The sequence below is a fragment of the Cupressus sempervirens genome, chromosome 5 (genome assembly GCF_028749045.1).
Source record: "Cupressus sempervirens isolate cs-2001-9-10 chromosome 5, ASM2874904v1, whole genome shotgun sequence".
NCBI lineage: Eukaryota > Viridiplantae > Streptophyta > Pinopsida > Cupressales > Cupressaceae > Cupressus > Cupressus sempervirens.
In genome coordinates this window covers 635,471,902-635,543,990 of record NC_143122.1, presented here as the reverse complement: position 1 = coordinate 635,543,990, position 72,089 = coordinate 635,471,902, and the positions used below count along the sequence as shown (strand labels likewise).

The window sequence follows — 72,089 nt, the reverse complement described above, 5'->3', positions numbered from 1 at the left end:
CTTTCCAACACCATTCCTTCCATTCCAAACCCTCCTTTTCTACCACATAATTAGACACAAAATCTCCCCATCTTTCTTTAAAGTAGGCTTTTAGCTCATTACGGTTTCCATCATTCCCCAAAACTTTATGACCATTCCAAGAGTCCTCCCAAAATTTTGCTTGTTTTCCATCACCAATATGCCAAGAAATATGCTTCACAATAATCTGCTTGCAAGAGAGCATGAAATTCCATATTGTTGGTCCTCTCAATGGATCTCGTACCATGAAAATCCTATGATCATCATCTGAATCTAAATATTTTCCTTTCAGAACTCTCACCTAGTAAAGCTATGGGTTTTCATACATTGTCCATATTAGTTTCGCTCCCAATGCTTTATTCATAAGTTGCCAATTTCTAATCCCCGCTCCTCTTTTATCCTTGGGTTTGCAAATCTTTTCCCATGCTAATAAGGGTATTTTATCTCCTTCATTGGACCCATTCCAAAAGAACTTTCTCATCTTCTGCTCCAAAATTTGAACAACTTTCTTGGGAATATCTAAACACATCATTGCGAAAACTAGCATGGCTAAGATTACTGTTTGGAGCATTAGGATTCGGCCTGCTAAAGACAACCACTTTCCTTTCTATCCTTCCATCTTCTTCTAGAATTTATCTATTAGATTATTCCAGAGGTCTGCTTTATTTCTAGCTTTAAAAAAAGGTATCCCTAAATACTTGCTTGGCATCAATCCAATTTTTATATTCATGATCCTGCAGATTCCAACTTTAACACATTGTGGGGTGTTGAAAAGAAGATCTTTGATTGATTCCAATTAATGAACTACCCTAATATTCTTCCATAAAGTTCTATAGCTTGCTTCATAGTATTTGCTTCCTCAACATGTGTTATTCCTGCTAAAAAGGTGACATCTACAAATTGTAAATGAGTTAGGGCTTCTACTCTCTTTGTAATTTTGATCTCTTTCCATAGCCTCTATTCCCTTTGTCTATTGATTAACCTTCCCATTACCTAAACCATAATGATAAAGAGAAAAGGGGATAGGGGGTTCCCTTGTCTAATTTTTTTTCTTGTTCAAAAAAACCTTGAGGGCTTCCATTTATCAATACTGAGAAACAGGGGGTAAATATGCAACTTTCCACCCATTACACCCATTCCTGTCCAAACCTGAACCTCCTTAACACACTTAGCAAGAAACCTCTATCAACTTCGTCATAGGCATGTTTTATGTCTAATTTAACCATCATCTTTTTCATTTTTGAAGCTCAAATTGTGGATTGCTTCATGTGCAACAACAACTCCCTCAAAAATGGATCTTCCTGGTAAGAAGCCACTTTGTTCTTCTAAAATGATTGAGCTTAAAACCTATTTAAGTCTATTAGCCATGACCTTTGAAATAATCTTATATATTGTGTTACATAAAGATATCGGTTTGAAGTCTTACAAAGGTCAATTGTGTAGCTTTTTTTGGCACTAGAGCTATAAAGGTGTTGTTGAAATCTTTAAGAATGAAGCCCCCCTACCTTGATTCCTCGACCACTTCCCACAATTCTTTTTGAAAAATAAACCCCAATTTCTAAAAGAACATTGCAAGAAATCCATCTGGGCTTGGTACTTTATCCCCATCTAAACCTTTTAAAGCTTTGATGACTTCACACTCCGTGACTAGGGCCATTAGTGTTTTGTTCTGAGACTTAGTAATCAAAGCTAGGATGACACCCAAGACCTCTTCCACCTAGTTCAAGTTTTGTTATTCCTACCTTTGGGAGAAGAAATTTACTGCCTCTAAATTGATCCCCTCACTATCTTGGATGAGAGCCCCTTCTAGATTTTGAATCTCAAAAATTTTATTTGCTACCCTTCTAGTTTTCACCGAATTATGAAAAAATAGTGTTTTTCTATCACCCTCTTTTAACCATACTTCCCTTGATTTCTACCTCCAAAAAGTTTCTTCTTTAGCAAGACACTCATCTAATTCCTTTCTTAGAACTTTCTCTTCCTTATAGTCCTCTTCAAACATGCCATTTTCAATGAATCGAAGGCTTAAAGTTTTTAATTTCTCCTATATGTCCTTTTTCTTATCAAAAATACTACCAAAGTGCTCTCTATTCCAAATCTTCAACCGATCCTTAAGAAATTGTAGTTTTTTGAAAAAAATGAAAGCTTTATTACCTTTTCTTGTTGGAGCTTTCTTCCACCATTTAGCGATCAAATCAGCAAAGCCTTTTGTTTTAAGCCACATAGCTTCAAATTTGAAAGGGAATCTATCCAGAGTTTTTTCATCTTGAATTCTCAAAAAGATAGGGAAATGATTAGATCCATGAAAAGGGAGAATTTCTATAGAACAAGACCAATTTGCCTCTGCCCAGTTGCCTGCCACAAAAAATCTATCTAGCTTTTTACCTATATGCACAAAACCTTCTCTTCTATTAGTCCATGTGAATTCACCATTCTTGAAAAGGATTTCCACTAAACTACTATCATTAACAAATTTACTGAGATCTCGTGGACTTTCCGAGCTCCATCCTTTCCCACCTTTTTTGTCTTCCGGGTTCAAAATTGCATTAAAATCACCTCCTAGAATTGTCACCTCGTTGTCTATTCCTTGCAATTTATTAGTTATGGTCTGTCATAAGGTTCTTTTCTAAGAATTATTATTTGGACCATATACATTTATCACTATTAAGGAATAGTGTAATTGTTTAACATAAACTTCAATCCATTGCCATTTAGTGTCAAGATGGGTAACAGTTACCTCTAGAAGATTTGATCTCCATAAAATGACCATACCCCTCAAAGCACCTTGAGCCCCTATCAACAAGCATTCCCATCTTCTGAATTTACTCTTGAAACTTGCAAAATCCTCCTCCTCAATCTTTGTTTCTTGTAAAAGCACCAACTAATCAAGACATCTTTTGATCAATCATATCTTGTTAGGGGCATTGCAGCCCCTAAAATTCCATGATAGTGTTTTCATGGCTTCCAGGAAAAGGCTAAACCTTTTTCCGATCTTAAAATTTTTTATTGACTTGTTGCATTGCCTGCCAATTCGAGTTTTAACTTGATAGATTTGGGACCTCTTTTCTCTGTGCTCCCTACATTTGGTTTTTGCATTTTAGAGCTTGGTTGCTCTATAGATCTTTCATCCAAAATGCTTGGATGCTCCAATAAAACTAAATCATTTAGGTTTTCCTCCCCATCTAGCTCCTCCTGAGTTGATTCTCCTGCTTTCTTCGTGCTACTACTATCCATTCTTTCCCCAAAAGAGTCACAAAGGTTTCAACTTAGGGAGACCTTTGTATCCTTATAGATGTTATTTTCCTCTCCTTGCATTGTCACTTCCCTTTGATCTTGCATCATCAAGGGTGTCCCCATAATTGTTCCTAAAATTCCTTTGGAATATGCTTCTAGGTTTAAAGGCAGACTCTTATCTATATGATAGCCAAACACAAGGATTTTAGAGGGAGTTTCACTAACCTTTTTTGGCATAGATGTTTTCTCCTCCATAAATTCCTTTTGCAGATCATCTCCCCTTTCTCCTTGCCATTGTTCCATAGGAGTTTCTTTAACCACTTGGGTAGATACCTCATTTTCCTCTTGATCTCTCACCTCTATTACCAAAACAACTTTCTCCCTCATAGTTGCTATCCTTATATTGTTTAAACACTCTTGTTTCTTGCTAAGCTCTTTAAGGGGGTTTTGTTCATTTAACCTTTTCTCCATATCTCTCTAGCATTCCCTCAATTCCAGCTCATCCAAAGTTTGTCAGCTTCTAGTCCCTTCCCCTTTAAAAGTCTTCTATTTTGTATTACCTCTTTCAGAATTGTGTTTTCCTCCCCTTCCCATACTTCAATAGGTTGTTTCCATACTCCATTATCCATGCATAAAGTGACAAAGTCTGGGACAGGGTTTCCTTCCTTCATATTTATAAGAACCCTTGAGTGTGAGGATGAATCTTTTAAGTTTAGAACTTCATCTGCTCTGATAAAAGATCCTATCATATTCCCAATCTATGCTAAACCTCCTCCCCATAGAATTTTTCCAGTAATAGAGATTTATCCATATAGGAAAAACTTGTAGCTTTTCTTTACCTGGATCAAAATTTGGCTTCCAATCCTTTAGATAGATTCCTTGACCTGTTAAAAGGTAAGGGCAATTGTTTAGGATGTCTTTTTTATCTTCTTTACTGGGGGCAATCCCCATATAAAAACCATTTGTTAGGGTTTTTAACCTACATTCCTTACCCCATATTGCTTTGCATCCCATTCTTATCATTGTTATAGAAGGCCATGGAACTAGCCATTTGAAAAAGAAAACTTTCTTCTGTAGCTCTACTATAGTTTCTTGCCATTTTACATTATCAATGTGAATGGAAGATGTTACCTCACAGGTGATGTGATCATCTAGTTTTTGGGGAGGTTTTATGATTGCCTGTACCTCCTTTTCTTTTTCCTATTAATGTTGCTTTGGTCTATAGAACTTGTGAGAGATTTTTGTAAAGTCAAATCTATCAAAACTTGTGTAGATTGGCTTTTGACCTTGTGCATGTTTTCCCCATTTCCTCTCATTCCCCCATTTTTGTCTATGAATCCTTTGTGGTGGGATGAAATGCTCACAACTCTGCGAATAGAGTAGGGATCTCTGGTTTCTTGTTTGTTCATATCTATTCAAAGGCCAACTATTTCTATGATGCTGCCCGTAAGACCATCCTTCATGTTGTCTAAAGTCTGAATGTGCATTTTCTTGCCATCCATATTTTCCTACCCCAAGTGCAGGTAACCATTGCTTCCCTCACCCAAATCGCTCCCACTTCTGTTCCATTTTTGTTTAAGTATTTGTATTTTCATTTTTAAAAAACTTATATCTACATTATTTAATATTTATTCTACATTTTTATCTTAAATCTCATCTCCTATCGACACACTCGTTGCATGTACAAAAGCATGTGACTGCTAGTATACTTAGTTTTCACACAAATGTATAAATTTATTTGCAACACACTTTCCTCTCAATTAATCTTTTGTTTTTCTAATAAATTTTACAACCAAATTATTGTAGATATAAGAAGAAAATATTTCTTTATTTAGAAATTCATGATAATCACATGGTTCTAATGACAAATTTAAAGTTGTAATCCTAGTGGTTTAATTTGTTATTTTTTTTCAATTTTCTATAATTGAATTTTTCTTATATTAGAAAGGGTTTTAAAAGAATACAGTCATAATAATTTTTCAGATTTTTCTACAATTTACCCCAATCAAATATTCTTGATCAATAAGTTTTCCTTTCCAAAATCTACAACATAACTCTTTATCCAAAAATCAATACAATAAATTAATAAGTATTATGCAAGCACCTAGGAAGACACAAAGTAGACATATATTTCAATATAATTCTACAATGGGTTTTTAAATACCTCAAAACAAGAGTTAAAATATGAAACAATATGTGGATGCATACAAATTCAAACCCTTCGCGACAATTATTTTTGCTTCAATTCCAAATTTTGCTCCGCAAAATCTATGTGTCTCTCAAATGAACCACAAACCCTCTAATAAAGAACCATAACCCTCACTAGGGTTTTTATTCCCCCATATTTCAAAAACCACTAACTTTATTACAAAGATTAATATTTCAATTGTTTAATCCTTTCATGCACACTTAAATAACTTTTTAATTAAAATATTCCTTTATTTTCTCTTCACTTTATTAATTAGTGCAAACAATATTTAAAGCATAGTTTATTATTTAAATTAATAATAATTAAAGCTCATTATTTAAATGCAACTCTAATTTAATTATTATTAATTAAATATTTATAATAAAGTAATATTGAATCTTTAATCTTTTATTATTTTAATTCTCTTTTTATCCAACTTCTTAAAGTAGACTTTTAAATTAAATTTTTTAAATTGAAGCACATATTTAATTAATTAAATATCATCATATTTTAATTTTTCTTTAAATTTTTTTTTACATTAGACTTCCAAATTAAGTCTTTTAAATTAAAGAACATATTTAATTAGTTTTTAATTAATTAAATATTCTAATATTTTTACATTTTTTAATCAAATAATATTTAATAGTTCTCAATATTATATGACTAACCCAAATATTATAATTAAATCATTTAGCAACTAAATCTTAGTCAAATCCACATAAAATCAACATTACCAAATCTCAAAATTAAACAACACGTGCAAAGATATACTCATGGGTTTAAAAAGGACAGGCGATCAAATGCATGTCCTCTTTCTTAGGACAAGTAATTAGGCTATGGTTGGGATTGGACATGAACATTATTTTCCTATTTCCTACAATTGAGTTATTGCGATAAGGCACGCTCATCTTGACAATTCAAAGAAGTTGATGTCTAGTACACACAAATTTGTATAAAAGACAAGCATGTACATGTGCATATATATTTAAGCTAAACAGACAATAGCGGGGAATGGTACATTATGTAGATCCCGACTAGCAGGTGACTATGACTCTCTCCCTCAACCATATCAAGTATGTCAAACATAAATGTAAAACAAACCCATACACCATACACATGCAAGTATGGGGTAAATATAATAGTAAATCATAAATATAGATAACATCACATTCTAACATGGACTTTTTTGTCTGCATCTGGAGCTAGGGCACCTGTGCCCTAGCTCAATTTGTTGTTTTCTGAGCGCTGCAGCGGGGGAGTTTGGTGTTTGAAGGGTTGGTGTATCGTCTTGTCGGTCTTCGAATTGGGCCAAGTTCTGGAGGAGACATCTTTTGCTATGCACGAGAGTCATTTGTGCCTCATGCTGTTTTGTATCGTGTGTGGGCAGTGGGCGCTATTTTTGGGTACTTGTTTACTCACAGCGTTGATTTGTGATATTTTGTGGAGGATAGGGGTGTATAGTTGTAGGTTTAAAGATGGAGGGATTGGATTTAGAGAGGGGGGGTCTCCCTTTTCGAATCGGTGGTGTTTGTTAATGGTTGAAGCTAAAGGGGCAACTGCAATGGAGAGTCCGAACATGGATTTTCGAGCGGCTTTATGCCCTAAAGTGTTGAATCAAGGGATGAAGACTTTTGACAATAACTTGTTCGCTCAAAACTATGAGACTGTTGATGTAGGGCCATCTAATGGTACAAGGATTACGAAGAACAATGGTTGTCTCGAGAGGTGCAAGGAGAGGCCAAAATTGGTTGTGATGGTTGAAATGATCGCGACTAATTGAATATTATTCAAATCACTCCCTATACTGCAAGTTCTTAGGAATGAGGGTTTCCTTGCAATTCTTGGATGTTTGGACTCAGAGGACTTGGGAGTCAGAAGGGGAAATGGAGATAATGTTACTGGCAAATAACTATTTCATGGTTATTTTCAATTGTATTGCTGATCGCAATAGGGTGTTTGAAGGAGGTTTGTATTTCCACAATAAGGTTGGGTTGTTTATGAAACCATGGCATGCTGGATTCAACCCCGCGGAGGAGCTACCTAATTGTGTCCCAGTATGGGTTCATTTTCCAAGGTTCCCAGTGGAATGTTGTCGAGAGGATGTGTTACATCTTTTGGCTTTAGTGCTTGGAATTCCTGTAGGGACTTCATCGCAGACCTTGGGGAAAAAGGTAATGACTTTTGCTCGCATTTGTGTTGAAATTGATCTTAGTAGGCCTCTATGAGATGCAATAGAAATGTGTGTGGGTTCTTATTCTTGGGTGCAACAATTGGATTATGAAACTCTTCCTTTTTGTTGTTGCCTGTGTCAAGAATATGGGCATTTGCAGCAAAGATGCCCAAGGAATAAACCTTGGGAATCCCTTCAGTCACAACCTTTGAGCAAGCCTCCTAAGACAGAAAAAGGAAAGAACATATCTACTGATGAAATAGGGGCTTCTGATGGTTTTGTTCCGGTCAGGGCTCAAAATCGAAATAGGGGTCAAAAGAGGTCTTTTAAAGAAAGACAAGATGATACATTTAACAGGTTTGAGGTGTTGGATGAGCTTTACCAACAGGAGGTGAATCCAGGTTTGATTACTTTGGATAATGGACTTATGGACTTAGCTCAAGAGGATCCTTTTATTGAGTCTACTATAGATCCCATAGGGGATGAGTGTAGGCAATTGGATGTTGATCAGCAAAAGGGCAATTCAGAGGTGCAAGAACCCTTGGCCATTGTTACAACAACAAGTATGGATTCTCCGACTGTTGGGTAGCACATTGGCTCAAGCTTGGTAGGGAAGATTAAGCCTCCTCCCAAACTAGGTATTATGCAGAAGGATATCAAGAAGGGTGGGGCAGAGGAATTGGTTAAACTTGGCCGAAAAAAGGATGTAGAAAAGATTAAATCAGCTGGTGAGAATTTGGTGGAGTTGGGGGCAGTTAAGCCTTTGGATTCTATTTTCTCATGCCCCTTGAAATGATTGTTTTATCATGGAATGTGTGCGGTTTGAATAGTGGCCCTAGACAAAAAGTTGTTCGTGAGTTAGTCAGAAGACATAGTCCTGATATATTTTTTTTGAAGGAAACTAAGTTATTTGTGGATAGCATGCATGGTCTAAAGCCTAGGTTGTGGAGTAATGGCGAAGGCCAGTGCATTGGAGCTCATGATGCTTTTGGGGGTTTGGCCTATTTATGGAATCCTAGAAAAATCCAGCCTCTTTGGTGGATTTCCTCTATATCCTCTCTGTCCATGATTGCTACTTTCTTAGAGACAGGGGAAGTTATATTATTTTCCAACATTTATGCTCCTCTTGATTTCCAGGGTAAACAAGTTTTTTGGTCCCATATCAGGCTGATTTGTAGCATGTTGCCCTTTCACCCTTGGATTTTGGTTGGAGATTTCAATGCTATTTGTGAGCTAGCCAAGAAGCGGGGTGGTACTGGAAGACTAGAGCCTTCTGCACTACTGCTTCAAGACAACATTAATTCCTTGAACCTTGTGGATATTAAACCTATCAATGGTCAGTTCACCTGGAACAATCATCGAAGTGGAAAGTTTTGTATTGTAGAAAGGTTAGATCGGTTCTTGGTTTCTTGTTACTAGAGTGGGGGGTTGCAGTCATCTTGCTCAGAGATCCTAGATTGGAGAGGATCGGATCATTGGCCTATTAAACTTTCTATAGTTTCAACTCGGGTGCTTCGAAAGCCTTATTTTAGGTTCCAACTTATGTGGCTTCGGGACTCATCCTTGTATGATTTGGTATCTAATTGGTGGAAGAAAGGTAGACCAACCTATGGTACTTCTATGTATATTTTTGCTAAGCTCCTTCAATATGTTAAGTTTGAGCTTAAACGATGGAATCGGTTGCACTATGGGAATCTATTCCATGAAAAGGCTTGGACTTAGGCAGATTTGGATGATATCACAAGAAGGATAAGAGAGGAAGGGGTAATAGTTGAATTGCTTCAGGATGAGGCTTGGGCTATGAGATTGCTTGAAGAGTGGGAAATGTGAGAGGAAATGTATTGGAAACAAAAGGTGCGAATCGAGTGGCTTCAGGAAGGGGACAAAAATACAGCTTTCTTCTTCAACTCGGTGAAGACTAGGAGGCATGGTAACTCTATCTTAGGATTAGTGAATGAGAGGGGAGAGCATCTTTCTTCTTTTCTAGAAATGTTCAGGGAGGCAGTACAGTACTTTGAATCTCTCGTTAGAGAGGACTCGTAAGGGGGGTCTCTTGAGGAAGCACATGTTCTTTCTTGTATTCTCGCCCTGGTGACTGAAGAGATGAATCAACAGCTCATGAGCGACATCTCGATTAAGGAGCTTGAAGGGATTGTTTTTAAAATGAAGAAAGGAAAGGCACCAGGACTTGATGGCTTCCCCATTGAGTTTTATCAAGAGTTTTGGGATATCATCAAATTTGACCTCTTGGCTATGGTTCAGGAGTCTCAACACAATAAGTAGATGTTAATGTAATGGCAACCCCTGGATGTCCCAAAAACTAAACCAAGTTGCTGAAAGGAATTATGTCAAATAGTTTGCATTCAACTTCTTAAAACCCCTTATAACTCCAGAAATCAAACGTTTATTTGTTTGTTGTGTTTCGTGCATGGAATTGGTATCATACAACATAAACAAGAAAGAAACTACAATAATATGCTAAGTGGAAATGAACTGCTGCTAATAAAATGTTATTTTTAGAATTCATAAAACCAAATACATGGCAGATTTATCAACTCACTAATTACTTCAGAAATATTGTCATAATACTCCAGCCCATGCTTACGAACTTGCTGCTACAATACTTTGTCCTCCAATCAGTCCACTACCTTCATAATACCATTCCCTCCAAGCGGCATAAGCGTCGGACAAGTAGTGAAGAAGATATGAGCAAAATATCAAATCTGCCTGTAGCCGAAAATGCAACTAAACTGCCTGATAATGAAGCCAATAAGAAAGAATTCCAAAGGTCAAACCCCAAGGGAATGACGTCTAGAATGTTACAAGAGAGGATAGACATCCTCAAATGCCAAGAACAAAGCTGCAACTCATATGAGCAAAATATCAAATCTGCCTGTAGCCGAAAATGCAACTAAATTGCCTGATAATGAAGCCAATAAGAAAGAATTCCAAAGGCAAAACCCCAAGGGAATGACGTCTAGAATGTTACAAGAGAGGATAGACGTCCTCAAATGCCAAGAACAAAGTTGCAACTCACACACCAATTTCTTCTCATATTCCACCTGTCTAATGAAGCCACAAATGCTTCCTTTTATTCTATTTCCAAGGGTCCGCTCAACTCATATGGGCAAGGTGGGATAAAAGATGTGTAATATATAAAACATATATTAAAATACCCCTTATGTCTCCCTTGGGTACACATCACCATAAAATAAATATTAAAGTAACACTTTAATATTTTACAATTAAATTAGACGTTACTTTAATAAAACTTCAGGCATTAAAATGTATTAGCAATCGGACTCCGAATAATGCGAGCGATAGCTCATCGGAAAGCTCTCACCGAGGAGTATTGAATCCAATCACCAAAATTGACCTACACTGTGTCCTGCCAACTTACTAAAAATAGTATGTATGTCTAAAACTGATTAAATCAACTTCATTTTGGCCCAAACTGGAAATGACTAGGCCAAAACACTCAAGGATCCCATTAAACCCTTCATTAGCCCTCGGGACCATGTAGAAAAAGGCTAACGCACACACACTTGGTCAACTGCTAAAATGGGGACATTACAGTTAAGGGCTCGAAATGCTACTTTTCTCGCTCTTATCCCCAAGCTATGATAGGTTGAGCCAATTTTGGCCCATATCTTTATGCAATGTTATCTACAAAATTATTTCGAAGCTTATGGCAGATAGGTTAAAGAAGGGGCTTGCTGATTTGATTTTCGAGGAGCAAAGTGGTTTTGTGGCAAGTAGGCAAATTCTGGATGGGATTGTTATTGCTACTGAGGTCATCCATTCTATGACCAAATCAAAAGAAAAAATGATGTTTATCAAATTAGATATGGCAAAGGCTTATGACAGAGTAAGGTGGTCCTTCCTGCGGAGGGTTCTTAGTGTCTTTGGCTTTGCAGAAGATTGGATTCAATGGGTTTGGAGCTGTGTTACTTCGGGCTCTTTCTCGGTGCTTATTAATGGGAGTCATTTTGAGCTTTTTGGGGCCTCAAGGGGGCTTCGTCAGGGAGACCCTCTCTCCCCTTATTTGTTTATTCTTTTGGTAGAAGGTTTGGGGAGATGGATTAAACAGAATGTGGGGTCTGGAGTTATTCAAGGTTGTAGATGGGGTGGAATTTTTCCACCGCAGACTCATCTACAATTTGTAGATGATACTGCTTTGATGGGGATGGCTACAATGAGGGAGGCATCTAATCTTTGTAGAGTCTTGGATGTGTACCTGGCTACCTTTGGACAACAGATTAATGAGGGAAAGTCATCCATCTACTTCTTCAATACTCTGGGCCCTATTCAACAAAGGATTGCTCACACTTTGAGGTTTCAAATTGGGAATCTTCCATTGAAGTATCTTGGCATTCCTATCTCCGTGAGTAGGCTTGTCAAGGAGTCTTGGCAGGTTATTTTGGACAAATTTTGGGTGAAATTTAATCATTGGACTCACCGTTGGTTATCCTTTGTTGGTCGTGTCCAGTTGATTAAGTCAGTTGTGCAGGCTTTGCCCATTTATAGATGCATGCTCCAAGTTTCTCCTATAGGCTTCCTTAAGGATCTGGATTTCGTGATGTGCCAATTTTAATGGGTGAGCTGGTTGGAGACCTCCAAATGGAGTTTGGTTAAATGGGAAGGGGTGTGTAGTCCGAAGCATTATGGGGGTCTTGGCTTGAGGTAGTCAGCTTTGTCAGGTGAGGCTTTGGCTGCTAAACTCTATTGGCGGTGGTGTAATGAGCAAGATAAGAGCTGGGTGATGGTTCTTTCGCATAAGTATCTCCCAGGGATTTGTCATCTTGATATTTCCAGGTATCCACTTGGGCGGAAGGGATCTGTGATTTGGGATACTTTAAAGAAAGGGGCTAAGCTTATTAAGGATGGATTGTTTTGGATCTGCAAGAGGGGGGTGGAGGCTCAATTTTGGTTAGACTCTTGGGATGGATTTCCCCCAATAATCTCTTAGTTTCCTAACTTTGATATTTTGTGTCAACAGTTTTTGGAGGCTGGTTGGTCTCAGGTGAGTGATTTTAAGTCCTTTTTCCCTTGTGGTCAGCTGGAAATGGCTAAATGGAACTCTCCAGATGAATGGCCAGTTGCTGATTTACAGGAGGAGTGTGTTATGCTGCAAAATATCCTTTCCAGTAGAAGATGTTTTTCTCTTCAGGAGGATGATGTGCTAGCCTAGTCTCCCAATCCTAAGGGGACCTATGCGGTTACCTCTGGATACAGAAGATTGGTGTCTCATAAGATGGTTCTGCCTGAAGTGCAGTGGTGGAAGAAGGTTTGGAACAAACTATCTTGGCCAAAGTGCAATTGTTTTATTTGGATGTTAGCTTGGAATAAATGTTTGACTTGGGATAATATTAGGAAAAGAGGATTCCACAACCCTTCTATTTGTGTTATGTGTGGGGTTAATAAGGAGGACTCTACCCATTTATTTTTTTAGCGCTCTTTCACCCTGCAGCTTTAGCATTTCTGGTGGGGAGTTTGGGCAGCACCTTGTGTCCATTCTTCCTCCTTGATTGAGTTTTGGCAGGGGATGGGACGGCCTCCTACGATGGCTCCTTTCCTGCAGGAGGTATGGTTTGTGAGGCCTATCTTCTTATTATGGCAGATTTGGCTAGAGCGCAATCAAAGGATTTTTTGTGGTGAGCAGGGGCTAGTGCAACAAATTTGGTAGAGGATATTGGGCATGATTCAAGAGACAGTGGAGGCTAAGTGTGAAGTGGAATTACCTTTGGGGAACCGAGATACAGAGTTGGTGGAGAGATTGGGGATTTTGGAGTCTTTTTTGATGTTAACGAGGGCTAGGAGACAGCATCGTGAGAAGCAAAAAATTGACAGGATTGGTAAATGGCAGCCTCCCCATATGGGATCTTGAAGATCAATACTGATGGATCTTCAAGGGGTAATCCGGGTCCGGCTGGTATCGGTGGGATTGGTAGAGATGCTATGGGCTCTGTGGTTTTTATCTTCTCAATCTATGAATGGATTCAAACCATTAACCTGGTGGAAGGATTGGCTATTCTTGTTGCTCTTGAGAAAGCTCACGTGCAAGGTTGGAGAAGAATTATTTGTGAGTCAGACTCCCAAGTTTTGATCAACTTGCTTATTGAACAAAAAGTGTCTAATGTTGACTGGCAATTGGCTAGGATTGTGCAACAAAATTTGTAAATTAGTTCTTTGATGGAATTGGTGACTTTTTCTCGTATTCCAAGGGAGTGGAATAAGGCAGCTAACTGTTTGGCGAAATGGGCTTCAGAGCATGCTGAGGGATGGAGGATTGAGGAATGGGAGTTGGTTCCTCAAAAGCTCCATTTTAACTTGAGGAGTATTTTGGATGATGATAGGGTGGAGAATGATGATAGATGACGGTGTTGGTTTTCTTTTCTCTGTTTGGGACTATCCCTGTGCTTCTTGTTGGGACCTTTGGTTCTAGACCGCTATGTATTAATGCTTTCTGATTCTTAATAAAGTTTTTACCCCTTTTTTTCAAAAAAACATCACATTCTAACAAGAGCATCTCATCATCATTAGGACATAATAAACACATTTCGAAGACACATTATATGACATACTTCATAAAAATAATTTCATTAACTAACTAAGAGAAATCAAAGCATCATCATTTTAAGTAGGAAATTGTTACAACTTGACATAATCAATTACTCAACATATCATAGTATTGCATTTCAAATATCAAATAAGGGATAACAAATCTATAGAATAGTCATATAGAACTTTAACAACTAAGTCTACCATGATAGCAAATGAGGGGTATTACATTGAGCATGGCAAGGGGATATTAATACCAAAGGATTGTTTTGTTGTTTGGCGTCAAGGTACAAAAGTTGGAAAGATCCCTTAGATTTACTCCTTGAAGTCATCTCTCCTCCCATAGAGAAAAGTGGTAGTTGGTTGTAATTTCCTTTTACTCAAAAGGATGATGTGTTTGGCCACTAAGGCTACTAACAAATGGTTGGAGAATTATTTGAAGAATGAAGGGCTTGTGGGTAATGAAGAAGAGAATGAAGAATTTAGTGTGGAATTGGACATAAAAGGAGAGATGGGCTCTACAAGGTAGGATTTGGAAGAACCTCAACTTTGACATGCATGCTAACTATGGACCGAACTACTTAATGCTAATAGGAATGGTATCCTTGTTAAAGGAAAAGGTTGACAAGTGAACCTGGTTGTTTGGTCATGTCCTACATTTAATAAGTATTAAGAGAATTAGTATGTCAATAATGCTCATAGCTGGTTACCTGAAAAATGTAGGTCTATTTGATCTCATGTTTACCTTCAAAGATATTTTGTGTTATCCATGTCACCTATTAATAGTGTTAGCAAATTTTCACAATCCTTAATTACTCTCAAGTGGATTGCTTGCAATTTAGGATGGAGATACTAGTTATGAAATGATGTAATGTGTGATTCTTCCTTTAAATTTAATTATGATTTCTTTAATTCAAACAACCAATAAAAACATTTATAATTATTACATGACAATTAGTGTTGAAAAAAATGTTTAATTGTGTATTATCTTTGATGTTACACAAAATGTCATATCATTTCTAGTCAGTGTATACTGGGCTCACTTGGGCATTGAAGACAATTTTCTGTGGCTACCAAGTGTTCCAGAGTTTGAAGGCAATATCTACTGAGTTCACTCAAGTGCCAAAGGAAAGTCTATGGAAGATGAGTGTTAACTGAGCTCACTCAGTTAATGAAGGAAATGTTAGATGGAACTAGTGTTAATCGAGCTCACTTGGTTACCAAAGGAATTGTGCGAATATGCAGTGTTGACCGAGTTAACTTGGTTAACACAGGAAAATCATTTCTGAGTTAGTCTCTACCAAGCAAGGTTGACTAACAAAGAATTTTCTTGTTTTGGCATATTGAGTTCAATTGATTTATTTGTTGGTTCTAGTTGAATGAGGAGATGAATATTAATTATTCTAAATTGTATTCTAGACGTCTTGACAATGTGAAAGATATAAATATAAGGTCAAGTTGAGGATTCGAAGGGAGAGTATGCATGGAAGATAATTGAAGATTTGATGATGCTAAGAGGAAGCAAATCAAGAAGGATAAGTAGAATATCCTTGAGAAGCTAAAAAGATATATTCAATCAGGAAGGATCAAGTATACAAGCCAAAATTGAGATCTATAATTAGCAATTCAATTGCATCCAAATCAGGTTATGTCATTGTTACTCTCTAACAATTGTAGCAGTGATCTAAATCTCTTAACAAAGTTGGCTTAACAACTATTTGTAAATCTTCTAACAAGGTGGCATTTCTATTGAAGTGTCTAAAGACCTCTAACAAGGCCGCTCCTAACAAGGAGATTAAATCCTCTAACAGGGTCACACCTAACAGTGTGTTTGGTAACCTTTAACATGGTTGGCTCCTAACAGGGCTCATTTTAGAAGAGTAAAAATCAATAACTAGTTGCAATTGGTGGTTTTTCCCAAATTGAGTTTCCACGTTAAATCTTCGTGTCAAATGTGTTCATGCTATTTCTTTTATGTGTTTGTGACTAAGTTAAAGTAATAAGTAATCATAGATAACATCCTAAGATTTACGTATTAAGTTTTTGTCGAGCATTCTCAATATTTACCGAGTTACAACATTTTTAGTGTGTTTATCGAGCAATAGCAAAGTTCAATTTTTAGAGATTATTTTGTTAGACATCTAAGGGATCTAAGATTTATTTTTGTAGTAATTGATTCACCCCTCCCCTCTTAGTTACTCCTCTTATGTTTCCAACAATTGATATCAGAGCTTTTGGTGCTTGTAGTGAAGGTTTCAAGGACCTAAGCTAAAGATCAAGATGCCTTATAGAAGAGAGATTCTCAGGTTGAGTAGAGACAACTCTGCAACATGGCAAAGACTTATGAGGTTACATTTAGAAACTATCAATGATTTAGGTTGTAAGTATCTTGATACCAAATACAAGACTCCTTCTAGAACATTATTAGTTGAAGATATTGTTGAAAAGAAAAATCATAATATCATGATGATTGATATTGCATCTGCTCTTAGTTATACTGAATTTGATGAAGTAAAAGATTACAACTCATGCAATGTGGATCAAACTAAAAGACATTTATAAAGGAGATGAAAATGTAAGAAGAGCTAAAGCATAAAGTCTCAGAGGTCAATTTGATCATATTAAAATGAGGAAAGATGAAAACGTTGCAAAATATGTGGAAAGAATCAAAACAGGTGTGAGCGCAATCAAAGCATCTAGAGGAGACATTAATGACAAAACAATTGTAAGCAAGGCACTCAGAACTCTTCTTCTTATTTATGCAATTAGAGTGTTTGTTATTCAAGAGATGAGATGTGATCCAAATAGAAAATTAACTTTAGATGCTCTAGTTGGAATTTTGATAACTTTTGAGTTCGATAACTATGATAACTATGATAACTATGTTCCTAGTTCCAAAGGTATTGAGTTTGCATTTGAAGCCAAACTCTCACTCAAGAAAAAGAGTAAAAAATTAAAATTCAATCAATCAGGAAGTGAAGGAGAAACATAAGAAAGTTATGACAGTGATCTTGAAGTTGTTGAAGCCCTACTTGTAAGAAAATATTCCAAAGGCAAAGGAAAGTACAGAGGTAAGACTCCTCTAATCTATTTTTCTTGTGAAAAAATTGCTCACATTGTTGCTAGGTGCCCAAATAGAGAAAACAAGGATGAGAAAAAAAGCAATAAGTACAAAGGCAAGAAGGAATTCAAGAACTACAAGGGCAATCGTAAGAAATCTTGTTTTATGGCTAAAGATTCTGATAACAGTGAAGATGAAATGGTATATATTGTTGTAAAAGATGAATCTGATAATGAAGGAGATAAGATATCACTTATCTCTCATATTAGCAAAAATGATACATGGATTATTGACAGTGGTTGCTCACATCATATGACTGGAGACAAAATAAAGTTTGAGCACATGGAATATTATGATAGTAGTAGTGTGAGATTTGGAAATAATGAACCTTGTTGCATAAAAAGAAAATGATGTATTTCATTAACCAATGAACTTATATGTGTTAATTCTTACTGGGTTGAAGGACTAAAACATAATCTTCTGAGTGTTGCATAGTTGAACAACATTGGATTCAAGGTAGAATTTAAGAATGGAAAGGCCAAACTGTTGGGTGGAAAAGGAAATCTGGTTGGATCTGGCAAACAAACAAATGGTACTGAAGAATATAGTTTATGGAACAAAATATGAGATAATTTGGATTTAAAAGTATTCAGAGATGTTGACTGGGCATGAAGTATTGATGACAGAAAAAACACTAGTGGTGGAGCATTCTTTCTTGGTAAAAGACTAGTGTCTTGGACAAGCAAGAAATAGAATTGTATCTCTTAGTCCACAACAGAGGCAAAATATGTGGTAGGAGCAGTCAATTGTTCTAATATTGTTTGGCTCAAACAACTGATGGCAATTATGTAGATAGAGATCAAGGATCCAGTAGTTATATATTGTGATAACACTAGTGCAATCAATATATCAAAGAATCGAGTGATGCATACCAAAACAAAGCACATTGCTATAAAATATCATTTCTTGAGAGAATTGGTACAAGATAAAGTCATAGGATTGGAATATGTAAATACAAAAGAACGAATTGCAGACATATTCACCAAGCCATTACCTAAGGATGCATTTTTGTATCTAAGAGGTAATCTAGGGGTCATTCCCCTATCTAAAGCTCATTAAATGAAGTTTAGTGATGCATCAACCAGAGCATTATTGAAGATCAATCAATTGATGCAATATTGACAAAGGCATATTGCAAATGAATTAGTACTTGAGATACATTGATATTAATCAATTATTGTCTTTGGCATGAGATGTCAAAGAGTGAGAAGTTTGCTATCATATCTCATAAAAAAAATTGTGGAGAAATTTGATAACATATCTCATAGAAAGATTTGTTAAAGAGGGAGAAAGAGCTTGGCAAATAGAAGCTTTCTGACAGAGGGAGAAACTAAAGATAAAAAGAGTTCACACTAATAGAAAGAGTTCTCATGGATGAGAATCTGATTGAAACTAAGGATATGTTGCTTACTTTATTCTTGCTCAAAAAAAAAAAAAGTGTTATGACATGTTGTGTTGTCATCAATGCTAAAGAGGGAAATTGTTGAAACAATTGATTAATTGTGTATTGTCTTTGATGTTACACAAAATGTCATATCATTTCCACTCAGTGTATACCAAGCTCACTTCGACATTGAAGATAGTTTTTTGTGGCTACCAAGCATTCCAGAGTTTGAAGGTAGTATCTACCAAGTCCACTCGGGTGCCAAAGGAAAGTTTGTAAAAGATGGGTGTTAACCGAGCTCACTCAGTTAATGAAGGAAATATTGGATGGAACCAGTGTTAACCAAGGTCACTTGGTTACCAAAGGAATTGTGTGAATATGCAGTGTTGACTAAGTCCATTTGGTTAACACAAGAAAATTGTTTCTAAGTTATTGTCTACCGAGCAGAGTCGACTAAAAAAGGATTTTCTTGTTTTGGCATATTGAGTTCAATTGATTTATCTATTGGTTCTAGCCAAATGAGAAGATGAATATTAATTATTCTAAATTGTATTCTAACTAACTTGATAATATGAAAGCCATAAATATAAGGTCAAGTTGAGGATTAGAAGGGAGATTTGATGATGCTAAGAGGAAGCCAATCAAGAAAAATAAGTAGAATATCTTTGAGAAGCTGAAAAGATATATTCGATCAGGAATGATCAAGTATACAAGTTAGAATTGAGATATGTAATCAGCAATTCAATTACATTCAAATCAGGTGAATGTTATTGTTACTCTCTAACCATTGTAGTAGTGATCTAAATCTTTTAACAAAGTTGGCTTAACAACTATTTGTAAATCCTCTAACAAGGTGGCATTTCTATTGAGGTATCTAAAGACCTCTAACAAGGCCACTCCTAACAGGGTGATTAAATCTTCTAACAAGGTCACACCTAACAGTGTGTTTTGTAACCTTTAATAGGGTTGGCTCCTAATAGGGCTCACTTCAAAAGAGTGAAAATCAGTAACTAGTTGCAATTGGTGGTATTTCCCAAATTGGGTTTCCATGTTAAATCTTGGTGTCAAATGTGTTCATGCTATTTCTTTTATGTGTTTGCAACTAAGTTAAAATAATAAGTAATCATAGATAACATCTTAAGATTTTCATGTTAAGTGTTTGCTGAGCATTCTCAGTATTTACCGAGTTACAACATTTTCAGTGTGTTTATCGAGCAACAACAAAGTTCAGGTTATAGAAATTATTTTGTACTGACATCTAAGGGATCTGGGATTTATTTTTGTAGTAACTAATTCATCGCTCCCCTCTCAGTTACTCCTCTTATATTTCCAACAAATTAGAAAGCATTGATCTTGTTGTTATTGATGGATATCTATTTCCTTATGTAACCCCAGACATGTTTCTTTCAATTCAACTAACTACAAAAAAAAATTAAATCCCTTATTTTGGAATTTATGCCTAAAGCCTGGAACTAAGGTTGGGGTCCCATGGAGCGGGGCTTCCTTAAAAATAGAACGAGTGGCTACAGAGAGCGTTTAGGAATATTTTAAGGTGAATGGTCATGTTTGAGCATTAAAACTTTAGCTCCTAAATTTAAGGAAGTTAGAGGTCCCTAGATTTTAGAGTGAAAAAAGCTTAAGATTTTAAATTTATGGTATCATTGATTGATTACTATCATAATTAAAATTTTAACATAATAAACTAATTGTTGACACGTGGCTGAAAAATCCCTATGTTTGTGGAATTATTTCCAACCCTGCCCCATTTCCACCCACTCAAATTGAAAAGGCTAAAAAGTCCTAGCTCCTATTTTTAAGGGACAAATTCCTAATAAAGCTTTGCCATCCCTAAAAAAGTTATCATGGGATCAACCGCTCCACAAAAATAGAGCCCAAACCCCTCTCATGAGACCCCTACCTAAAGCAGATCTTTTTTAAACTTAAGGGAGGTCCCCATGCGACTGTTATGCTTAATTTGGCTAGCAGTCATTGCTCCATAGTTTAAGGAACATTTTATGAGGAGGTGGCCCCATCAAATTATTAATTCTACTTGTTTTTTAAAGTTAAGTTAAATTTAATTTTATTGTAAAAAATTCTTTTAAAATTTTTAAAAACTTTGTACAAACATAATTGTCATCTTGCATCCTCTGTTTTCTTATTTATGATGCAATAAAAAATGTTGTAAATTAGAATTTGTTCACTAATAAAAACAATTACTACACGTTTGATATATTATACTTATCAATCAAATGGCAGACTACTTTATTGTGTCCATAAAGGGCAAATTTACAACAGAAATTAGTTGTAATTGTAAATATTTTCCTAATCTAATTTTCTAGAAATATACAAATATTAGAAAAATAACATTTTCTATAAGTATACAAACATTACACATTATGATAGTGTTCACATTTTTGACAAGAAATAATCCAAGGCTCCAATTTACCAAATGATCCAACTTTGAAAAATGACAAAAAAGTGCATACTGATTTACAAGCTTGTGACTAGACTGTAGCAAGTAAAATCTCTTCTAGTTTAATGGGTTCTTGTGCCAATTTACAAGTTATATGGTAAAGCTTATATTACATCAAGTGCTTCAATTGGTTCGGGCTGTTAGATATGTCTTTGAAAAAAGGTATATTTGCATCATTTTATAAGTCATATGATATAGTTGCTTAGTTTGCTCAAATTCAGATCCCACATAGTGGTATAACTTGTGGTGATTTCTTCTTATTAGCAAGATTCAAGTTCCATCAAATTGTTCTTGTTGTGTGCTTATATTAGAGATGGAATCCCTCAATTGTAGCCATGTTGATTCATAACACTAAGTCAAACTATTAATCTGTTTTTTTATAAAAATCATATTCAAATCTCAAAATATATTATAAATTGCAAAATCATATTCCAAACTATTGAACGGGCAAAATTTTCTTTTTAAAAACAAACAAAACTCAAGCACAAAGATAAAAGTTGTTGATTTTCTAGTACAAATTGTGGACTTACATTTGATCGAGCATTCTTGAAAGTTCAACTACAGAGTGTGCAGATTGTGTAGAATACATTGCAACACATATCCCCAACATTATTATTGTATATCTTTCCATGTAGATGCAGATGCATGCACCAAATATGAAGATTAACTAAGCTTTGGACACCAAATAAATGTTTGATTTTGATTTGTTATCTAAATATAAAGCACTCATGACACTTCAAATGATAAATTGTTTGCATGGTATTGAAATCCATTAAATGCAGTTGGGTGTAGCAGCAAGTAAACATGATTTAAACCAATGGTTTCTCTTCTTTTTAAATTTTTATCTTAGTTTGCTTAGAATATGGTGAGCACTTTGACAAAAAAACTGATGATTCAAAAGTTTGCTTGTTTTCTTTTACATCCAACTATTTCTTGGAAAAGTAATGTTATGCCAGGGTTCATTGTACCCGCAAATATTAAAATGATATTTATATCAGCATTTCAAACATAAATAAGCTTGAATCACATAAATGTCATCATATAGAAAAGCAACTAAGTATCCGAACCATCATCTTCATTTACTCAATCATTAATCAAACGATAAATTGATCAAAACTCAGTAATTAATTGTTTTCATGCACAATATTGTCATTATGATTATTGAATTCCATTAAGGCCATTCAAGTTGCCCCTGCAAGTGAATCCTTTGGTATTGATTCACTAATCGGCATATTATTCTCATGGTCACCAAAGTCACTAGCTTCGCCATCATGTTTTTAATATGTCAGTGTAATATTATGCAAAATACATCACACAATGTAATGTCTACCCCTAGTTTACCTTTCATGTTAGATTGTCAGATTCTTTTAGGCCTGTTTTATGATTATATCTTATGATTATCAATACTCGGTTATCGGATTGATTAGATGTTATTTCATAATTAGTTATTTCATGTGTCTATGACTACTTGGATGATCATATATGTATGTTCATTTAGTGATATTTTTTATCTCGTGATGATTAGTTAGATGAATTATTTATATGTCATTTCTATGGATACTTACCCCATGCTTGCATGTGTATGGTGTACATATATGTTCTACTTTGTGTATGACGTTTCTAATGTGGTTAAGGAAGGAAGTTGTAGTAACCTGCTAGTCAGGATCTACACGATGCACCACTCCTTGCCATTGCCTATTTAGTTTAGAATATATGTGTATATACATGTGTAGATTCTATGTAGATTGCAAGATATCGAGTATCAACTTCCTTGGATTGCTAGGATAAGCTTACCCTATCGCAATATCTCAATGGTAAAAGAGGGGAGATAATGATTGAGTCCAAATAGTAAACCTAAGCCAATTGCCCTAAAATGTAGGACAAGTATCTGAGTCTTTTACCCGTCTGAATTTGTCAAAAGACGTGAATTCGTGATTTTGACCCTAGAGTTTGTCTTCAGTTGAGTTGTCGTATTTAGTCTTGTGGGTCTATTGTGATTTTAGTTATGATTAAATCAAATTAAAAGACAATTTAATGATTTAATTTAATAGAATTTTTATAAAGAAAATTCAATGTTTAATTAATTGAGAAATTAATTAAATAAAAGAATGAAATTTAAAGATATAGTTAAAGTTCTAATTTTGACATATTTATATTTATTTAATTTAAATAATTTATTTAGGAGTTTTATTTTAATAATAAACTCTAAATAATAGGCAAGAGCATACAACATAATGATAAATTGCGAGCCTCTTATCCAAGAGGTCTTAGGTTCGACTCTCCAAACTTAATAAATAATAATAATTAATCACATCACATAATAATAATGAATCTTGGCTTCGGCCTCTTACCGATCAAAAAAATAATAATAAACTCTAAATAATATTATTAGTTGAATTAATAAATATATTATTAAAAAAATGCCTTATGATGGCTCATTCATGGGTTTGTTGGGGTTAATCCAACTTCTGAGAGGGCAAAGGCGTTATGGACACCTCCAAAGGATGGTTGGATTAAAATTAACTTTGACGGGGTGGCCAGGGGAAACCTAGGTGTTTCAGGGTGTGGTTGCGTGGCAAGAGACCATAAGGGCAACATACTCACGTTTGCAGCCAAACGCTTGCAGGATGGAACAAATAATACTATAGAATGTTTGACAACCAAGGAGGCTCTAGGCTTAGGAGCAAAAATTCGTTGTAAACAAATACATCTGGAAAGTGACTTGGAGATCATCATAAATGACATTAAGAGAGGAAATATGGAGGCATGGCACCTGAATCAAAGTATACAACAAATCAAGGAATTGCTTATGGATTTTGATGATTTTAAGGTTTCACATTCATTTCGAGAAGCGAACAGAGTGGTGGATTTGCTAGCCAATTTAGGTGCCAATTCAACATTGGGTCCACAGTATGAAATCTTTGAGGACTTTTGCCACCTTGGATTTGAATAAAGAGAGCACTATTGTTTGGCCATTAGACACATAATTCACTCATGATAATTAAAACTAGAATTTTTAAGGGAAAGGCATTATGAGTCTGACTTTCGATGATATTAATCATTCCACGGTAAGCAGAGATTTCCATGCTACCGATGTATCCCTCACATGTGTCAAATGGAGTGTTGGTTTGCTTTGGTACTTCGTTCCAGCGAGCTTCAAGGCAAATTTATTCAAATTGAAGGCAAGGCAAGTTCATTTGTTTTTTCACTGAGACAGAAATGGAGGTGAACTTCGCTCTTGGCTCAAACTCTCAAATATAGACCTACAAAGGCCGAATTTCCACGCGATGTCTTAAACATATATTCGTTTTTGACAACCTAGTCTTTCTGAAGGTCATTCAACAAATGCTAGGGCCAAAATATTTGGAGGCATTCTGGAAGAGGAGATCAAATTTGGATGTGGCATCACTATTTGTTGCGCTCGCATTGTTGGTGGGGGAATCGAAAGAAGAGATCTGTCAGGTGGTGGCTGCATGTGTGGAAAGGCAACAGCTTCTGGGGTTGGAGGACATAATTGAGAGAGTTGTTTTGGGTGTTGGAATTGAGATGGGTACTAAGCCTTCGAGGCTGATTGGTGGAGGGGACTCTTCTATTCAACCATTGGTGGTGTGGCTTTCCTCAAATCCACAAGGTGTTCATATCCCCAAAGCAAAACGTGGGTGGAAATTGATAGTGGAATTCTTGACTGAGCACATTTGGGCGCCAATAGAGCATGAACAAAACTTTATGAAGGCCATGCTGAGGAAGAGCATGCTCGATGCTGGACAACAAATTCGCCACCAAATTGGGAAGAAATGCCACCTTAAGGAGGGTGCAACCACATCACAGGGAGTTTGGGTTGATGCCTCTTTGATAGTCAAAGAGGGGGAGGGTAGTGGAAAGCATCGTCGGGGGAGACGGGGGTTTTCGGTGATGGATGACCACTCAACTCCAACTTTCACTCGTAATGAAGCAACGCGATGGTTCAAGGAATAGCAGACAGTGGAGATGGTGGTGGCTCCTTTTTTGTTTGTTTAACTGGTTTATTGGTTGGGTTGGGTGGTTTTGTATTTGTCAAAGTGTTCATACTTTGAAATTTTCTTTGTCTAATGGCATATGTATGGGCAGGGAAAGGGTAGTATAGGCTGAAAGGCTTCTAGCTATACCATGACAATGTATCTCTCTTTATCAATATAATACAAATATTACCTATCAAAAAAAAAAAAAAGGTCTAATGATTTAATAAAAGAGAAAAAGGAAATGATTTAATAAATATTATTTTAATTCAATTGTAAAAAGTTGTGCATGAAATTAAAATATAATAAAATAATAAAGGAAAAAAGATTTCCGCATGATTGCGCAATCAAATCAAAGCCCCAATTTTGAAGAAGAACTGGTTTTGAAGAAGGTAAAGAGGCAAAGATTTAATAATTCATAAAGATTTAATAGTTCATAAATACAAGGCTTGTATTACTAAAGCATGATTGCAATATGCCCAATATTACTAAGCTATGAGATATATGTCAGATGATATAGTTGCACGTGCCCTTACATGTATCTAATAACCTAGTTATCATGTACTTGAAACTGGAAGAAAGAAGGGATCTATAATTTCCCATGCTCAAAGCTGGAGAGTCGAAAACTATAAAATATTCAAACCCAAGCTTTTTTGAGAAATTTGCATCTCCTTAGATGAAAGTTTCCAGCCTTCATGTTCTATCTATAAATAAATTGAGAAAGAACAAGGTTCTACATCAAAACTCAAAATTTTCAATTTGATCAGAACAAATTGCTATTAATATCTGAAGAATCAGGACCTACATTACAGGTCACAAATGATTAAGAATACTATTTGGACAAAAGCCACGAAGACTGCAACAACAAACCCACAATTATGATTTATCTATAAATGTTTTCTGCAGCAAACTGTTATGAAGGTCAGCTTAGGTAGACAAACCAAACTATGGCATTCAAAGAACAGAAACTTTATGAAAACTATTGTGCAAAATAGCTAGTTTCTTCATATAGAAATGCATGAACCTAGAAACAGTGACCACATATCCGACATGTTCAGGTGCGAAATAAATAAAGGTTAAGGGCTACAAAAAATGAAGCTCCTTTCACAGAGACTGAAGTTAGTCCTCCGAGGCAAGCTAAAAAACTAAATTTTAATTTTAAATCAAATCTTCCTTGTTCTTCTAAAAATTAGACACTAAAAGTGAAAATGGACACCCTGAATTTGCATATAAAACTTCTTTTCATCACAATCAAAGATATGAAATACTTTACTGTTCAGATCAAGATTACGAGCCTTCATGACACCCATAAGTTAAAACGACTAAAAAATAGAGACAATACTTGCCGCAGATTTTCAGAATGGCAGAACAAGCTAAGGTAGATTGAATTGAATGCTACAAACTCTTATAATAATGTAAACCTGTAAGCTCGCACAAATGACACTGAGGACTGAAGTTGTGGAAACGTAAACTTTGCTTTGCATTTCTAACTGCATGGAACCATGAAATTCAGAATTTGTTGGGCCCTTAAGGAGATACCAAATGGGGAAATTCTTAACATTAGATTCTGTATTTAAAGTAAGTCCAATGTTTCCTACCTAATAGCGGATTATTGTTTATAAGCAAGCGGTAGTAATATGTGGACTTCTTGTTATGATTATACTAATGGGCTTCAGGGGGCTACAATCGGCCTTTTTCCTCCTACTCCCACAACCCACGAGCTGGAGTAATTCTAAATGGATTCATATACTGATGATACATTGATAATCAGAGTTCTATCAATAAAAAATCGCAATATTTACAGATAAAAAACAGAGCGTAACACAAAGAAAGAGTAATCTATAAGTTTCAAAATCATATTTCCAGACTTCTTCCATGCGTTCAATCCAGCAAATTACTGCCGGATCGTATTTATAGAAAAGGTCTTTTGGGATAGAAAAAATGGTAGAGATGGTACAAAAAACTAAATTCCAATTCAAACAGGTAGAAAAATACAGACAAAAAAAATTAAAAGCAGCTCCAGATTTTTGAATATACATATCTTGATTTTTGACAGTGAAAATATAAAGCTAAATTGTGTACTACACACCTCTGACTTCAGTCTCTCTGAATTGATCTCCTTCAACGCACATATGGTGAATTTTTAAAAGTGAAGTATGTTTTATTTATAACAAGAGCTCTTGAGAGCAAGAGTCCTTGTCTATGGTGATGAGAAGGATAGGAGATCGACTTATAATAAGTAAACTTTTAATCAATTAAAATGATTCAAATTTAAGTTTTTTTAGTAAAAGAGTAATTATTTATTAATATATATTAAATGTCAATCATTTAAATAATTATATTTAAAGAATAATAATTTGATTATAAACTTATATTTGTTTAAGTCATATTATAACAAATAATAAGTAGAATTTAAATTTCAAAAAAAATCTAATTTTCCCAATTTTTGAAAGGCTATATTTGTATCATAGAATCTATTCATATTAGACATCTATTTTTAATAGTCAAATAATCATGATAATCAAATCAATTGAAAAAATATTGTTAAGATTAAAAATAAATAAATACAATAATAAGCATATTTTTCAAAAATTATATGAAAATGAGATTCATATATTAAAACTATTTTAAAATAAGTAATAAGATGATCAAATTTCTCAATATTTAATATCAACCGGATTCTTCTAAGATTCTATTTCTACTACACACCCACAATAGCATCGAGCGGTGCAAAATCAATGTGTGGAACACATAATGTTCCCCATGAATTCCTTGCGTGTATAAATTCCTGCCAAAACTTGGCAGACTCCGTAACCGTCAGAAGAATTGATGCCCAATTATTATGCTCCTTTGTCGTGTGTAAATTAATTACATTATCTGTGCCTTGCATGGACTAAGAACATTCCAGAAATTCAGAATTTCGTGCTAAAAAAATTAAATTTATCTCCAGCAAAATTACTATTAGCCAATCACAAAATAGGAATGTGTGATTGAAAATTAATTAAAAAATAAAATCAAAATTCATTTTTCAGATTTTCGTGTTAAAAAAATTAAATTTATCCCTCAGCAAAATTACTATTAGCCAATCACAAAATAGAAATTTGTGATTGAAAATTAATTAAAAAATAAAATTATTTTTAAACTTTATAATTGTACTAGTTTTGATGATAAAAATTAATTGTTTAGGGGTCACGAGAACATTAGTGACTAATAAAATGCACATAAGTTTTGGAGGAAAATATAATTTAATAGCAGGAACAAACATTGCGAAGGCACTTGACCTTTTTTTAGTATGCAGCTGCTGCTTAACTTCAGTCCCTTTTTTTTTAAACAGTCTATTTTCAATTGTTAAGCAGCAGCTGCACCACGGTAATAGGAGAAGATTCCTGATTATCCTTTTCCGCTAGTGAAGAATTGCATCGGGACAAATTAATGCTAATTTTTACGCACAAATCTGGGTTAAGCAGCCGCATGGGGACATGGGATTATAAAACACCCATGTCAGCTGGGTCAATGAAATACAGGCTTGATGATAATTCATAAAACACAGTTATAGAGTTTATCATAATTGTTTGGATTCTGCTTTACCTCGGAACTGTAAAAGCAATGGAGCTCCATGAACAAACACATATAATAGTGATCTTAAATTATATTATTCTTGAATAATTGTTTGCATTCCAATAGTTTTCATCTTTCATTTAGTTGATTTCACATTTCTGAATTACCATAAGACTATAAACATACGGAACTGAACTCCACGTACCTTAGCTCGGATAGTTTGCAGCATTCTCAAACCAAATCAAAAATGTTGAGATAATTTAATCTTTAATCAGAATTAAATCAAATGAAAAAGATACAAGCATTATGGTTGTCCTAGTATAAAAACGGGAGAACAATAGCTTTCTGAGCCAAACTGAAATACTAATGACCTTGCACATAACATTACATTACACTGATTGTCAGATCTCAAAATCTATGCCCTACATTATCGTCAAATCTATGAGAAGACCCTGAACCGTATTTCATTCACCAGCCTGAAATTTGGTCACTGATTTAGCATCATTTTCATTTATCTGATAACAATATCATATGCATGCATGATCTGGTGAAACAGGTCTTAATTCTTCAAGCAACAGGTTCATGGACTTCTGGACTCGGTAGCATGCTATTTGAGGCTTCATCTTTTCCTTCACAAGCATACAAACTCTTGATGTAAAAGGGGAAAGATGCCCTTAGCATACGTATTTCTATAGACTGTACAACTGGATATTGGCATTCCTATTTCATTGTTGACTAATAATCTTTTGTGGCAAAAGTGGGCAATTCCGGACTACCTAAGTTTGATACGCTGGGGACCAAACCATTCAGAAATTAATCAGCTTGTTCAATCTCACATTCAGGCAATCAAATTCATTTGACTCGTATAACCACAAAGATATCGAGAGGACCAAGGACAAGTTATGCAAATGTGCGCATGTCTATATCAAATGCGCACAATGGAAATTTTGGTTCTATCTGCAATACAGTCTGCTGCATCTTCCATGGTGGAATCAGTATTTTTTCCATGACTAAAGAGCTCAGCAAATGTACCACCATTAATACCCTTAGCTAGCCTGCCAGGGTTAATACAGACAGATTGACGACGTGTGATATCCGCATGACCGCCATTTTGTGATGGGTCCGACTTTGTTTTCTCTGTGGTGTCAGCTAGGTCCAAAACCTGTGTGACAAAAGGTAGACATACCAAGACTTATTAATCAAATGAGAATTCTATTCTGTATTAACGAATTTCATTCCAATTCCATTACCTTCACAAATGATGCAAGATCAGAGGGTAAAATAAGAAGATCAGGGATAGAGAGCATGTGCAAAGCCTCTGGTACAACAGAAAGGTCCAAATTCAAACCAGAAACTGCCGGATAAAGTGGATAGAAGCTGTTCACAATATACAAGTTCACATCCGATTAGTTTAAACAATAACGCCAACGCTTTCTACTCTTAAGTTAAAGTAAAGAGCTGGATAGAAAAATCAAACACAATTTCGAATTCAAGTACATGCCTTCGCTGCTTTAGGACGTGAGTTGCAAGCCTTGCAAGCCGATCATTGGAGCTACCGTCAGGTATCCGTGAGATTTCCTCACTGCTAAGATGTCGTAGAATATCTACTGTACAACAACCAATGGTAATCTGCAGTGTTTACCATTACAGCAGTTTTTATTTCGAGAGATTCAAGAAAATCAGTTATTTACGGGTTTATCATAGAGGGAGACGGCCTAGTTCTCGACGATGGGTATGGATACCCCAATTACCCAAAAAAGTTGGAGACAAGGCAAAAAGTTTAAAATTTGAATTTAAATTTTTGAAAACCATAATATGCAAAACAAAACTATAAAATATGAGAATACTTTAAAAAATGAGGGCAAAATTTAAAAATCAAAACAAATGTTCATAAAATTATAGATTAATTATATTGAATTTTGATAATTATGATGATATAAAAACATTATAATTATGATGATATAAAAACATTATTAAACAAGAGACGCAATGCATCAAAATTTCCTGCCAATAATTATAATTAGAAAAAAGAGAAAATTTATACATAGAAAGGAATGATAGAAAGAAAGAGCTAAAAGTGATATATTATTATAAGGAAAAGAATCTAAAATATTAATAATTATATTATTTAAAAATATATATAAATAACAATAGAATTATATTATATGAATGAACTAATCCCTTCCTACCAATTCAACTATAAGTTAAATATTTAATTTTTTAAAATAAATTGTTGATTACTTAATTCAAACTACCAAAATATCTAGTAAGTTTGAGGGGTAATATTAGTTTGACAATTTGTAAAATGGTATAAAAAACAATTTTAAAAAAAAACAAAATAGTAGATAGTAAAACATAGTGTAAACTTAAAGAAATAACATTTTGCAACTGACAAAAATAAAAATCAATGTAAAATTAATATATATATTTAAAATATAAAAATATAAAATATTCAGCTCTATATTTGAAGTTGGTAAGGGAAAAAAATTGTGATAATTAATATTGATTACATTCATTTTTGTTCAAAGTGGTGTGAGGTGAAAGATAAAAATATTACTTTTTTGAAAATCTAAAAAGTAATATTACAAGTGTGGAAAAGATAAAATTGTAATTAATGCATTCATGCATTCATTAATACATAATAGAGTTGTGAGAAAATATTTGTATTTTTGTTGAATTGAATTTTCTCATTGCCAAAAATACAATGGTCCAATAGAGTGAATGAAAAATGTGATTTATAAAATAATGAAAAATTAAAATTTAAAAAAAAAAAATTTAATTTATTTTATCTTTTAAATTCTATGAGTTGATCGATAGTTGAATTGAAAAATAATAAATATATTTAAAATAGAAAATATAAAATATTTAGCTCTATATTTGAAATTGGTAAGGAAAAAAATTGTAATAATTAATATTGATAAAATTTATTTTTGTTCAATTTGTCCATTCTCCAAAATACTTGTAATTGGAATTGCTATTCCCATTCCCATTTTGAATTTTTCTTATTTGAAAATGTTTTTAGATCCGCTTCATTATAACTTCCTATTGGAGCTCCCTAAAATGAAAAATCATGGCCATTTTCAAACCGATGATACTGAAAAAATATATATATTCTTCGAATTCTACTCACGGAAGACCAGCGCATAGTGGCCAACGAATCGCTCAGTAGTGCAATTCGATCGCTTGATGTGGGGATTTGGATTCACCTACTTTACTGTTTGTTGCTTCAGATTCTTTTTGCAAATGCCATGAATTTGTTAAAAATAAGCATGTGAGAAGATGAAACCCTATATAAATTATGTTTTTTCTTTTTCATTCATAAAATTTGATGGGGTTCGAACCTTCAATCTTCAATTCAAGTTTGTGCAACCAAACAAGAGATAAATGGGATTGGATTGTAATTTTCTATTCTCATTCCCCATTTCCATTCCCAGTCAAATTTTCTCTTCTAATTCCCAATTCCTATCCCTGCAACCAAACGGGCCCTTAAATCCTATGAGTTGATTGATCAATTGAATTGAAAAATTGAATTGAATGAAAGCAATAGTATCCTGCCTTTGGCAAGAACTAATAATATAAACCCCCGGCCGGTTAGAGGCCCACCTCAGTGTGGAATCAAGTAAGTATAGCTCCCGGAGTTGGTTGGTACACAAGTTAAGAACAGAATGCAATTATTTTAGAAACTTTAAGGATATGGTCGATCAAGTATCTGACATTTGTATCCTCTTTCTAATAATAGAGTGATACAAAAAATTGATGAAAAAGAACCAGTTTTCCATCAGAAATATTACGAATCCATTTATAAATCAATAAGCATAAAGGAGAGAGAGAAGAGTCAAATATTATAAGTACAAGCATAGAAATCTCAAATAATCCTACAGAGAAAGCTGCCAGACTCACCTCATTAAAACAGAAAATCCCTGGATTTCCAATGCAGGTTATCTGCACATTATTTTAAATACTTTCTTTACGCACCATTCCAGAATGAGAAAAGATAGCTAGCTTTTTGAAAACAAGGATGCCAAAACACTGCAATCAAAAGCAAATACATACTTGCTGATTTGGGTCTTCATAAGCATCCATGTTAAAGGGCGGCTGCACAGACATTCAAAGGATATGATCATTATTTGATATTTGGATATGATACGCTATATCCATCCACATATCATTAGAAAACTTGCTTATTGTAAACCACAAAGTAAACAATCAAACTACCTGTGGAAATACAGAATCATGGTGTGCATCACGAGATGATGGCACAAGCACAACACGAGCACCAGGCCCCATCTCTTCACAATAATCTTGTAGCTGCAAGCATTTATGCCAGACATTTGAATGATAAAACGTTTATTTTGCTTTCAAGCATACTAACTGATCAATAAAGTGAAGAAGTGGTATATAACAAACCCTTGCACCAACTTCTTCCTGGAATATTTGACTAAATAATCTGTCCACGGTTCCAGTTTTGATCTGTGGATGATCTGAATCAATGAAAGGACCCATCTGCAAAACAATTTCTCTGTCACTGCTGGACACTGGCAGGATATAAAACAAATCTTTCATTCATTCTGCTGATAGATTACAGAGTGTGGTCTGAGAGGTTCATAAAAACAAAACTAGCACAGTTTTTTCAGAAGTTTTTATTCAATTTCATCAACTGTGAAAACCCAATGTTTGTTAAGGGTATAAAGCAATTAAGTTCTCAAATTAACTTTTAGAAAATAACTTATGCCAGCTAAGTACCAGAAGAAGCATATTAGGTTGTTTTCTCCGTGCATATGCAAGCAAGTCGAGTAATGGTTCAAAATCCAAGTTGTCTGTAGTTGTGAAAGGACCTGCAGCAATCAACTGGAAGCAGACAATTCCATATAAAAAATAAAAATCAAATCAACAATAAGTACAGCTAATAAGAAAGTAAAGTTTTCCCAAATAATGTAATGTGTAGGAGTGGGACTGTGCATGCAGCAATATTTAAAATGATTCATATCAGGTGACATTCTAGAGTCCGGTCTCAATGTGTCAATGTAAAATCACTTTAGAAAGGAGAGGCTAATCTGCCTGCAATTTTACCAGCACATATTGTGTTGATAAATGGTATTTGATCATAAAGGTGACATTGCTTGTACTTTTCCAGAAGGATATCACAAGCACAACAAAAAAAAGGATCTCAGTCATTACCATTGAAATTGATTTTTGAGTTCTAGATAAAGAAGTAACTTTTGAGTTTTGATCCACTGCTAGTCGTTTTGCTGAAGGTGAATCTGAATCACCTGGATGAAGAGGATAAGTAATAGGAAATGAATCAAACATCTTCGATGCAACCAAACAGTGTCCACTGGGATTATTTCCTTCGACTCCAATCACCTGGCAAGATGCTTGCAAGTGAGTTTGGCTCCTTACTCTAGTTCTATTTAACTCTAAGCAAGAAGGTTAAATCCAAACTTTTAGTAATAAAGGACAACTTCTGTAAAATTATATTCTAGAGAAGATAAACGCCGGGGCTTTACCTGACCAGGGAAGAAAGAAAATCCATTCAACTTGTGAAGGTCAAGTCTCACCATTTGACCTCCAGAGAACTCAACGCTATCAACACAACATTCAAGGAATTATAATAAAGAACACATCTTTAATTTGTTTTCTCCCTGTTCTTTTTGTGCATTGATGCAAACATGTGATGTGTATATGTGCAAAGCATTTGTGTGTCTGAATGTATGTAATATGGGCCAGAATTCACTTTTGTCACATTTCATTAGTTTCCCTTTCCATGCAACTAAAAGAGGCAATTTTCAATTTAAATGCAATGCCAAAAAACTTACACTTGTATTTCATCCATCAATTGAAGCTCTAAAATGGGAAGAACTAGTTTTTGTAATTATAAATAAAAAATTAGATTTTCAATTTAAATGCAATCATAAAATATTTGCAACCCACCAACCTGCCTTCAAGCATAACAGATTTATCGTTCAGGTGGCCTTCACCATCACAGCAAACTAGTCCCACCACAAACACACTTTCCTGCAAGCAGGGAGACAGTATTAAACAGAATTTCCAGATAATTTGATATGCCACAAAGTTTCTGACATGATAAATTTGATAATTGGCTGCATCCATTCTACCAAGTACAGAACCAAATCTCTTCAAGGCCATTTTAGGAGTCAAGCTGTAAAGAACAAAAAACGAATTGGAGATTCTTGCAGTAGAATGGAACACTCACCTGTGATGCAAGAGCGACATTACTGGAAAATTTGTGAGCTTCCTTGTCAGCTAATGCAGTTGCGAACATTTTGATTCTCCTTTCCAAAGACTCAAACTAAACATCAAAATATCCTCTTAGAAGCCAAATAAATTAATTCTTCCTTCCTATAATTGATACGAACAAAGAAAATACAATGGATTATATCTGTACTGTAAATAAGAGATTACACCATAAAACCTAATACCTTGAGATATATAATGACATAGATAACAAGCTTAAAAATCATAAAAAAATAAAATCTTAGGAAATTAGCCATTTTTTCTAATTAAATCTATAAAGGTTATCTGCTTCTCAAATATTAGCACATACCATTCAGTTTCATAAAATGTTAGGAACTACAATATTATCCAAAAGTACAGAAAAACTTTTCATTCCATTTAGATTTCCATAGAAAGCCAGACCTTCTCTTCAATGCTGTCATACATGTAACGGCATCTTGGAGTTGGCCACGAACCTAACATTTGTAGTGAGTGCCTTTGCACTGGTGGCATCCTTCTGATCACATTATCCTCAGATTGAGGCTCAGCTGCATCATCCTCAGCAGATTCATCTAAAATGTCCTTATTGAATACAAACTGCACCACATACTTGTTTGTTCGATTCCCAAAAGGAGTAACTGAACTTGGACTACTTCGAACTCTTGACCTGTACTTCCCAGAAGGTTTTCCATCTGTACCAGGGGTTTTAGCAAGTGCAAATGGAGAAAACAAATCTGGGGTACCATTCACAGTTGACCTGATGGATTGCTTAACAGGAGTATTTTGGGTATTGTCATCATTACTTTCATGCCCATTTTCTAGTAACCTACACACATAGAAAGCATAAGAGAATGTGTTGCAAACAACATTTTAAAGAATAACATTGCACTAGCATCAGCATGATACTGTAATTAGAAAGAATATAAAAAACTTGGCATTGTTAATAAATTATATGCAACTTCGAAATTGTAAGATAATCATAAATATAGTTACCCACATGTCAATGTCGCTGCTGGAATAGAAGTGCAAATCTGTGTCTTGCTTTTGAAAAGATTGCTTCTGCTCATTTTGCAAATGCTGACGGAAACCATCTAAATGAGAGCTAAGTACCTTGCATCCGTCAAGTTGCCTGAAACATGTGATTGAGAAGCACTGATTACTACTTGATAAATTGAAATGTCCAAAGATGACATTTCCCCAAAAACAATTAAGGCAACTCTAATTCACTGGCCAAGAATCCGATTATTGAATAAAGCCAGAAGGATTTTGGTTCACTGATGAATTAAAAGAAGTTTCATGAAATACACCAGCATCTATCCTACCTGCAGTCTGTCCAAATGTGAAACAGAGGGATGAGACTTCATTAAAGTCCCAGGTAACTATGAAATATTCTAACCACAGATCCCTCAGTAGAGTTTTGAATTTGTTTTAGTGGTTTGCATTTACTTTCTTGTTTGAGAAAATTGATCAATGAATCATTGAATGTCTACAATAACATGGTAGGATTTATCAGAGCAAATACAATAGAGATGTCTTACAGAACATGTAATTGAAATAAACATTAAAAAAACTTCAGACTTTTATTGATATATGAGATTTTTGAAGAGATGATTACACAAGCCACGAAAATCATACAATTCTGAAAGAACCCACCAGCAATAGAAACTTTCCATAATTTGATTCCTGCGACTACAAACTGATAATTCAATTCTCAGACCCTTGGCATATATCTCAGAGCTGGTAACAGCTGAAATAGATGGTTGCAGCAACCTGAATCTGGAAACTATGAAGGTGCAGTCAGAGTTTGGTTGTACATCCAAGAGCAGCTTGGGGTTTTGTACAAGCTTGTGCTTCCAGAGGCTACGTCCTGAGAAAAAGCACAGAAATTGATTTCTAGCAGAGATAACCAAAACCATAAACAGGAATGAATGCCTTCCCACCCGTCAATGCCTTTATAATTAAACCTTTGGCCATAAAAAACATTGGAACCCCTTCTTTATTTCTAGCCTTTAGACTTAGACATGTATTAAAATTCAATTTATATTAATTAAATCGCCACCAAGGCCTAGGGATGAGACGTTGTAACTTAAGTTGTGGCCCCATCATTAGCCAAAATGAATAATTAAATGTATTACATATAACTTTAGCTTTTTGCGCTAATATTTAATTATTGACTCATTCCCTTACTATTTAATTAATTTTCTAGCCCTAGGGAATGGAAAAGGTTAGATATTTCTTTTCTACCAAACGTCACTCAATGGGGACATTACAAGCCTCCCTGTTGTCGGTAAAACTATACTGTAGCTGACAGGATTAGTTAGTGTCCAAAAGGGTGCATGACGGTTGAGTCACTCCTTTGGGAGATTTATGAACATCATCCAAATGGAATAATAAAGCATCATTGTAATCATGAATGTATATCTGCTTATAAGAATAAAGTATCTTGTTCGATGTTACGTTCTCCTCTCTTAATGCAATAACTATCCGTTTACCCTGTAGTGTAAACATTTGGCACCATTGCCAGTCAAACCTAGTACAAAAGATGTGTTATTAAGATTAATGCCGAATTTGCTCAATAAAGATTGAAATAAAATAAAAGAAAAGGATGATGTATGCACAACATGAGAAGCATTAATTCTCACACAAGCAGAGCGAAGGTAGAAGTTTCAACAGCTCGTCGACAAGCACCAAAGTGATGAAAGAGCACAGACCGAGGGAGTGCATTCACCTAGCAAATTGAGGAGTGTCAAGGACTTGCTTGAGGAGACGTGACAAAGATTGAATTTAGTGGAATAGACAAGGGAGGAGTTCCTAAACTTGTATACACCAAGGGTAAAGAATCTAGATGGAAGAAAAGGAATCTACACGGCTCGAGGTGCCGAAGGTGCACAAGTGTGGGTGAGCTCTTCGTTCCTAATGCACTAGACAAACGGATACAAGTTGAGTATCAAACAACTTCACTTGTAGAAGACCTCTTCCACCACAGTGTAATGCGGTTATCTAGAGTAACACAGTTGTTCGGAGTAGCACAGTTCTGTTGAACAATGCGGGTGCTCAAAACAATGCAAACAATGCATGTGCACAGAACAGCGCAGGTGCACAACAAGTACAACAAATACAAAAGAAATTAACAATGGCAAGGCCAAAGGAAAAACTACCAAAATTTAATGGTGATGAGACGGTCGATCTAGTTCAACATTGTAAAACGTGTGAAACAATCTGGACTGCAAATGGTGTAATAGACCAAGATGACTGGATCCAACAGTTTCCAGCTACCCTACAAGGTGTAGCGATCGATTGGTTTTCAGACGCTGGTCTAAAGAAGCTAACTACATGGATGAACGTCAAGAAGGAATTTACAACAGAGTTCTGACTACTCAGGGATGACAATGAGATCGTAGCGGAAATCTATAGCATAGCGAAAATCTATAGTACAAAACAGGGAAAGAATGAAACAATCCACGTATATGCGAGAAGACTGAAGGAGTTGGTAAGAAAAATGGAATGCCAACCAACAAATGGGTTGAAGAAAAGATGGTTCTTCGAAGGTCTACGACCAACACAGGGGAAAAAGATGAAAATAGTACCTCCAACATCATACATTGATGCATATAATCGCGCAATGGACTTAGGGCAACACAAAGGGCTCTTCCCTAAGAACCAATTTTGCGATATTTGCTAGATTGTGAGACATTCCACCAAGGAATGCCCATTCAATATGAAAACAAAGGGATAGCAACAAGTGTTACAAATGCAAGAAGTGTCCACCTCGTGAGCAGGAACAAATACAAACAATGATGCGACAACCTCAGAAGGGTACCAAAACAACAACTGATGCAGATGAGGCGGCAACAACAATAACGGGGATCGTAGCTGGATACAATACGATTCAACGGAAAAGTCAATGATACAGTGTCATGTATGCAACCTCTAGGGCCACTTCGCCAGAGACTGTACTACGAAGGGGACACCACAACTGTTGTGCAAATGGTGTGGTCCTGGAGACCATGATGACTCAAAATACCCTAAACTCAGGGTGAACCTATTGACCATTGAAAGATGTGATGAGGAAACAATAGCAATCCCTCGTGCATAAGCGAAGAAGACAATGTATCCAGATCCGAAAGAGGAAAAGAAATGATGCAACAGGCAAAAACAAAAAGGAAAAAGAGATGGAGGCTGAAAAAACACAAATGAAGGACACCGTAAGCACTTCAAGAAGGAACCAGGCAAAATAAAACATCATATGATAGGTAATGCAAGTTGAGGTTCCCATGAAACTGAAGGACCTTCTTGCAATACCTCAGTTATGGACTGCAATCTTAAATATGACACCATCCCCAAAGGCAGTGGAAGAGTCAAGGAAGAACACACAAGATGGAAGCAAAACAACAACATTAGACCTAATGCCACTCGCACTCAACACAAGAAGACACCCTACAGTAGTTGAGATGGGTATTCTTGGAACTATCCTCACGGACACTATCGTAGATGGAGGGTCGGGCGTAAATGTATTGCCTGAAGAAACATGGAAGAAGTTGGGACAACCTACCCTATGGCCACCTACATTCCAACTACTCATCACAGATCAACATGGAATCAAAACCCTCAGAACTCTAATGGCACAACCCATAGCGATCAAGACACAACCCTTCTTACCTGACTTTGTGGTCATTCCTTTGAAAAGGAAAGGGTACGACGCCATCCTTGGAAGGAGTTGACTAGTACAGGCAAAGGTGAAACATGACTAGAAAAGGAACATTGTCCATGGAAAGAGGTCGTAGGTTCGTAATTGACCTACATACCCAGATGGTGGGAGACGAGGCAACATCGTCAAACTCCAAAGGCAAAGAAGACAACGAAGGAAAGAAACGAATGGAACCCAATGAAGAAGGATCATGAGATTGGAAGGAGGATCCGATGATGACGACATGGACTTGGTGAATGGCCTACTCCATTGGCAAATGGAGGAATATGAACTATTTTTGAGCTATCACATGTTAGGGGTTGAAAAAGGAAGGGAGAGGAAAAGAACGAATTTCCAATGGAATACAAGGAAGTCAAAGGAGAGGCGCAAATAGATGAAACGCCTGCACACACACATTCAACGACAAGAAGCCTATTAAATACGAAGAACCCATGATGAAGACAATGAACTTGGGAGATGAAGCTAATCCAAAAAAAACATTTGTGTGAGATGAATGGAATCTAGTTTTGAAAGCAGCAACATTTAAGATATTCATGGAGTATAAGGAGATGTTTTTGCATGGACATACAAAGACCTAAAGGGGGTGTCGCCAGAATTGTGTCTACCACATCCTACTGATACAAGGAGCAATACCTGTATGGAAGCGACCATGCCGCATGAACAAAAACTATGCCGATACTATTTGCTAACAATATTTTGGAGGAAGTTATAGGGCATGAAATATATTCATTCGTGGATGGATTTTCTGGTTACAACCAAATATCCATCGCGGAGGAAGATAAGCTCAAAACAACTTTCATGGTAGAAGATAATGTGTACGCCTACAACAGGATGTCTTTCGATCTATGCAACGCCCCAACAACATTTCAAAGAATCATCCTAAACATCTTCGACAAGATGTCAGTAGGAAACTTCAAAGTGTTCTTGGACGATTGGTCAATTTTCAATGCGGAGGACAAGCATCTGACCGCACTCAAGGAATGTATGGAAAGATGCAAACCAGCACGACTAGCACTAAACCCTAAGAAGTGCAGATTTATGGTACCTCAAGGAAAACTGTTGGGACACATTGTGTGCAAGGCAAGATTGAAGACAAATCTGGATAAGGTCCAAATGATTCTGGAAATGCCACCTTCAATAGATGTGACTAAAGTAAAATCATTCCTAAGACACAGGGTATTATCGAAGGTTTATTAAGAACTTTGCCAAAATATCTTACCCTCTTGACAAGCTAACTTGAAAGGGAGAACCCTACAAATGGGAAACAGAGCAGGATAAAGCCTTTCAGGGATTGAAAACACGACTAGCCACAACACCTATCCTGGCTCATCCAAACTGGGACAAGGATTTCCATGTACATGTTGATGCATCAAACTATGCAATCAAAGCAACGTTGGCACAAATGGATGATCACAGATTGGACCACCCAGTGTACTTCACAAGTAGACTCCTATCAAAAGCAAAAAAGAATAATAGCATGACAAAGCTGGAGGCTCTCGGAATGGTGTACGTCGTACAAAAGTTCATACACTACTTGTTGGCAACCCCATTCGTGTTCTACGTAGACCATCAGACCTTACTATATCTCATAAATAAACCGATTATTTAAGGATGGATAAGTAGATGGTTACTCCTCTTACAGGAATTCACATTTAAAAATTGTGTTACGGCTCAGGAAAAGCCACATGAGCGCGGATCATCTATCTAGGAACAAGTCAAGGGAACCTCCGGAGGGAGTTAATGATGACTTTCCGAACGCACAACTATTTCACATCGTCATAGTACCATCTTGGTATGCAAGGATCGGGGAGTATCTTTCAATAGGGCAATTCCCTAGAGAAATGCCACCAAGCAAGAGGAGGAAACTCGTACTTAGAAGTCAAATGTTCCAACTCATCAACAAGTTGCTATACAAGATGGGACCCAACCAGATTTTACGACAATGTGTTCTAGAGGAAGAAATATTGAAAGTATTGAAAGAAGCACATAAAGGGCCCGCAGGAGGACATATGAGGCTGGACACAAGTGTGCATAAGATACTTCTTGTAGGATTGTGGTGGCCAACCTTGCACAACACCGCTAGGGAGTGGGTTGTTGCATGAGATACATGCCAAAGAGCCAAGAAGCCACTAAAGAGAGATTTTATGCCTTTGAACCCCTCACATGCGCAAGAACTATTCGAATAGTGGGGGTTGGACTTTGTCAGGCCAATGAAGGTAAGCAAAGCTCGGAGATGCAGATATATTGTTGTAGCAACCAAGTACCTTGCAAAGTGGGTAGAAGCATGAGCCCTACTAGACAACTCTACATTGAGCACGATGAAATTTATCTACGAGCAAATCATTACGAGGTACAGAATCTCGATACAACTGACAAGCGATCGTAGAGGAAATTTTGTCAACCATGTCATTCGGCTACTCACCAAGGAATCAAAATCTACCATTCCCTATCGAATTTGTACTACCTGAGAGCAAACAAATAGGCGAAATAGACAAATAAAATCATGGTTGCAATAATTTACAAGTCTTGCGCAATTGAAGGTGAAGATTGGGGGGAAAAGTTGCCATCAGCATTATGGGCATAGCATACCTCTTACAAAGTTACCACGTGACACACTTAGTTTTAACTAATGTATGGTCAAGAGGTCATAGTACCAACAAAGTTCATGGTACCAAGTTTGCAAATAGGGATTGGAAACAAATTAAGAGACATGGAAAGTCTCAGGGAGAGGTTATATAACTTGAATAAACTCGATGAATGGCGACTACAAGCAAAATGGGCCATAGAAGTTTCACAGTGCAAATGCAAAGTGTGGCATGACAAGCACTTGAAACTGAACAGGTTCCAACCAAGTCAATTAGTATTAAAATATAATGGGCATAATGAAATTAAACCTTGCAAATTTAAGGTGAAGTGGGTTGGGCCATACAAGATTCATGAACTAGCCGATAACAAAGCAATCAAACTAATGGACGTTGGACGGGAAGAAAGTGACCGATCCCGTAAATGGTTCAAAGTTGAAAATCTACCATTAGAGGAATGAAGGTCGGGGAAATGATGATACCCAAACGAATGATTTTAGATCAAATATGAATAATTAATAATAATAGTGAGTAAATAATAATAATAATATATGTTAGTGAACAGATTGTCCTCCAAGAAAATACATGCAAATATAACTCTAAATGCCCAAGTAAGAAGACTAATCAGCACTAACAGTTGGGTCACTTCACTATTGAAAGAGTGTAAGGGCTCTCTGAATTTATCCGAGTACAGCTCCCCGTATATGATTTACAATGAATTTGAATATGGATGCTTTTAACCAAAAAGCACAAAAAGATTACAAATATCTATCTGTAAACACAAAGTAGATGCGAAATAAAACTAAACGGCTACAAGAAAATAAACAACAAATGACAAAAAGTCCATTTACCCCAACGCATTACAAAGGACGAAATCAAGAAACGTATTTTCCATCTTCTTGAGAAAGTGTAGAAACAAACCTATGAAGATATCTTGCAATCAAAACGTATACAAGAAACAATGACAGTAAAAGCACATTTTAGAGGAAACTAAAAGTGATGCAAAAATCATGATCAGTGGAAAGAGGACTGCTCAAACTTCAAATTGTGATATACAGTCGACTTTCAAGTCTCCCTTTCCTAAAGCATAAAAGATGTAAAGACCTTATTACACATCTGCAACTAAAGTCACCATTAAAGAAAATTGAAACTCTTTCTCTGCATTACATTTTAAAACAAAATTTCTCCCTTTTTCAACAAACAATTCAGAAAAGGGAAAACAAACACTTGCTCTGCTTCCCATAGCTTTACAAGAAAAATAGAACAAATTTGGAAAACCTCTCCTCCCTGCTGTAGCACATAGTCTGCAGTATGAAGACCTTATTACACATCTGCAATTAAAGTCACCATTAAAGAAAATTGAAACTCTTTCTCTGCATTACATTTTAAAACAAGATTTCTCCATTTTTCAACAAACAATTCAAAAAAGGGAAAACAAACACTTGCTCTGCTTCCCACAGCTTCACAAGAAAAATAGAACAAATTTGGAAAACCTCTCCTCCCTGCTGTAGCACACAATCTGCAGTCTTGGAAAGAAAAGATGGAACCCTCGTGTAATGAGAAAATCTTCAATAAATAAGCCTCCTTCTCTTCTTTGATTTCCCAGCATAACTGATTCTTTTCAAAATCTGCCTCTCCTTCCCTTCCTTGTAACTTTTTAGTTATTAAAACTGATTCTTCTTTACATTTTGGAAGCTATTCTTTATTATCACTTCCCTAGACCCAATATTTTTTTTTTAAATTGTCTTTATAAAGATAACATTAGGAATACTTAGAATCTAAATCTTTAGAGCATGACACCTGTCATATATCAGCATTGTGTGAGAGAGTTTGCATATGCCACCTGTCATTTGAACGATCTAATTTTAAACAAAATATTCAAGATGCTGGGTGGATTAGAAATGATTATGACAGTAAAAATAGGTCCAATTGCAGGGGCCATAACTAATCATTGCACCGTTGGATCTTGCTGAATTTTGGATATGCTGTCACAATTCTAGTTTTCCACATTCTCACCAAAGCGATTTTGAAAATAATGTCTGAGTCAAAAGTTACAAATCACTGTTTGAGGGTCTATATGACTGTCAAAAAATCAGAATTATAAAGTGGACAGCAAGAGCCTTATATTTTTCATCTTTGCTTGTATCAATTTGGTGGATTTATAATGCATTCCATTTGGTCTTGATTCATCATTCATGATTGCTGTCATATGAATTCCAAGCTTATTGAGCTGGAGCATTATGTCAAACAATTCACATATATTGCCTACGTTTCCAAATCAACATTTCCACTAAACTGATCATCTAACACTTCTTCATGTGAGACTTGTATTCACGTTCCCATTCCAAACATTAAAGTTTAGATCTGGGCTTTGCTTTAGTTTTTCCACCTTGAACCTTTTGAACCAAAATTTTGAATTTGTGAATTGACAAACTGCATCTTTGAACTGGAAATGAATCACCAAACCCAGGCCATCAAATTGAATATGTGAACCTCTTCAGAATAAACCACTGAACCCAAATTATGAACCAAGACTGAATTCAAGTTTTAATCTGATCATGGATTATAAACTTTCTGAGTCAATGAATCTGCATTTTGAACCATGAGTCTGAACTTTGCTTGCGTTGAACCTGCAAGATGGCTCAACCACTTCAAACTCGTTTGAACCAGTTTGAACTATTGAACCGATTTGAACTGTCCTGAACCTGTCACACCACATGAACTTTTTTGAAGATGGAATAAGCCACATTGAACCCTGCTTTGAAAAAATTGAACCACTTCACACTGTTTTGGACTATTGAACCACTTGTTCGAAGTGGTTCAAAGAGGTTCAAAACCTAAAACTGAAAGTTAAAATCTAGGTCCATATGTGTACTAACAATATATAAGTAATTAAAGAGTATAAAATAAGAACAAGACAGGGAATATATGCATAAGAAAATTAAAGAACAATAATAAGATCAAGTCAAAGGCATCGTAGAGGATACATAGAAAGGGAGCCACCGTATGGCCACACAAGAGGAGAAGAAAATGACTGTACAGTTGTACAGGCTCGTACTATAGTGAAGAGCATCAGATTTGAATAGGAGAATAGGATTGTCATGGATCATATGGTAATTATATAAAGAAGAAGATACCGCACAACTAAGGCATGGACAGATCATAACTGTAAAGTAGCAAACCACCAACTTGTTTCCTTTGCAGTGAAGACATCGTATGACCAAGTTGAAATACTACACGGCCAAGAAGTGCTCGTCGTACAAATTGAATAGAAGAAAAAGTGTTGTCTTACAGTCGTCATACGGTCTTGAAGCCAACACTATGTGGCCAATTACCAATTGAGGAAGTAAACACATCGTACAAATTGGTGTGTGGGGTCGCCAAAAGATTTGCAACACGAATATCGTACGGCCACAAGTTAAGACTGTATGACTGCGAGTTAAGGAAAAGTGCAAGTTGTTTTCAAGCATCATGCAAACCACACGTTAGCAATTGGACACCACATACCATACGAATTCCCACTTCATTTATAAAATTGGTCATTGCTTCTCTTTGATGGGATTATAAGGTAACATCATACGGTTGGGAGGAGAAGACATCATCGAGCACCATTAGTCTAAGGAGACAACCAAAGGAAATAACACCAAAACTTCGTACAACTAGATGGAGCATGAATACGCCTAGCCGTAGCCATACAAGAGCATTGAAGGGTGAAGACATAGACGAATAGTAGGCATCATGCACTAGCAATAAGCCTCAGTGGTGTTATCTCTCAAGAGTTGTATTGATGCTGTACAAACGATAGCAAGAGATTTTCATAATAAGTTGTACGGACGAGTTGTGAGGTGCTATCGTAAAGAGAAGCAACTGACCTCACTGTTTTCTCCACACAAAAAGACAAAAGAAAAGACCATTATGCAATCAAAAAGGAAGAGAGCCTAGAAGAAAAAAAACTGGAAGAAGACTCAACTGCTAGCATGAAAATGAACAAAAGTGTAAAGACATTGCCCTGAGGCACAAACAAAAAGAAGGACAAACAGGCAGAACAGCCAACAGCTGCACCAACACACCTCACACCATAGAATATTTCTTTTGAAGGATTCAATGGAGTTGAATGCAAGAAATGGTGATAGGATACTCCTGCGAACCATCCGGCGAAGAATAGCATCAGGAAGGTGCAGGTAGAGTGGGCGATACAAATGCCAATTTTTTGCATTCGTAATTACGAAGGCTTTTTGCACACAATGATGGAGACCTACAACCAGTTTTCCAGAACCATTTCGTTTACCTATCTCAAGCACGACTTGGTAATCTCATTCAGGGCACCGGATTTCACGCGGGTATTTGGAATACCCAGCCATGCACAGGGAGGGAGAAAAATTAATAACAAACCGAAGAAGTTAAATCGAGAGGTGAAGACACAATTGATAAAGCTTGTATGTGGTGACCTATTGTAGGAAAAAAAAGAAGCCCTGATGGACACTTCGAAGGACAGAGAACTAAAGAAGTTTAACATCCAAAAAGGCCATTGGTGTTGCCTCATGGACCTAGTGAAGAGTAGACTTATAGGATCAAGTCGTGCATCTGATATCTGATTTCCACAGGCAGCGATGATGAACGGGATCCTAAACGGGAAAGTGTACAATTGGGCCGCACTACTGGTGAAAAGAATGTATGAATTCATGACGTTTCAACACAAGACATTCTACATGCCCTATTATGCTACTGGGTTATTCTTGGATGTGACAACGCAAATGATTCCTCTCGACAAGCTAGAGGTCAAACCTGGCCTGCTCGCACCAAGTGAGCCCTCCATCATGCAGTGGAGACACTTGGACACACCAACCAAACAAAAGGCCACGGTCGGGCAAAAGCAACCTAAACAGGAGTTGGATGCAAGTTCAGAGCATGGGAATACAGATAGTGGTCGGCATAAGACATCTTCTAATGATAGTGAGATTGACGGAGAGGAGGAAGAGAATGACAAAGAGGTGGAACATATTATGGTGACACTGTTACTATTCACACGAGCTGCACTCTTAGCGACAACACATTTGGTTCCTATGGGTACGTGTAGTACACACATTCCAAGATTTGGAAAGCTTAGACAACCAATAGTGATTACTCCTATCACAGTAGCAGCTCAACCGACTGCAGCAACCCTGACCATTCCGAAGGTCGTGGCTATAGTTCAAACAGAGCCCCACCCATCATTGACGAGGGCCTTGCTAGATGAGGTAATGGAGTTCCTAACACATGAAGTTCTTGAGAGTTCAGGGACACTACAAGTCAAATTGGAGGTAGAGGGATCTAATGTGGTGGTCATGATAGATAATGTATTATTGGCTACCAGTGAGGGTGTTGCAACATAGGACTTGAGTGAGCGGGACTTAAGTGCGTACTTGAGTAGGAGATTCGGCATTAGACCAGTACCACCGACATCTACTCTCTCACCTATGAGATTAGTATCTCAGGCGCTGGATCCTCAAGTCCCACCAGAGGAGAGTCATCCTACCATTGCAATTGAGCCACCACCCCCACCTCTGACAAGGAGTACTACGGAGAGGATGTTAGAAGCAATAGAGTCAGCGATGGCCACAAAGCACCCCACACCACCAAATCCCTAGGCAGCTATAGGGGAGGATGTTGAGACATACTTAGCGGACATGGGAACTCGGGGTTGCCAAGCAGTAGTTTCAGCCCAAAGATGTGCTTTGGAGGTGGTGGTGCGAGAGTTAGAGCAGGTTTTGTCATTCATGCGGGTTGGTTGTCCAACAACCTTTTCAATATGTTTCAAGACACGAGGATGGCCGAACATGGAGACCCCAGAGATGCGCCAGGAGTGGACTACTAAGGAGCCTATAGTAGAGAGTAGAATTGAGAACCTGACGCAAGAGATAATACAAGTATATTAGGAGGCGTACTATGCTCTACGAAGGAGTGAGGCGGATCAAGTAGCAGCAACGAGGGCTCGGGAGGAGACAACTACCAAATTAGCCGTAGTAGAAGCTAGTTTGGTCGTACAGTGGGCAGCTTGGGAGAAAGAGCAATCAGCAATCATTGCTCAGAGGGAATCAAAGAAGACAACATTCGTATCTCAGTTGGGGGACGCGAAGAGGGAGTTGGATGTAAGGGAGATGGAGCTCTGAAACATAGCTGAGATGATGAAGAGAGCATTAGAACTTCAAATGCAAGCTAAGGTGGATTTGGATGCCCGAACGCAGCAGGTACATGAGTTGAAGGCACAGCTGAATAAGTTACGAGCACAAAGGACATCTACTACACCATCCCTACCAGGGACGCACCCCTCTTCTTCGTAGTTTTTGTCTTGATGTACTTAGTAGTTGAGTTGTCTCTATTTTGTCGTTCGGAGACAACTTTTCTTTTGGGGGCAAATGATGTTGTCGGTAAAACTATATTGTACCTGACAGGATTAGTTGGTGTCTGAAAGGGTGCGTGACGGTTGAGTCACCCCTTCAGAAGACATATGTACATCCGAATGGAATTATTAAGCATCGTTGTAATCGTGATTATATATTTGCTTATATGAATAAAGTATCTTGTTCTGTGTTACATTCTAGTCTCTTAATGCGAAAACTATTGGTTTACCCTATACAGTAAACACTCCCTTCTAGAAATTCCTAGTCCTCTAGCAATCGCAAAACAATCCACTGCTCCACTCTGATAAAATCACATAAATACCCAATCACCACAAATCATGAAACATGTTAGTATGCATGTGTGACAATGCATCCAACAAATTGATTCCCAAATCCCATAACAATATATAGAACCTGATGAACGGGATGAAGAAGTTTGGCAACCAATCACCCTGACGTAAGCATCTATACATGTGGGACATCAAGACAATGTGAAGATGAACATATGCCAAAAAACCAACATGAATGTGTTAGAAAGGACATGGTTGCCATTGCACCAAAAGATCGACCTATTAATGCCCGATACAACCAATAGTCTTATAGAACCACAAGAGGCGGTTAAGCCATGTCGCGAATCCTACGAGGGACGTTGGTCCACTGCCAACAATCCCCCTCCCAACGTCACTCATCGTGGCCAACAGGATTCGAACCTATGACTAAGCTCTCATACCAATTGTTAGAAAAGACAGGGTTGCCGTTGCACTAAAACATCAACTTGTTAATGCCCGATACAACCAATAGTCGTATAGAACCACAAGAGGCAGTTAAGCCATGTCACGAATCCTGTGAGGGATGCTGGCCCGCTGCCAATAGAATAGCCACCAAACCTCACAGGCATAACTATAATCAGCAAAATAGATTTTATCAAGCATGTCATCAAACCAATACCAATCAAATAAAATCACTCCACACTCAACCTTTATCCAAAAGAAATACCCCTCAACCTTCCTAGACTGTCCCTAGTGTATTCAAAGCAAAACAAGGAAGTTCTCTATGATTTTGACAAGGATAGCCACTAGTCCAAAGGAATCAAAGAATATCAAGTCACCAATCAACAAGATATCACTGCCAAATCAAGAATATAAAGAGATTTGTTACTGCTCTCATACTTGGAATAATCTGATTTATTCCCATGCCTCCCAATGGAATTTTCATCATCAAGGTCACCATGCATACACTTGGCTGCCACAACTTTCGGGTTATCATCTTCGTAGCCTTCAACCATGGTATTCTAAATATTATTTCTGTTCCACCAATAACAACCACATATTACTAAGAATCAAATGTATAATCATCTAATTGTATGCCCAATGTTGGCATTTTTCTTGTGCAGCTGATTTTAGATCCATCCACCAACATGATGCTAAATCCAAGAACGTCTTCTTCTTGTAGTCCTTCCTTGACCAAAGTCCTCATCAATAAAGTTGTGCACCACTACTATCCACCATACACATCGTTGGTCCAAACACAGGTCAATAAACTGTGAGGGAGGATGACTGAATATACTCGCTAATTTTAACTTTTCAACTTCTATCACACTTCACACTAGTCTACAAGTTTGTGTTGGCTACAACCTAACCAGTCAAGATTAAGAAAAAACAAAGAATATGAACATAGCAACACATAACACAATATTTATCTTGTGGAAACCCGGCTAGGGTATAAACCATGGTGTGTGAGTCGATCAACACAAAGCTTGCACTCTCCTGAAGTGCACCTAGTGAAGAGCTTATCTTTGTTAAAAGATTACAAAGACACTACTAGGTGCCACTCGGTTAAGGGATTTTGATAAGACCTATTAAAGCCTTGCCTTGTTAGGAGAAGCCTCATTAAAGGAATTTTGAACACAAGTTAATGTGTCACCCTGTTAGGGGATTTATTACAAAAAACTTATTAGGGTCCACCCTTGATGAGATTTATTGTTGTAGAGATTGGTGAACAATAGGGAATGATCTAACAAAGTAGCTGTTGCACTTAGCTTGGAGATAGATCCTTCCTCAGCTCTTCTGACCCGTTTGGAACAATGCTCTACCTTCTCTTGGCTCTGCAACTTCAAACCCGATCACTTGTGCACTTGGCTCTGCTTGCTCTTGCACATGATCACACTTGTGTTGTTCTAGCTCCATGGCTTCTCCTCAGCACATTCACTAACTTCTTAGCTATGACTTTTCTTCACTTCGAGATTACGCTTAGCTTGGCTCTTTTTGGCTCTCAAGCTAATCACTCAGCAATCTAACTTCTCTTTTGACTCTGCCTTCTTTTATACTCACTTCATGCTCGGCTATGAAACCCTAATCTGCAAATTCAAAATTTGAATTCTCACCCCTACTTCTAGCTTGACTTCTCATTGCAGTAGTGTGTTGCTCTTGTCAAATGTAGCATTTTCATATAGGAATTGCGAGTGTCATGTGTCCTCAATGGCTTGCTCTTGTGGGGAAGAATCCAAATTTAAATTCTTCGGATTATTCCTCGATATGTTAACCCATAACCATTAAATTCAACGATGAGTGCACTTCTACCCACTCAGTGAGGTGGTAGTCATAGGTATCCTACTTCATGCTTTCCTTGTTGACTCAGTCAAACCATCCCATATGGTCATCAGTCGATCTGATTCCCTTTCCGCTCAACATCCTTCTGCATTCTGTCTTCACTTAGCATACTTTCATATAAGTGGATCTCCTTTCTAATTGCCTTTGTTGGGCCTGTACTTCATCTTTCTCTAATCACCCTTGTGAACTAGAGTCACACATCCTAGATCAATGTGCCTTGCCGGTTGTTGCTCCCTACCGGTTTTAGTTCTTTCTTGAGTCTTGACAGAAATGACAACATCTTTAATAATTGAGTCCACCGGTCAATTTTCAAGGTCCAAGTCAGTTATGCCAACACACATAACACCTTGTTCTTTGACAATCCCAATTAGTACGAAAAGATGATCTCTAGAACCACTAGATAGAAACACAAGAGTACCTTGTGCCTTGTCATCATGCTCACTATCCTCATCACTATCCACATCAAAAATCACCTCAATAAGCTATGCTATGCCTTATGCTTACCAAGACACCTATGCCCTAGATCCCAAGGTTCTTTACAAGAAAAAAAAAGTTCCTTCTTTACTCATTTCTTGATTGTTTTTCTACCTCGGGAGGCATGATCTTTGACTAACTAGGAGCCTCCATGTTTGATTTGTCATCTTATTTCAGATTCTTGAAGTTCTTGTGTGGTGAGAAGGTTAACTCCAAATCAAGAGCTAACCCAATGGCATCATCTAGTGTACAAGGCCTGTGAGCCTTGACCTAGCCTCTCAAGCTATCACTCAATCCCTCTACAAAGAGCGTTGTGATATGTCTTTGTGGCATGTCAAGGACCATAATTGAAATCATCTAAAACTCATTAATGTAAGTCTCCAAGGGTTCCACTTGCTTCAACTGAGCAAAGTCCCTATAATAAACCTCAATGTCCTTCCTGTTAAAACCTAAGTTACCGATTCGGGTTCTAGGATGAATTTGAGTTTGAGTTCGGGTTCGTGGGTTTGGGAAGTATTTTTCCCATTTGGGTTTGTGAGTGTATATATATATATATACACAAAAATATAAGAAAACTCACGGGCCCCCCCGGGTTCGCTGCAGGTCCAAATTTCGAACTATGGGTCTACCTCAATGGCGCAAATCCAGAAATGCACAAACCCAGACCCAAATCTAGGCGGCAAGGTCCAAACCCAGTAACTCAAGTTAAAACATGTAACCAACCTGTTGACAAGTTCCTCGTATGAATATATCAAACCATGAGCCTATGACACTAAACCATGGTGGCACCAATCAAATGCCACACCCTCCAAATGCATCATAGTAAATTGTATTGCCTTGTCCTCCTCCATAGGCTTAAGCGATAGGAATGTATCAAGTTTGTGCAACCAAGACCTAGCACTAACCTTCCCGCTACCATCAAAAGTGGGCAGAGAGACCTTAATTACAGCATCCTTGAATTCTTAGGCTGAGTGCCTTGCCTATTTGACCCTCTAGGTCTCCTTTCCTGTCTCTCCAAACAGAATCTAGCTTTATCCCTTTGCTGGCTCATAAAATGGTTTAAGTTTATTAGCTGCCTGACATCAGTCGGAAGTATTCTATACTCATCACATGCTACCTTTTAAATCATCAACAATGTGAGTTTCTTTGTCTCCCTCTTGCACCGCTTCTTCTTCTATTGGCCTTAGAAAGAACATAGGTCTAAGAGGCTGATCAAATCTGGTGTCCACTGTTCTAATAGCGTTAGAGGCTGTCCTAATATGTTCATACCTGGCAGTGGCATTACTTCGATCTCCATCCTGGTCTTGTGCGTGCGGTTGTTGGGCCCTTAGGTTTCTGATTGCAGCAAGAAGCTATTGTTGAGATTGCATGAACATTTGCATCATCTGCAGCTGTTGTTCTGCCATCTGTACCATAATGTCTTGAAAGTTCAATCGACCATTTCTACCACCATGTTGCTTGGATCATATAAGGGAATCTCTTTTTCAAACATTTCTGACTGTTGTTCAGCCTTACTCCTGGTGTAGTATCTATGTGATCCTGGCCCTCTAGAGTGCATAGAACCGATTCAATCTGACATACAAGTGACTCACTTTCACAAAGTGATCGAAAGTAACTTATATGTCAGATTGAATTGGTTCTAAAATGTCCATCTCGGTATTCATAGGTGATTTTAGCTGACCCATGGGAAAGCTGGGTGTGGAGCTATCATTATGAACCCCCGCACAAACTATAAAGATTAGGTAACAAGGTATTTCTTTTCTGCTAGACATTACTCAACTGGGACATTACAAACTATGGCACAATAGGCAGCCCTCCGTCTAAATAAAAGGATGTCAATTCTGCGTAGTGCAGGCCATGAGAACATGGTTTTTACAGCATCAAACAAAAAATTCATGTCAAAATAGCTAAATAACTTCTTGATAGAGAAAGCTGATATGACAAATTATGCACATAGGAACCAATCACTGGATACAGGTGATTTTAGATGAACCATGGGAAAGCTGGGTATGGAGTTATCATTATGAACCCCAGCACAAACTAGGAAGCTTAGGTTTGCATAATGCCTCCCCATTACCACTATCAATGCTATTAAGGCAAGTACAGATTATCAAGGAATTATATTGACAAGCAAACTACATTTGAACAAACTCAATTGTTCTGTTTATGCCAGTCTTACCATCTGTATCTTGAAAGGCAATACAACTCCTCAAAATGCCCTCTAAGGATCATTAGCAAAATCTTTTTCTATACAACTCAACTCAAGTTCGCAGGCCAAGAATCCAGGTTTCAAGAAAACCTAAAAGGTACCATGGTTCACTCACAAATTGAAAAAGTTTCCTACTCAAACCAGTGTCCATTTAAGTTGCAGTCTGTCCCATAAAATGGAATGTAAAAACAAAAGAATGACACCTTAAATCAATCCAGACAACTTTGGGAGAATAGATAGCCCATGTGCAAGGCATCCAAGTTATGTCCATTGTATACAAGGCAAGGGCTTGGCATATATTTTTCAATCGCATGTTGACTTATTTTAATCATTGGACTATAATATTCTCATAAGAGTCTTTTAGAAACATTTATATTCATTTGTTGTATTGGGGTGTCATATAGGCTTTAATTAATTTTTGGGGTCTAACTTCCACATACACCAAAGAGATAGAGAAGCTGTCAAAGTTTTATGATGATCCAAGTTGTTGAGGTCCCACTTATATTTAGGGTTCTGATAGATGTCCAGATGGAATGTTTGGGTTTGTTCACATTGGCAGGTGTCCCAGTTCATAAAGGAAACATGCATAGGTGTTGGTAAGGTGCAGAGTTATGTTCCAATAATATTTGGGTTTAAAATCTACAAAGTGCTAGATAAGCCATTATAGAGTAATGCTCAAATTGTGTTTGGTATTCTCAACTAAGATATGCTGCAATCAAGATTCAGAGCTATAAATGGGTTGGCTAGAAAGAATTTAAATGAACAGAAGACAGCTGTTTTTGTGACCCAAATTCAGTTTCAGGGACATTGATGTTGGAAACGGTACAAGTTAGGTATCAAAGCCTTTATCAATATCAAGAGTGTCATCAGAGAAAGAGTAGTGTTACAATCTTATTTTAAGTATAGAAATGCTGTGTGCATACTGCAACATGGTTTCTGAGATTGACTTTCAAGAAATCTGAATAGTGCTCAGGAAGATAGTTATCAAACTGTCAAAGAGAAGTGTAAATTCAATGATTTTGCTAAGTAATATAGGCAGCTTTTACACGTTGGCTGGAAAGGCAAAGATATAAGATGAAGCTTAGAATGGAAAAGGAGGTGATCTGAGGACATTACATGTCATCCTAGTGGAGAAAAAGTGTTTGCCACATACAGCACCGATGGTGAAAATCACCAAGTATCTATTATTTATATGCATGCAGCTAATAGATGACTTTCTTAGCAGAGGAGCCTCATATAAAAGGCAATGTAAACAGTATTGTATTTATGGCTCAGGATAGTGTGTGTTTAACTACTGGGGATGTGATCATACAGTAGTCTTGTGAAATGGGAGAGCAAGGGACAGGGGTTGGGAGCCAAAGTTCTCGCATTTGAATTTACACGCCTCTGCAGTGATGGGCATAGCTGGGATGCGGCAGAAGCAAATAGTATTGTCAATGGGTCAAGACAAGAATAATTGGATATGTTGTGCATCAAAAAGCCATATTTTAAGCCTATGTTGGAAAACAAAGCAATGGGATTGTTGTTAGATCCAGTTGACTTAACTCTTATCATGGTGCAAATAGGAACTCCTAGAAATCAACTTCAACTTTTTTATTTAAGGGTACACAGTAAGGAGATCCATAAGTTTGGTTGGACAAAATAGAAAAGTGACTCCCAATCAGCCCTTATATGTCCGGCATGGTCTCCAGATTGCTTCTATACTTCCACTGGATCAACTGACTGAAAAAATCATGATTTTGATATTTGTTATGACAGCTGAGAGCCCTTTTAATTTATCAAATTCAGTCTTTAAATCAGCCTGTCTTGCCCTTGCTTATATCAATCTCTTCGGACCTTCAAATAGGTTTGTACAAAGTTTTGAAGCAATGACAACTTGGCTGATTTTATCCAAGTTATTTTAGATCACTGGAACTTGACCATGAGTTTCAGGACTCAATAAATTATTCATTACAATGGAGTGTGCATATGTGAATAATATCCCATTGATGGGTGTGTGCCATGTTAAGACTTGTGTCATTTGCAAAAGGAGCACTGCTTGAGGTTAAGGTTTGCAAAGGTCTATCAGGACATTTTTTGCCACGTGACAAGTATTAAATCTGTATGAAAAGAATTGCAAGATAGTGAGGGCACATGCCCCATACTAGAAAAACAGATTTTTGCAATCATATTGAAGGGGCATGAGTTATTCTAAGAGATGATTTCAGAATAAAAGTTGTTGGTGGTATACAAAGGAGCGCCCCATGATCAGGTTTAAATATTTTTCAAATTTTAAGTAAATAAACTTTCTGAGCTTGAGAATGGCACCCACTGCCATACAGCAGGACTGTTTTTTGTTAAGAAAAAATTATCATTAAGAATGCAAGAGGAGAAATTGTCTTGTTTTTAGGTGTCATTTTACCTTAAAAAGGCATGGGCAGAAACAGCCTTTTTTATTCATAGACAGATCATTGCTCTCTATTCTTCTTCATTGCCTCATTTGCATAAAGGTGTGCACAAATTTGGTTTGGAAATGAAGGTTTTATATTACCTAAGCTCAATGGTTTAGGTAATGCTGCTAAAATCCCCAGGGTTTGAGCATATTATCAAGATGTTTTCATCAAATATTTAATTGTCACTTTCTTCAGAATTACATAAAGTTCAGTCATCAGTACAGCATGTTGTCAAGACATTTTATCAGCAGTACAGGATAGTGATTGTATTGAGATTTTAAAAAGCTTTTATCACTGAAATAGCCTTTTGCAGCAGGTGCAAACAGTGAAGTCTTTTGATTTTCTTTTGGAAGCAAAGTCCGATAGAAGTTGAGCATTGACTTCTGGCATGCTTGGATTATTAGATATAAAAGAAAGAAGATTATGGTCATCAGAAATCTGTCTCTACAACAGCAGCTGCCAACTATTAGTCATACACAGAAGATTTGCATCTGCAGTCTTCACAGATAAATTATTAAATAGAGATAGTTTTCCATGGGGTGGTATGCATGGACATAGACATGAGTAAACTTAAATCTCTCAAAAAAGTAAGCTCAAAGCATGCATTGTCACCTCATTAAGAGAGTTATAAGAGTGAGTCTGATTCATGTATTTCTGGTAGTGTTAACAGTTTCAGTTCATAAAGGAGTGATTCTAAGAAAGAAAGCATTACTGTTCAAGGGCTTGATGATGGTTGTTATAGGTTCACTAATTAAATTATAACAGCTAGAGGATCTATTGAATCTAAAGATGTAGAAAGGACTTAAAATAACATTGCACCAGCTTGTGGTGGTTTCCAAGGGTCTTAAGTCCAAAACACTGACACCTGTATAGGCAAACCTAGAGACATTTTGAATTTCTTTTTTAAATCACCTAAAAGAGATCAAGGCACTGTTAACCTTGAGACTGTAGTTGAGTGTGAAAGGAAACGAGATAAGATAAGATAAGACAATGATATTAATGTGCAACAAAAGACCAACAAAAGGTCTATGAGACTGGAGGATTACAACAATGAGGCTGACAGCAGCAGGAGCACACAAAGGTGTCCAAAAAAAAATACAAACGACAACATGAGAAAGCAAACAAAGAACCAGGGAGGAGGCCAAGAGAGAGACTAGGAGTCCTTTCTAGGCGAAAAGAAATCAGTCACTGAATGATATGCATGCCAATGAGTAAAGGCCCTGCTCTATCTGTGGCCACTCATAGAGGAGTGTCGCTGGTGCAAATAGCCGGTATGGGATCTGACGCATCTGGAATGTCTGGTAGATCTAGCAGAGCTAGAAGGTCTTTTCACACCACGCAAAGGAGATAATGATGTGGAAAAGGCAGTAATGAGCTGAGTAGACGAGTGCCAATGCGGAAGCAGTGACTGGATTGTGCTATCACGGAGCATAATGGCCTCTCAAAGATGAAGTGCAAAACAGTGCTGATCATAGTAGCTGAAAAAATCATAGAGAGAGAAGCACTCCCGAAACAGACAGAAAAATCTCCCTCTGATCTCATAATAAATAGGGCAATGGAAAATGAAGTGAGTCTCAGTCTCCACGTCACCCAAAGTACAAAGCCTGCAGAGAACTCAGAATACTATCTAAATCGCCCAGCAACAAAGGACTGTCATCATAAGTAAGCCCAAGGCAGGCGACCTACAGGAACACAGTCATCACGCAAGGAGATGACCTTCAGTGAGAGGACAGCGTTGATTAGATGAACAATATTTCAGAATGCTGTCAACAGATGACACGCTGTCAACAAGGAATGACTGATTAGTATGAAGACCTATTTGAATATTTTGAAGTATGTAAGGCTTTCTACAAGTACCTAGCATGGAAGGAAAGCATGACAATAGAACAAGGTAACTGGCTATTAGTTATAAAGGAGTATTAAAGTATGCATTGAAACCTGTCAAAGAAAGAGCCTTATCCAACGCCTCAACAAGGCCTAATACAAAGATAAGCTCTTTAATCATGCAAGTGGAAGCTGAAGCAAGAGAGTACAGCTGTACTGGCGATCTGGGGAGTTGTAACGACCACCAAGAGAGTAATGACAGCATCCTCTCAACTTGCAAGAATCTAGGACGACAACGCAGCTATTTGAGATTTTCTTGGAACATTTCCAAGTATCAAAGATGCATCTCTCGACTACTTTGTAATTGCATGCTACAGAGGAGTCTTTGAGAGAGAGAATTTAGGCCTCTGTTCAGAAGTGCAAGAGGGAGGTTGACCAAACAAACGAAAGGCAGGTATCTTAAATTATTTCCAACACATATCCTGCTGTTGCTGATGTTGTTAGTTATGCCAAAGGAAGCACCTAGTAAAGAAAGTGACTTGTATTTTATATAGAGAACTGATGTAATTAATTTGTTTTTTTCCTGAATTGTTGTAACTCAGATTTTTGAGAAAAAAGTAATGTAGACAGACTTGTATGCAACTGCAAAATTCCATTTTAAACAATAAAAATCCATTTTTTACCTTCTCATAAACTGTATCCTGTGCAGTCTTATGGAACGGTTGATTTTTTCCTATGATGAAATTCTTTACCCATGATTTTTTGTCTCATTCTCTCTCTATAAAGTAACACATATTTTGCAGGTCATTGCTTATGTTCATCAAACTTGTGTAAGTTTCAGCTGTGAAAAACCTTCCTCCTAATTGCTATTATGAAGTTATGAACTTAACCCTTTCTATGAAAAACTTATACAGAGATATGTTGAACTTTGAATTGTGTGTAGAGTGCTGGCCTTTATAATCACATTGTGAATGCTCAAGCAAGTACAAGCCATCAAGAATTCTGGTGTATCACCTTATTTTAAGTTTTTCTGTTCAGTTTTAGGCTTAGTTTTTATCCCTTCCCTTTCAACAGCAGTACAATTAATTTGTTTAGGTACTACATGAGGGAAACCAGCCCTCTCTGGAAATTCAATCTGATTTATAGGTCTCCACACCCTAGGACTGTTTCTATTGTGTCAGTTGGAAGAATAATTACCTCGCCAATGTTCTAAATGGTGCATTCCAATGTGACAAACAGAAGTGAACAAGAACTTAAAAGAAGACAAGCATTCTCTTATCACAGGAAACAAACATGGCAGTTTTTGCAGAGAACTACACATGGTTATACTTGAAAATCAATTTCTGGGAACATAAGATTTTGGATTGATACTAGGAAATCTGGATGTGGGTTTCTAATTATGAATTCTGACAGAACTGTAAGGCTTAGGTCTGCACGAGGCATGAACATGGCCATCATCAAGTTTTTCAGTTTTAAGTTCAATCTATCAAGGAATATCTTGCCTACCAAACCAATATTTGAACTGTAGTTACAAGACTCAGACTTGACAAGTTGATTTTAGACTCGGACTCAATGCAAACAAGACAAATTGAAAAACCCAAGAAATTCAGGGATTTTATAGGATTTAAAACTTGATTCATGCACCCTTCAATATAATAAAAGGCACAATAACCTCATCAAATAGAAGCTAGTTTGATCACATATACATCGATCAAATAACTATAAAAGCAAAATTTAGCTGAAGGAAATAAGAAATTTACATTTTGGATATTATAAATATTGTAAGATGTAACAAAACTAAAGGGATTATGAATTTCATGGCATCAAAACAAATATCAAAACTAAAATTATGGCTCGGAGGAGGTTGCATTACTCATCCCAACAACACAAGTCATGTACTGGCATCTCAGATACTTCCTGGGAACTAGATATGATGTAGTCATGATATTTGTGTTTATCTAAGTGACTAGTGTCTATATTCAAGTGAGGAATTTGATAATAAATTTTTCACGATTCATAAATGGCCTGTTACTTGCTCAGACTTATAGTCTGATGGCGTCTTAAGGGCAACACTCAAATGGAGTCGAAGGGTAGCACCCCCTGCGGAGGTCAAGGGGCAACACCTCTGGCAGGATCTGGGGCCAGTGACCCCAGCAGGGTTTGAAGGTAATCCCCTTAGCGAGTTCAATACCAAATGAAGACCTTTATGGTGCACACTATTTTCCTGCAAAGGAACAAACATGTAATTTCCTGTCAATCCTTGACAGTGATTGGATGTGAGCCCAATTTTTCTGGTTCTTTTATCTCTTGAATCCTTCAATTGGAAAATCCCCTTCTACACTTTGCACTTTCCTGCTAGGAATAAAATCTGTTTGAACTGCCATTAAATCTAGAGAGAAGATCAGACTTCTGATAGGTTTTATCACCAAGTCCCAAGCATGATATAGAACATCATGCTCCCAATGCTGTTATCAAGCAAAATGCTGTCTTCTTGCCACATGCACTTGAGAGAGATATGAGAAATATAATCTAAAGATCCTTGCGCTATTGATCACATAATAAAACTGAAAGGACCTTAAAAACATACTGTGTTTCAAGGCTCTTAAAATCCTATATAAAAAAGGATACCCTAAGACAGAAAAGTCAAAACTTGCCCCTTGAGCATTACTATTTTCTGTCTCTTGGGATTGCAAACATCCATTTGGCTTTATGGTTTTGGATATTTTGCTTATGAGTTTTAAAGCGGAAAGTTGTCTTCTTTAATTTGAAAGAATCTGTCACCTCAAAATCATCACAGAGAAATCATGGGATTTTATACCCCTCAAGTTAATAATTCCTTACCCTTTGTGATGAACTCTTTTTCTAGGAAGTTTTTAAAATAAATATGTGTGTACCCTGGGAGCACATCAACATGTAAACTAAAATATAATCCACATTGATCAAGGAACATTGATTTTGAATTAAAGGGCTTATGATGGGCATACAAGCAATCAGGACGTACAAAACATAAAAATACTTTGTAGATGTCATGTCAAACCATCAATGCCAGATTTGTAGAGTGAGCTTGGTTACAAGTCTTTGTCAAGATTGCAAAAAAGGTTACTAGCAATGACCAAGAGTTGTAACATTGATTAGTAACTACACAAACAGTTAGCCATTAAGAAACAGAAGCTTGAAAATAAAGAATGAGCCTATCTTGCCAGGAACAGAATGGTCAGGGAACCATTCAATTCTGAAAGCCTTCATAAAGGGAAATGGCCTTTTCTTGACATTTCTAGCTGGGGATAAATCCTAGTGTCAAAATTCAGATCTATCTAGCCAGATCCAGATAATTGGGGCAGTTAGATTAGTCCAATTTGATATAGATTTTTCAGTACTCCATGGGATGCGTCCCCTATGCTTTTAGGCTCGTACCGTCCCGAGGACAAAACGGAGATGTGGGGACGGATTTTTGCCGTCCGCAAAGCTGTCCCCTTTTTGCCAAATTTGGAAACGTCCTTGAAATGGTAAAAAAATTGGGTGGGAAACTTGGGGACGGCCAGCAGTATCAGGGACGGCTTTGTCATCCCCTAGCCATCCCCTTTTTCCCAGCTAGTCAGGTAAAGGCAAAACAGTAAATTTTGCTTTATGTGCAAGTCTGTAGTTGTAATAAACAGTTTTTCATAACAAAATAAGACAATCAATAAAGAGTTTTTACCCAATAAATTATTGAACAAATAACTAAATCCGTTTCCATGGAACATTGACTGCTTTTTAACTACCAACGAATTAATTACAATAACGATTAGCTAAAAATAACTGTATCTATGATCAATTGAATAACTATAATAATGATTAACTGAAATAACTGTAACAATGATCAAATGTGATAACTGGAATAACAATTAACTGAATTAACTGTAACAATGATCAACTGAAATAACTATAATAACGATTAACACTATCTTTCATACAAGTAAAGTAAATGCTTAACATGAAAAGAAGGAAAATATACAAGTAATATCTGGTGAGTCTTTAGTTGGTTGTGCAAGTCTCGACTTTCGGTAAGAGGAGAAGCATTGACTTAGGCTTGACCTCCCAACCTCAGACCATACTTATCCCCACACAATTTATTGAATTAAAAAGGCCCTCCCTACCCCGAGATTGGGCTTGGGATACTTTTAGTCTAGTCACCTAAGCATTCTAGTGTTTAGAATGTCTGCACAGTTATGGACGGACATGTCTGAATAACTGGCACACTGACATCAAGTGATCTTAGATGGCAAACGTGCCTTTAAATGACCTTTGCCAAAGTTTTTCTAATGGGTTCAATGACCTGATCACCACCGCTCAACTTGACAACAAGGGAACAACATTAGGGACAAGCATGAGCTAATAAATAAAATTATTTTAGATTTATTGTATCATATCTGATTTCACTTCCATGTCATTGTAGATTTCATCTCACCTCTTCACTTTTTTCATGGCTATACAACCGGTGAGTCCTAGGTGCTCGGAATCTCAAAGCAATTCGGCTCTGTCCGTTGATTCTAAATTGATTCATGAATAATATATATTCCAACTTATCACAATCTATGATTTGAAAAATGTGTTCTTAAGATTGCAGAAAATATCATTTGAATTCCAATAGCATATTAAGTCATGATTTCATAACATGGTTGCTTGGCTTTTATTTGCCATAGACAACTCTTATTAAGCAAGATAATTTGCAACATGACATAAGTTGTAGCTTACCGCTATATAAATCGAAATGCTGTAGCAAATTGGTAAGAAATTATATTGCAATGTTTGGTTTTAGGTTAATCACATAACCTAATATAATCTGAAAGAAGAATGGAGTCTTGCTGAATGTTCAACAACCCGCCTTGAACGCATGTTTCCAATATGAATGTTGCTCACGATTTTGCAGAACTTCTAAATAACCCGAAATCATGGTTGGAAAAACAATGCAAAGGTTACTAATTGACAGAGCTATCAGGTGCCATGATAGACGTGGTTGGTATTATGGAGAAGTTGGGTGCTTGAGAATGTGAGTCGGGTGCATGAAAAATATGGAAGTTGGGTGCATGAAAAAATGTGTATATCTTCTGCCTCTCTTGACTTCTAAAAATAGAGGAGACAAAATGTCTCTTTGGCTTCCAAGAAGCCGTAACATAAAAGAAATGTCTTGGCTCTTGGTTGCCAAACAAATGTGCCAAGTGTTCAATCGGTTTCAAGCAAGAAAAAGAATAAAAGATGGAAGAAGATTTGAAGGTTATAAATCGAAAAATAATTATGGTTTGTATCTATCTATATGAACATAGATATATTTGTGAGGTAGCATCATTTTATTGTAAAGAAAATAATAGTATGGTGTCACTTAATTCTTATATCTATGTGTATCTACATAGGTATTAATTATAATTATGTAATGGAAAGGTCAATCAAAATCTTTTGAGGTACGTATTATATTTTAATTAAATTAATTTACGTTTTAAATTGTTTATTTAATAGCTCATGCGGGTCCTTCAATTGTATCCTGAAGTTGAAGTCGCTAGATCCTTACCAAGGCAATTTAAGGTCATACCTGTCAACCTAATGACTGGACTAAGCTAGTGTCCCATTCCAAAGATCTCGTTTAGCAATGTTTCCCCCTTTCATCTTCTCCTGCAATCGCTCATGCAATACCTTCACGATAATAACAAGTTTCATAATAATTTTCATATAAACATTTTAAAGAATTTAATTATTAAGCATAATTCCATAATTAAGCAACTGCTAAACATCACATGACAAATAATGGATAATGACCATCTTTATTTACAGTTAATACAACGTATATAAATAACTACCTACTTCACATGATTATGAAAGAAAAATCCGTTCAATCTAACAGCTATGAGAAAATTTAAAATCTATGTCAAAATTTGGGATGCAACAGTAGTTGTCTTGAAGACATAACAAAATTGTGCAAACCATATTTGTCCATTAAAACACGAACTCTTCTACTCATTTTAAGATATGATGTACTTGCTAAGAGGGAAAAAAACATAGAGCAACAGTAGTAGTAGCAGTGAGGAAAGATTGCATTTAGTATTTCTATTTACTACTTACTATTATAGTTGCAATTCTCTTTGTTCCATTCTAATTTCATGCATAATCCTTGGAGACTTTAGGCATTTTGATTTTACTACGTATGTATGTGATATGTTATAATGGAGGTACTTAGTATTTGTCATTTGATTATTTTCCATATATTGATCTTCTAAAAAGTCTATGGTGAATCGTTTATCAATGTTATGATATGCATACTTGAATTTTGTCTCTCTCCCCTATGTTTTTAATCGCCACCCCCTAAGGTCCCGTCCCCTAAATTTTGGCTTTGACCCATCCCCATACCGAAAACACGTCCCCGTCCCCTAAAACATCCCCGTCCCGGAAACTCCGTGGAGCATTGAGATTTTTCAATTAGTAGAGAAATATTACCATTTTTATCAAGTCCACATTTTTTAAAGTGTTTGACCTCCCAAACACATCAAATTTTTCAAATGTGGTAACTATCAAATAAACAACTATTCATATAAACAAAAACAATAAATCGCAGCAGTTTTGTGCACTAATAATAACAATTTCAGTATCTGGCCAAGATTATTCCACATTTGACGTGTCACTCTGAACTCTCCATCCATATGGACTTCTGTGCAACTAGTCTATTCTTCGTGTTTTACTTATGGCAAAATTTCACTATATATTTTATATTAAAACCAAAGAATTTGACCACTTAAAATTTTAAAACCCTAAAGATGTCCATATGAAAGTTGATATCTGTTTAACCAAAAAAAAGTCATCACAATACTTCAAATGTTCAAGTTATGCATTCTATCAAAAAACTAGCACCCATGGTTGGAGGACCTTGCCACCTCTAAGGACATGTGGATGTGGCTTTTCAATTTTGCAGTCAACATGGTAAATGTATCCTTATATTTGGGCAACCAGCAATTGATTTGCACATGTTTACCCTTTATAGACTACAACAACTCCATGATCAAAATGTGTTATTGAAATTGGAGGAAAATACAAAGTCTTAGAAAAAAAAAGGTGAAATCCTTTACTAGAATCACAGAAGAACGAATGCAGGATCCAAAAGATCTTGTGCAACAAATCATTGTTGAAATTTGAGGCTGTTTCACAAGGCAGAGACATTGAGGGGAATTGGTAAAGGGCGATAATTTTTCAAGCAAAGGAGGATACCACTAACCAAACAAACGATATCATTCTTAATGGTCAATCTAGATCATAGTTCCTGGCTCTCCAAGACTCTCTGAGTTCTAGCGAGTTCCAAGTCGAGTGCCCTTGGCCAAGTCCCAGGGTCCCAAGACTCTCCAAAAACTTGTCCTAGGCAATACTCCCCAAAAGCCTAGTTTTGTCGAGTTTTGTCAAGTTCTTGCCAACTCTAGAGTCGGGTCAGCCTTGTCGAGTCCATGCCAAATCCAAGACTAGAAACTATAATCTAGATCATAAATCCATCAATATAACTTGAATGAATATTAGATTCGCAAGTTTTCTAGCTGTTTTTGCCTGCTTTGAGCATTTTAGGGCATCGGAGTTGCTCACGAACTATTTGGAATTTGGAAAAATCAATTGTAGATTTTGACAGTGTTTTAATTTGGTCTTTGGTGGTTGCTAAAACTCAATAAAACTATGTTGTTGAATTGACAATAACTTGGAAAATAAAACTTATGATAACTTGGCAAATAAACATTTGAAAATATATAATTTTTTTAAAATATATTCAAAACACAAATATTATTGAATTTGTACAACATATCACCAATATTCATCCTCTATAAATCAAAATTGAGTTTCAATACGTATCATAGCCAAAAAACAAGTTCAACCTGCAAACAAGTTACAATGTCACTTCCATTAGCAATTGCATGAGCAAAATTTACCTCAACTAAAAAGATTTTTGGCAAGTTGTGTAATAATTTGTCTAAGTCAGCACACTTGAGAGTTATATTCCAATTCCATGACCCCATCATTATAATCAAGTTTCTTATGTGACAAGACTACCAATAACAAGAGGAGGTCTGAGAGTGGAGACCCTAAAGGGATTGAGTGAAAGCACCCATCATGGAGCTTTGGGGGCAACACCCTCAACAAGGTCTAGAGGCAGCGCCCCCAATGAGGTTGAGGAGCAATGCCCTTCACAAGGTCTGCTGCAATAAAAGGTGGGGTAAAGGAGTAGATACCCAACACCAGGCCCAAATTAAGGCCTTTGAAACCATTGAAACCACACAAACCTTCATGGTGGATGCTGCCTTCATAATCTTATCAGTTACTAGTGAAAATGGGTATTTGTTACTTTTTTGTTTAAAAGATTACTTTTCCTTTTCTTTTTTTTCATTGGATGGCCCTTGGGTCCCTATAGGTTTGCATGCCCTAGATTGCCAATTGCATGCCAAGAGTGTAAAAATTATAGAAGGTTTCTAACATTAGCTGAAAAATGGATGTATAGCTTCATCAAGGCAAAAGTTTTCCATAAAAAACTGTTAACTATCAACAAATTTTGACTAAAAATCACCACAAATTTTGTAAAATATCATTCATAACTCACCAAGGTTTTTGATGTGTAAGTTTTGTGAGTACTCTGCAAGTCCTATCATTATGGAGTCAAATGGAGGTTTGATTCTTCTATCCAAGCCCAAGAGTGGAATGAATGACTGGGCTCTCTTGGCCCTAGAAGCCAGCTATATAACCATTACTAGGGTGTCCTGCTTAGATAACCTCCTCTTACACCCCAAGCCCTTCCACAAGATGGATTTCAGATAGTCAAGCATATTTTATATTTTATCATATGAATACACACATATGAGATATATATATATATAGACACACACACACATGTATATATATACATACATACATACATATACCACAAATGATTTGTGAGAATGTAGAGTGCTGAGAAGGGCAGATGTGAATATGAATATAACAAACTGCTATATCGACCTAATCCTAAGCTTAATCCCTTTGGTGTATTTGTTGTTTGGACTTCTATAAGTCGATCTTGATTGTTTTTCTTTTTTTAATGCTTTTTGTGTTCTTTGTTGGCTTCTTGATTGACCTCCTCCTGTATGATTGTATTTATTTTTTGGCTGACTGATTCGGTGCCCCTTTTATGCTCTGGAATTACTTCCTAATATATCTTGGTGAGTACTTAAACAGAGGTGCCTCTGGAAAGTGATTGTCCTTTCAATAGGGACATGTCTTTTCAAATGATCTTTCTTTTCATAACAGAAAGCATTAACCTTAATTGCATTTTACATTAGCAGTCGGCTCTCAATTTATTTGTTTGTGCTCGTGATTACTTCTCATAGCTGATTGCAATTATTATTTTGGAGTAGGCACATGACAGTTCTTCAATCCAAATTGTGAGTAACAAAACACCTAATTTTCAAATGAGATCAAAAGTATAGAACCTTCATCAACTCCCATTAAGCATTCATGGAAACAAACAATGGTCGCCATTGTTTTCAATTGGTACCTACAAATAAATTGTTGTGCACGTTCTCATAACCTAGACCCTTGTACCTTTTTGGAGCACCATTTATTGTTTTAACCATATCTTGCTAGTCCAATGCTCAAGCAATATTAATAATCAAACTATTTAAATAGACATCTCACAACAACTTGATCAATAATCCCTCTCGCTTCATATTAAACATGCCCTCTTTGATAGTTTTCTTGTTCTCTCACATTCGCAAGCTCTTTTTTGTTCATACCCAATAACAAATGCCAAATGACTTTTTTACTACAAAATTATGGAGAACACTATGAAATGGAAAAGCAAGTAGCCTCCATGACAGCCATTTTCTTCTTAAAGAGTGTTATGTTAAAGATACCTTTTGCATATGCTTACTCCCACTCAATAGGTTTTGTTGTTTCTATAGGTTGGCATAAATACACCATTCTTTCTTGGGAAGACTTTTCTTTCCAGTCTAAGAATGACATACAAATGGACTTTCAACAAACTGTGAATTTGTATACCTCTAATCACATTCGCTATGCATCTAGACATGTGTCCCACCACTCGAGATTTGTCATATAATTTCTAGAATCCAAACTGACAAAACTCAAACAGTTTATAAATCAATAGTTTGCATCTGATAAATTAGATATCTTTTATACTAAAATTTGATATACATAATGTTCAATATTTTAAATTTAAATTTTTTTAATGAAACACTTTGAATTATGAGTCATATTTTTTATTTTTATTTCTTGGTATATCCTAGCGACGCATCATTTCAATTTCATTCAAACCAGCTTCACGTACTACATAAAAAACAATATTTTCATTCATAACCATAACTTGATCAAAAAATTGTCAACAAGACATTTCAATTCCATTTCAAGTCCAGACTCGCTTTCCATTGAGTTTGTTTCATGAATCCAAATTTTCACCAACAGCAGGTAAATGGTTAACATCATTACTTTGAAATGTGGTCAAGTGTAATCAAATCAAACACTCAAAGCAACGTAAAATATTAAAATGAAAAAAAAATGTTCGTAGTAGTTGATTATGTCAAATTTTAGAACCAGAAATATTTGAAAGCAACAAATGAAGAACAAAAACTCAAATAACAGATAACACAGAGAAATTATCCTGAGAAAAACACTCCTCTACCAGGGAAGTAACCCAGCCCACAAAATTGGTGATGTCTTTATTCCAGTTCAATGTCAAATACAAAGTCTTTCTCCTTATTGACATCACAGCTAGGCAATCAATAGGCTTGAGTTCAAATTTACTAAGATTAAGACAAATCTGTTGAATGATCATACATTGATCGAACACCAAGAATAATAACTGAGATATCAAGGTAGCGAGAATCACACAAAACAGAACTATGTGATTATATGGTTCACTCACAGAGCAGATAAGTAAATTTCTGTTACAACATCAACACACAAAATGCAAAATCTCTGCAATAACAATCAGAATGATCTCCAACAGTTCTGATAAAAACTTTTACCTCCGAAAAGAGAATAGAATTGTGTCTCGTACAGAATGAATAATCACCGACAACAATAAGTTTGTCTTTACAACCTCCTCCTAATTGCTGGGAAAAAATGTTGTAAGTGACACAAGACAATGTGTAGAATGTAAAAGGTGGCATTTCAAATTCAAAAAAAGGCACAAGATAATAACTCATGTCGCTGCATAAGGCACCTTAATAAAGAGCCACCAATGAAGAAAGCACCGACAATGCCACAGATGCCAATAAGACCTACGTGGCAAGATAAACTGCCAGATAATGCGATGAAGGCTCCGCCATGAAGTAACAATATCACAAATAATATAAACAAACATAAATAAGGGAAGATGAAGAAGTTTCCTCAACATATGAAATCCTTTCATAATATGAGGCCACGAATCCCAACAAGAGTAGCACAAGTTGAACAACAGAAATTCAACACTCCCTCTTGGAGAAATCTTCAGAGGGTCATCATATGACAAGAGCACAAAGCTGCAACCAAAATTAATGTCAACAAAAATCTCATCATAGATTTTCCTCAATAAACCTGTTATCCCAGAATAATATTAACCTAGCAACTCCTAGAGGGTGAATAAGAAAAACAGAAAAATAAAGTCAAGGAGTCACACCCATGACTTCCACCATGGTTAATTCCAAAAGGTGGATCCACCATAGCTACTCCCAGAGGGTGGAGCAAGGGATTTCACATTGAACTTTTCCCACAAAGAACTACTCATTACTCCTAACAAGAGAGAGAGAGATCTTCATAGGGTCATCACATGAAAAGAGCGCAATTTGCCACAAAAAGCTCATCATAGATTTTCCTCAATAAAAGCAGCTCAATTAGTGGTGTAGAGTTTATATCTCTTCTTCTCCTCCGTAGCATTCTCTTCCCAACCAGAAACAAGGGAGGCGTGATGTCCCATTTGTGGCAAGCTGTCTGTTACTAACAAGTATCTTGCACAGGGAGTTGTGTAAATTGCAATAAGGTCTGCATGGAAATAATTATCTTGTGGTTATAGATAATCAAGACTGTAATGGGAGGAGATTTTGAATGCCTTTCATAGTGACGCTTGGGATTAAATGGCCACTGCAGTCAACGAACGAATGAGAGATTTATGTTTTGAGAACAGGGAGGTCTCTACTTCATGCTGGCGAGTCTATCTGGTTCATAATGAACTTTTGAATTCAATGTAACAACTAATTTACTTCTGGTTTCTTAGGTTGTGGCAGGATTGACATAATTTTGGATCAGTTTTTTTAACTGAACCTAACCTAATCACATATTGAATGGTATTCTCTACTTCTCACCTGACTGATACCAATGCAATGATATCATCTTCAGAAAACAATGACTACACGTTTTCTTTAATTAAGCCTTTTAAGAAACGAAATTGGTATTTTCTATTTCACGAAGACAATTACTACATATTTCGTCATCACAAGACGATGACTACATGACTGGTATTTTCTACTTTTCACTTCCAAGCCCTGTTGGCCATGCTTTTCAAACTATGGTTCTTGGCTGAATGCCATCCGATTTTGATAGAGCATTGTTTTTACAAGGAAGGTGCGATATGCATAAAAGACCATGAGGTATACTCAAATATAGCCCGTCATCAGAAGTGAAAAGAAAAATAAAGAAGGTAGTCCAAAGAGTTCGCTTGCCAGGGTAATGAAGAAACTAAAGCGGAATACAGGTTTAATTTTTTAATATCCATCACTGTACTAGGGCAGCATATAGATCTGAAATCCAACAAATTGAATAAGAAATGCTTGCATTTATGCTTTCATACACTTTAATCTGTCATTAGGCTGGGCAAAACAACATATCATATTTGCCCTCCCAAACAAATATACCAAGGCCAGAAGAAAAACTAAGGCTAAGATCATATGTACCCTGCTCACTGCCAATGGCAGCCCAAGAAACAAATTCAGAAAAAGAAAATGGGAGCTCAAAACTTACATGTTCAAATAATAGACCTCCCAACTGGACACCAACTCTGACGGTTTAAGCCCAAAGTTTATGCAGAAAGTAAGACCTGTTTCACATTGTAAATCCCATTTCATTATTCTACGGATGATGAAAAAAGATACGAGATAACAAATGCTACTTCTATTACAGCTAATCGTTAATGACGATTCACGCACATTTCTGTAATGTATCTTCCTCGTCCTCCAGCGTAAAGCCGTTTTGAGTAAATTCTGTTTTAATCTGCAGATCCATCACTTCGTCACTGAAAAAGAATCTGAAAACAAAATGGGGCTTACTCTCTTCCTCGCTTAATGCACCCTACAGATGGGTTTGCGCAAATGTGAGAAAATAAGCGCGGGAAATCAAACTATTGATATGAATGCATGGCCAAAGTCTGATGTTTTCGCAGGGTCAGACTTTTGTGTAAAATGTATTTTTGGAAGACTCTACTTTTCACTGGATTATAGATTTTCTCCAAAATAAGTTCGGAAAAATACATCGATACATCATTTAGGCTTTTATAAGATGATAAAGAAGCTATAATACTAAACGCTAGACAAGGAAATTTAGATGGATACATTTAACTTTGAATGATAATTAAAAGAGGAGCAATTGAGATTTATTTAATTGTTTATTTATTGAAGTTGTCTTAGGTTAGTTAGTACTATTGTATTTTTTGATGAATAGTCATTGTCTATTTATAATTAATATACTAAAATTACAATTCACAAAAAGGGTTAGGGGATACAAGATCACCATACACTATTTATCAAAAAAAATATATAAAGCAACTTCAAGCGGCTAAAGTAGTGCCTACCTTATAAGGGTGGTGGCTCGTCACGATCATGAAAACTCCAATCATCTTTGGGATTAGGGGGCAAACTAGGAACAGTCCAATCGTCATCAGTAGCAGCAGCAGCAGTAGGATCAATGGCCTAGTCA

The 72,089-nt window shown here is 36.4% G+C and overlaps 1 protein-coding gene across 1 annotated transcript; it reads right to left on the bottom strand.

Moving 5' to 3' along the window:
• Positions 1–28,952: 28,952 nt before the first annotated feature.
• On the bottom strand, positions 28,953–71,650 carry POLA2 (DNA polymerase alpha 2). The gene is made up of 16 exons (XM_089832154.1): positions 71,324–71,650; positions 71,139–71,214; positions 35,934–36,065; positions 35,360–35,762; positions 34,917–35,012; positions 34,638–34,717; positions 34,210–34,285; positions 33,881–34,066; positions 33,446–33,550; positions 33,110–33,205; positions 32,918–33,010; positions 32,756–32,797; positions 32,603–32,644; positions 30,204–30,331; positions 29,953–30,079; positions 28,953–29,864 (listed from the first exon to the last, which is right to left on the bottom strand). Exons 1-16 carry the CDS (start codon positions 71,397–71,399, stop codon positions 29,628–29,630), a joined length of 1,995 nt encoding a protein of 664 aa, XP_089688280.1. The 5' UTR covers positions 71,400–71,650; the 3' UTR covers positions 28,953–29,627.
• Between the last annotated feature and the right edge of the window lie 439 nt (positions 71,651–72,089).

Excerpts from the sequence above, each read along its gene's own strand:
- POLA2 (XM_089832154.1), bottom strand. The coding sequence starts at position 71,399 with ATGGATCTGCAGATTAAAACAGAATTTACTCAAAACGGCTTTACGCTG. Across the intron at positions 34,286-34,637 it reads TCTGTTATGCTTGAAGGCAG|CGTTGAGTTCTCTGGAGGTC; the intron begins GTTGGTGGGTTG and ends TTGTGTTGATAG. Across the intron at positions 34,067-34,209 it reads TTTCTTTCTTCCCTGGTCAG|GTGATTGGAGTCGAAGGAAA; the intron begins GTAAAGCCCCGG and ends GCATCTTGCCAG.